The 52,500-nt window shown below is 41.6% G+C and overlaps 4 protein-coding genes across 8 annotated transcripts in view; all 4 read right to left on the reverse strand.

Annotated features, from left to right (window-relative positions):
- The window catches only part of gng12b (guanine nucleotide binding protein (G protein), gamma 12b), a gene marked incomplete at its 3' end in the record, with an annotated part of 65,878 nt that extends 51,201 nt beyond the window's left edge, over positions 1-14,677 (reverse strand). Inside the window, exon 1 of the mRNA XM_080832254.1 lies at positions 14,490-14,677. The remainder of the gene's footprint in view (positions 1-14,489) is intronic.
- A 2,922-nt stretch (positions 14,678-17,599) lies between these two features.
- On the reverse strand, positions 17,600-19,901 carry dr1 (down-regulator of transcription 1). Of its 2 annotated transcripts, XM_080860228.1 has the most exons (4): positions 19,867-19,901; positions 19,112-19,335; positions 18,611-18,774; positions 17,600-18,327 (listed from the first exon to the last, which is right to left on the reverse strand). In XM_080860228.1, the coding sequence occupies exons 2-4, from the start codon at positions 19,329-19,331 to the stop codon at positions 18,181-18,183; spliced, it is 531 nt and encodes a 176-aa protein (XP_080716354.1). In that variant the 5' UTR covers positions 19,332-19,335; positions 19,867-19,901; the 3' UTR covers positions 17,600-18,180. The 2 variants fall into 2 exon arrangements, with proteins under 2 accessions (XP_080716354.1, XP_080716353.1); XM_080860227.1 differs by having other exon boundaries at positions 19,112-19,891.
- A 2,797-nt stretch (positions 19,902-22,698) lies between these two features.
- On the reverse strand, positions 22,699-25,862 carry LOC308383102 (retinol dehydrogenase 8; the record flags this gene model as incomplete). The annotated part of the gene is made up of 6 exons (XM_080860698.1): positions 22,699-22,938; positions 23,260-23,443; positions 24,263-24,356; positions 24,878-25,057; positions 25,261-25,422; positions 25,766-25,862. The coding sequence occupies 6 exons, from the start codon at positions 25,860-25,862 to the stop codon at positions 22,699-22,701; spliced, it is 957 nt and encodes a 318-aa protein (XP_080716824.1).
- Positions 25,863-26,387: 525 nt separating this feature from the next.
- On the reverse strand, positions 26,388-44,063 carry scinla (scinderin like a). 4 transcript variants are annotated; one of them, XM_080833483.1, is made up of 17 exons: positions 43,973-44,063; positions 41,958-42,168; positions 40,860-41,014; positions 39,349-39,510; positions 37,955-38,104; positions 36,040-36,129; positions 35,618-35,750; positions 35,167-35,255; positions 34,655-34,870; positions 30,132-30,265; positions 29,787-29,877; positions 29,518-29,688; positions 28,529-28,703; positions 28,006-28,121; positions 27,775-27,852; positions 27,564-27,624; positions 26,388-27,077 (listed from the first exon to the last, which is right to left on the reverse strand). In XM_080833483.1, exons 2-17 carry the CDS (start codon positions 42,136-42,138, stop codon positions 26,917-26,919), a joined length of 2,163 nt encoding a protein of 720 aa, XP_080689609.1. In that variant the 5' UTR covers positions 42,139-42,168; positions 43,973-44,063; the 3' UTR covers positions 26,388-26,916. The 4 variants fall into 4 exon arrangements, with proteins under 4 accessions (XP_080689609.1, XP_080689610.1, XP_080689611.1 ...); XM_080833484.1 differs by having other exon boundaries at positions 41,958-42,149; positions 43,973-44,057; XM_080833485.1 differs by lacking the exons at positions 41,958-42,168; positions 43,973-44,063 and adding an exon at positions 41,843-41,872.
- Between the last annotated feature and the right edge of the window lie 8,437 nt (positions 44,064-52,500).

A 52,500-nucleotide genomic window follows, 5' to 3' on the forward strand; every position in this document is an offset into this window, starting at 1 on the left:
ACTGGGGTAGAGAGAGAAAGAGTAAGTGTGAGAGAGTATAAGGGAGCTAGACGGAGGAAAGAGGGAAAGGTGTTAAAGAGAGAGAGGGAGAGCTGAGAAAGATAAAGAGAGTTAGAGTAATGCTGGGGTCAGACTACACAAATTCAGCCCGATTTTCACCAAATTTTGTTGCGTCAACAAATTTCCAGCGTAGGGTCTAAATATGAACGTCAGAGACAACGAACGGACCTTGAAGTGTGACATAACTGAAAAACAGTGATGTAGCTTCGGTGAAACTCCACAACGAGAAGTCTAGCATGTCAGTTTTAGTACTTTCCTGCATAGTTTCGCAACTCCTATGACGTGTTCCTTGATGTTGACCAAGAAGATGACAGAGTTCTCTCAGGCGTATATATGTAAACATGGCAAAGACTCAAAGGGAGGCTGTTGTGGCTAACAGGATAGACAACCCATACTGTCCTCTTTGTGACACCAAGACATGGGTCTATAATCTTTCTTTTTTTCTTTTTACACAAGACCGCCAGAATCATATGTAGCGCTTCTGTAGTTGACATGATGATTAGTCAGGGTATTGCAAAGTCTGCCGACCAAGTCACAGTAGCAATTTATGGCACTATGATTGTCTAGTCTGACATGGATACCATTGTGAAAGACAAATATATTGTGTAGTCTGATCCCGGCATAAGACAGAAGGAGAAAAAAGGAAAGAAAGAGTGAGAGAGAGAGAGAGAGAGAGAGAGAGAGCTCCACTGAGAGTTGCTAATGAATGAGCAAGCTCTCTGGTGGCGCACCTAATTCGACTAAATGCATAATCCCAACGCACGCTCAGCTCACTGCAGATGGATGAAGTAGTGTTCCATGTACGAGCCTCACACGAGGGAGCGCTGGGCAGAGCGGCTGGATTCCACCGGGGCCGATCTGATTGGGGGGGATTTTCTGCGCCACTAGCGAATCGAACGGGAAAGCCAGAGGGAGGGGGGGGGGGGGGGGGGGTGTTGCTGCGATTTTAAAATAATGGAACTGATGATTGCAAACACACTCCCAACGGTTGCCCTTTTAACCTTGTGGAACTTGTGATGTGTGACGGTGAGGAGCTTTGATTTTGACGAAGGCAAATAGACCCTTTCGCCGTTGGTAAACAATGCTCAGCGTTCTAGGTTGCGCACGCATTCTGGGGGCAAAAGAAATGGCTTAAGTTCATACCTGCGTTCGCTTTATCCTAATGATTTCGGAAGTTACGTTAATAAATTGACATTAAGTTATGGAATCCAACTTCCCGATCCATATTAGATCACGGATTGGATAGTTGACCCATCAAAATGGACAGATATTTATACATACTTAATAGAAAAACCCAGTGTTTACACAAAAGATACATTACGATCATTCAAGTCACTCGATGCCTATAACTACGTTGTCTGCGGGCATGTCCACTCCAGGATATTAAGTATTGCGACCTCAATGATGATTTCTGCGTCCTAAAATCTGAGGTGCTACCAAGCCAATGACAAGGAACAAAGACAATAATGTATAAACCATGTGTTTTTATCAACAAACCCACCAACGCTACCACTTCACGTTAAATTGTACATGCATGGCATTAAGTCGACCTTACCATAAACGTTTCATCGTCAAGGTTTACGTGTGGGAACTACATAACCATTGCAACCAGGAGACACAACTGTAATGTTAGCGACTGAGGGCTGAGAAGCCCCCCCCCCCCCCGCTAATATTTACACTCTTTTAAGTCTCCTGTACGTCCAAGCCCAAACCTATTCTTGAGCTTTCAAACATTTTCCAGGCTATTTGGCATCTAACAATAAAAGCCTTGTAACTCTTATTTATGCTACAATACAACTTATATTTGTTATGATAGCCACATTTAGTATACTCGTTTTTGTCTTATACCATTTTTTTTCTGACATTGCAGGCTATAGGGTCTTGTTGCAGCCATGCAGCAGCAGTGCTGTTAAAGATTGAGCTCTATGTTAGGATGGGGAGGACAGAGAGGGCTTCTTGTACATCAGGAGCATGTAAAACAACACAAGCCTGCATACAGTGTGAAAAGCCAGACTATGGTAAAATGATTCACTGTGTCCAATGTGACAGCCACTTCCACTACGGCTGTGTGCAAATTTAAAGAAAGCAGTGAAAGAGGTAAAAAAAAAAGCATGAGCTTAAGACAAGGTTCAAATAGTTTAAATTTAATAAAGACAGTATAGTACATAGTCATTTATTTGTCTGAATATCATTTGTGGATTACATTTATCAGCAAACACAGTACATTTTATATCATTTGGAAACAACAGACTTGCAGAGATTTGTGAGGGCACCACACACATTCACACATTACCTATAGTAAATAGGAGGTCAACTTGTGACACTGGAATGACCGATTGTAAGATTTTAAAATTCTTCCACCGGCCAATAACTCTTTCTATGTGAATTCTTACAAGTGAAAGTTGTCTTGATGTGTCAACCTCATTAGCTGGTAGTTGTCTTTTTCCTTCGGTGAAATTTGGAATAAGCAGGGTGGCACCATACGCGGCAAGCTCTTCTCTAATTAAAAGCCCCTATCAGCTAAAATGTCATCTGTAGGCTCCAAAAGATCTAAAAATCCCATTGATTGGTAATCTGCTTGTCTGACACCCGGCCACCCGAACCTGGGGATAGAAAGGATATGGCCCCGGCGGGTGTAATGCCAACTAAATACTTAACTGTATTGTGGTGTTTATATGTAGACCATGTCTGGGCCTGGGCAGTCAAGTTACTAGGTCTGTCAATGAAAAACTTTTGGGCATGTTCTTTAAAACAGCAGTCTGACTTGGCCACTTTATAAGTGGTTTCAACACTTTAGCCATAGAAGGTAACCAGGTTCTCAAAATGTATGATATTGTGCTGTTCGATACTTTAAACCTAAATGCTATGTCAGTGTTAGTGAGACCCAATCTAAGTTTCATAAGCACAATCAGTAGGTGATCTCCCAGGGTACGTATTTCAGTAAACTTTTCTACATTGCCTTTTAGTTTTTTCAATAACCAGTCAAAGATTACAGTAGTTATTCCTGTGAGAAAAATAAACTGTACACTGTTATTTCTGACTGAGTGGTAAGAATACTTGTTGTTCTGAAGCTCTTCTATTAGCTTCTTGTTTTCATTTTGGATTTCACCAAAGTCTTGGTGCAGGCTCACATATTCAACCTGAATCTGTTCATACATGTGCCTCAGATTGTCATAATCTTTCTTTGGGCACATGGCATCCTCTTCCAATGGGGCTCATCTTCAACTGTAAGACATTAATGTGAAGACAGGAATTATAAGTTTTACTGACAACACATGTAAAACACAAATAATGAGTAGCACAAGAACATTTTACATGTTTGATTGAATTGAAAAAGGTGTTCTCACCAGGGCAAAGATCTGTAGTCAATAGGGAAGGTGATTTAACAGATCTCTCAGATAGCAGTTTATTCCTTTGAAAATTTGTAAGATTAGATTGCACATAATAGAGGTAACTACTGACTGCCATTTCTCTCAAAGCTTGCAATACAGAGCAGGCGATGTTACCTTGGATAGCTAGCTTTGATGCCATAAGTTAACATCACCTGCTCTAGTTTGCAGGCACTGTTGGCTGCTAACTTATCAAGAGCAAACTCGCCTTACCTCTCCAATTTAGCTTCAGGTCTCTGGCGAAGGGACAATGTCGGGGCTTTCGTAGTTAATTGAGGCTTCTCCTAAGAGTAAATTAAGCACAGACTCAACCCACGATCATTGTATGCATTGTATCATTGTAGGAAATTAATAGATGAATGTACTATGAACTAGCTAACATTAACGGTTAGCTAACGTTAATGGTTAGATATCGTTAACGTTAAGTTAACCTAAAATTGCCAGGCTAATATAAGTTAGATATGGATAACATTAGCTATCTAGGGAGCTGTTTTGGCCAACTAAGTTCTCAGATTTAACTAACACAATTTCAAGTCAGCTAACATAAACAAAATTCACTTACCGGATATAAAATGTGACCCACATATGCGTGCATTTTTAATGATGTCTTCAGTCCAGTCCACTCGTTTTATAGCTTGAAGCCACAATCTACGCCTGTTTGCATTAAACAGTCTTTTCCCCGAAGGAATGCGGTAGAAATTGAGACCTTTTTTTTTAGTTGACCTGTTTTGGCACCCCACAACACAACAAGATGGCATTTTTTTAACGAAGAAACCGTGACGAAGAAATCCTTAGCTTTATCTCTCCAAAATCCTCTTGCACTGTCACTAACTATGGCTAAAATTGCCGCTTTTTTGCCTCCAGAATGTGTGCTCTTAACGTTTATGACGTAGGTCATAAAAGGGTCTATGGGTAGAGCACAGAGGGGCCCGTTTCCTAGGAAACAATAGAGACCTAAGAGCAGGCCGTCAGAGAGGTCAGAGTTCACCAGGCCAGCACTCCACAGGCTGCTCTGCCTGAGGTCCCAGCCACAGTCCCTAATGTAAGGACTTCCCCGACTACAGTTACTAATGTAATGACTAATCTAAATGCTGATCTTGACTACAGTTACTAATGTAATGACTAATCTAAACGCTGATCTCGACTACAGTCCCTAATGTAATGACTAATCTAAATGCTGATCTCGACTACAGTTACTAATGTACTGACTAATTAAATGCTGATCTCGACTACAGTTACTAATGTAATGACTAATCTAAATGCTGATCTCGACTACAGTTACTAATGTAATGACTAATTAAATGCTGATCTCGACTACAGTTACTAATGTAATGACTAATCTAAACGCTGATCTCGACTACAGCTACTAATGTAATGACTAATCTAAACGCTGATCTCGACTACAGTTACTAATGTAATGACTAATTAAACGCTGATCTCGACTACAGTTACTAATGTAATGACTAATTAAAGGCTGATCTCGACTACAGTTACTAATGTAATGACTAATTAAATGCTGATCTCGACTACAGTTACTAATGTAATGACTAATTAAACGCTGATCTCGACTACAGTTATTAATGTAATGACTAGTTAAATGCTGATCTCGACTACAGCTACTAATGTAATGACTAATCTAAACGCTGATCTCGACTACAGTTACTAATGTAATGACTAATTAAATGCTGATCTCGACTACAGTTACTAATGTAATGACTAATCTAAATGCTGATCTCGACTTCAGTTACTATTGTAATGACTAATGCTGTGCATTTACATAGCAACTCTTGAGCCTGGTGCTGCTTCTGTGTGTTTTGTGTGCTGACCTGCTGTCATAGGCTGGCAATGATGTGGCAAATGATGACACTTGCAATTACCCACACACATTCAAACACAGTGGACAGAACTGTCAATTACAGACACACACATACACACACAGTGGACAGAACTGTCAATTACATACACACACACACACACACACACACACACACACACATTGTTTCCAAAAATAACCCACATCAGGCATCACCACTCCCTTCTCACTCATGAACCAATTCCTTTGGATTACACACGCACACACTCACGCACGCAAACAACACACGCACACGCACGCACACAAGCACACACGCACACATGCACACACACACAAATGAACGTACACACACACACACACACACACACGCACACTCACACGCGCACACAGGCACACTTACACACGTACACGAACAAACACACACATGCACACACACACAAACACAGGCACATGCACACACACGCACACACACACGTACCCAAACACGCACACACACACCATAACACACACTCCCCTCTCACCCATGAAATACTATTCCCGGGATGGGGTAGCAATTTTCAGCAATGTTTCACAACAGAGGCCATATGAAGTGCTGAATGGACTGGGTTGACTGGCAGTAAGGAGACGTGATTGCCGCCTGCTGTGTGTGTCTGCCACGCTCAGGCACGACTGTGTGTGTGTGTATGTCTGCCACACTCAGGCAAGACTGTGTGTGTGTGTGTGTCTGCCACACTCAGGCAAGACTGTGTGTGTGTGTGTGTGTCTGCCAAACTCAGGCACGACTGTGTGTGTGTGTGTGTGTGTGTGTGTCTGCCAAACTCAGGCATGACTGTGTGTGTCTGCCGAACTCAGGCACGATGTTTCTTAGTCCATGAGAATGACCGTGGAGAACGTGACGTAAGTGAGAAAATGACATTGTTTAAATAGATGAATGAGGAGCTCTGTTTTGTGTATCATCACGAGTGCATTCAATGGCAAATCACACTCGCACACTTGATGCCACTGGACTAACCTGGGCACGAAACCTCCCTGCTTACTGCTCTCCACCTCCTTCCTTTTCCTCCCAGACAATCCAGCAATTCATCATGCCCTTTCTGTGTGTGGCCGGGAAATCAATTATGCTTTTATTAAATAAAAAGACACTCACTATTTTGTGCCCTTTGCTTAGCAAAATACATTTCCCACAAGCCCTGTGAGTAAGTTAGCCATTATTACCTCACTAAGAGAAAAAATATACAGAAATGTCATGTCTTATAGATTTCTTTATAACACATTACCTACCCTTTGCACACATTCAAAAAGCACAAGCCAAAGGCACACTGAAGTACATGGTGAAAGGATGTTAGTCCCAGCACCTCTCCCAGTGACCTCTGCTGAAGAGCAGGCCTCAGTGTTCTCTCTCTCGGTATGAGGCAGGCCAGAGAGTGAGTCACTCAGTGTGGACACATGCGTCCAATTTCCGATTTCAGTCCGATTTAAATTGGATATTGGACACATGTGACTCCCTAGAACTAGATTCATTGTGTCCAACTTGAGTCCGACTGGACTCCGATGTAAACCCCCAGACACACGATTCGATTCCGCTGGTAATTGGACTGGGCGCGCATGTGTCTCTCGTATCTGATTCAAATTGGACAACAACAACTTTTGCACGTGCTTGAGATCGTGCCCACAGACATATACATGCATCATATATAATGTATATGATATGATAAACGCTGCTAGACGCTCAGTTCTTGTGCTCCCTCTCATTCACGTTGAAATACTGAAAGCGAAAGTGAAACTTATAAACTGCAACGCAACTGTTTGGGACAGAATGCGCTAATTCAGTGAACAAATATTTTCATATTACTTTTTCACCAGTTGTTAGTCATGTAATCCTTTCATATCGATGTGAATCAATCAATACTAATACAAATTTAACTGTGGTGTGTTTTTGTTTCATTTCACAACGTATTTACTGTATAATCAACGGTAGCAGATGTAAACATTCCGCATTTGATTTGAACTGACACGGCCAAGAACTAGTTGTGTCACTGCCATGTGCTTAGAGATAGAGCAGTTAACCCCCCATGGAGACCCCATGGAGAGAATTGAATGGGATCGAAGTGCTGCCATCATGTGCCCGCACTGACAGACACATGAAAGCAGTGGAGCTTGCTCGCTCGCAAACAGACTAATTATAATATGGTGCCTGACTGGGCTGTTAAGACTAAACACAACTGTGGTCAGCGAGAGGCTCGCTGTAGTCGCTCAGAAACTTACCACTGGCCAATAACAACAAGAAAAAGAGGTACAAAAAAAAGGTTTGGGGGACTGGGAGAAACATTTTATCAGGTGTGACAGATGAACACGTGACTTTGACATCTGTTTTGGGCATTTGCCGTCAGATGGTTTGGAAAGGTCACTGACACCCAGAACTGTCTACTGTAATTGTTTCCGTAGGCTTCAGACAGGGACGGCAGACTGAGAGGTTTACACGTTTCATGAGGCTAGGCTGATGTAAATGCCAGAGTGGTCTCAGCCAGGCACAGGCCCACGTGACCCTGAAACACTGCACACTGTATATTACGGACAGCCATAATAGCATCAACCAGATACCCTCCAGAAAGGCAAGCAGGAGGGGAGAGAGGAAGGGCGGACAACTGGACGCATCTGCAGGGTCAAACTGAAACAATGGCGAGAACACACACACACACACACACTCACACACACACACAGACACACCAACACACACACACACACTTCACGCTACAGTGATAGAATGTGTTGTACGTCAGCATGTCCCTGTGCCTTGGGGTAGAATGCCTGGTTGGAGTGCATCTCTGAAAAAAGGGACAGATAGAGACAGGGAGAAAGAGAGAGAGAAAGTGGGAGTGAGAGAGAGAACAAAAGAGAGAGAAAGTGACAGATAGAGAGAGATAAACAGAAAGTGGAGAGACAGAGAAACAGAGAAAGTGACAATGGAGAGAGAGAAAGACAGAGAAAGTGAATGGGGAGCTAAATATAGACAGAGGGGGAGAGAGGTAGACAGAGAGAGAGAATAGGATAGACAGATGGGGAGAGAGGGAGAGAGAGAATAGGATAGACAGAGGAGGAGAGAGGTAGACAGAGAGGAAGAGAGAGAATTGGAAAGAAAGAGGGGGAGAGGAAGAGTGGGCAGAAGGGTCAGAGCCCAGGATGCAAGTGGGGCTGTGTGTGTGTGTGTGTGTGTGTGGGGCTGTGTGTGGGGGGGGTGATGCGCAGCGGGCACCTCATGTGGCACCTCACGCGGCTGATGCTGATGAAGGTGGACGCAGGCAGTGATCATAAGGCCACCACCGCACGCCACGCCGATCCACACATGCGCGTGCACACACACACACAGACAAACAGACAGACAGACAGACAGACACACACACACACACACACACACACAGACAAACCAACAAACAGACAGACACGCACGTACACACACACTACATGCACACACAGACAGACAGATACAAACACACACATACACAGACACACATTCAAACACTCACAATCTGTACTCTGGGTGGATCTGAGTTTTGTCATGGTGAATGATAACATAAAAGATCAACTCATCATCAGTGACCTTGTGGTGACCTTGTGGTGACCTGCTCAGAGCCAAAACCGTAAACACCACGAAACAGACATGCACTGTAAACCTAAACAAGTTCAGAGAACTCAAAACTTTTGATGTAACCGATTACATAAGAAAATTTGAGTACATATATCATTGTTTTTAAGTAAACTTAACTCAAAAATTATACATCGGCTATTCTGACTTTTTTGTGTTATTATTTTCATATTTTTTTAGTTCTCTGAACTCATATTATTCCAAAATCGTAAAGGATTTAGCCTCGTCAGATATTTGTGTTTCTCTGGGTCTTTCTCAAACTAGTTATTACGCCCTTACAAGTTTTTGAAAGGGTCTCTTCCTTACGTTCCAACTTCTTGCACAAGCTCTTACTGAGAGAACTGTCATTGGTCGACCGCCTTCCCAGTGTTGCCACTGCATTTACATTTACATCTGTGATTTAGCAGACGCTTTTATCCAAAGCGATTCACAAGGAATTTTGCATTTATAGATCATGAGCAGTTTAGGGGTTCACACTTATACACTTGGTAAGGAGGAGTGGGGAATCGAACTAGCAACCTTCGAACCTCTGGATTACTAAACGACTCCTCTACCTTAAGTCTGCTGTGTCCGTCTCTCATCACAAGAGCTTTGCAATGGTGTTCTCAACGACGTTGATGACGTCAGATACTTACATTTTTTGAGTTATCAGGCAATGTTAACTCAAACAAATACATTCCAATACAATTAAAACGTCTGCACTTGCTCAGAAAACTAATACATTTTAAGTTGGGTCAACTAAATACCAGGTTTTAAGTACTGAATACATAATGTTAAGGAGTAAGTAGAACTGTCTGGGTTTACAGTGTGATGTCGGTGAACACTGACCACTGACCAAAATGTAATGGCAAATATCTTAAAAAAACAGGCTTCAAACAAAATAGGCTAAATGTTCACAAAAGGCTTCACTCAAAACAGGCTAAAAAAAGAGGCAGGGCGGCATATTCACCTTCAATATATAGACACCCGAGGGGGCGGGCTCAGGGTGGTGATTTGCCGCAATTCGGCCTTCCGGCGTGAATAGAAAGTACTCCGATTGGTCAATGAACAGGTAATTTCCCGTCAATCACATTGCAGTCCCGACTGCGATAGGGAACAGGCTAGAAGGCTTCGCGCCAAAGCACGACACACAACTGGCCCCATCTTAGTCTGATGGTACACTTGTTCTGACTCCCGGTGAATGGCCCACTGGAGTCCTGATGGGGTACTGGCCTGGCAGTTGCTGGTGTAACCGGCAAATGGAGGTGATAGGGCTGCCAGGCAAATCAAAAGCAGAGGGGCCAAATCCAATACAGTTGTCTCTCCTTTGGTTTCCTTCACCACACTCCTATGGGTGGGTTATGGTGGTGAAGGGGGTGCTGTGGTAGTGATGACTACCTACTTGGGTGGGGTGGAGGGGGGGGGGGGGGGGTGTAAACAGGTCTTTCTTATTATGCTGGCTGGTGGTGTTTTTTTAGGGGAAGGGGGTTAGTAATGATGGTGTGGGGGGGGGGGGGGGGTGGGGGGTGAGAGAGGGTCTTTTTTTATTGGGCTGGTGCTGACGCAGACTCCCCTCCCATGGGTCTCAGCATGGAACTGGAGTACAGGAGGCAGCCAGAGGCAGGGGCACCGGCTCACGAGATAAACCCACACTGGGGTTCACACACTGTAGCTAGGCAACAGGGCTCAGTCCCACGTCATTATCAGGGGAAGGGGGGGGGGGGGGGGGGGGAAGGGGGGAGAGAGGTATAGAGAGAAAGAGAGAGAAGGAGGGAGAAAAAAATCATCTGGTGGTGAGAAACTGACACATTGTTGTTGGCGGTGGTGGTGGTGGTGGTGGGGGGGAGCGAGAACAGCTGATCTTCCACTCATTATGAAGACTCAACTCATTGTCAGTCTCTGTTAAAGGGAGAGTTCACCCAAAAGGGATAGTCTGCTCACAGCACCACAGGCAAGTGGACACACATACAAATTTGTCTTTTTAGTAAACTCCAAATAAGCTTTCCAGCGCAATGTCAACTGCCTACAAAGAGCTGGTCAACATGAACTTCAATGGTATATAAATGGTACAGTAAAACTAAGAGGTAAATTCCAAGTACTCAACAGTATAAAATAATATACTTGAACACTTGGAGAATAAACTCTGCAATCTAATTTCTTGTATATCACAGAAAAGGAAACCTACTAAAAATCTACTGATATGAGGATGAGTATATCCTGACAGAAAGTTTGTCTGAGCAGCTTAGTCAGTGTGAAACATCTCCTAAGAGACATCAAACTGCAGCAACAAGCTTTATGTAGAGACTGAAGAAGTACAAGTTTAGAAGTGGCAATAAGTTAAGCACCTCCATCTTGCCCCTTTAATGCACTCCTCGATCCGGTTACGTTTACTGCTTGCTCTGTCTCTTCAATAGAGCAGTGTTGAAAGAAATCGATTTTCCGATTTTTAATCGATTCACATATTAATGACCGATTATCGATTTGTACGTCCAAAGATCGATTTAAATATATATATATATATATTTTTTTTTTTCAATTCGATTTTTTTTTTTCAAGCATAATAATAATGCACTGGTTAGTGTCCCAGTAGGAATCCACTGTTGCAGATATAGTCACCTCAATGATGTCCTCCATTTATTGTCCTGAATTATCTTTCTTGAAGGTAGATTGACCCTTAACCTTTTCATCAGTCTTCCAGCCATCAGTAACTACCAATACTTGTAAGATTTGCTGTTTAATATTGATATAATACTAGTTTTAATATGTTGCTTCTCTACACAGTCATGAAGTGAAGGAAACGGTTCAAATATATTTTTCATTTTTAATAACATTAACCCCCGGATCGAATCGAAATCGGATCGAATCGGAAATCAGATCGAAATTGGATCGAATCGGATGGAATCTGAGAAAATCGGAAAAAAATCGATTCTGAAACTTAAAAATCGGAATCGATTCTTGAAATTTGAATCGAAACCCAGCTCTACTCTTCAAAGTGAAAGAGATGGGCCGGTAACTGTTTCACTGCCTCATTCATCTACAGTAGAGGTGTTGGCTTAGTGGTAGACACCCAAACCTTAGGGGGTCGACGGAGACTTACTTACTGGCACAGGAAAGCTGTGGTGCTCACTCACGTTCCAGCCGTGTGGAATGTGAGAACAAACCGGGCACAAACAGGGAGAAAACTGGCTCAAACTGGAAAAGCAACATTCATTGGGCAGCAACTCCATTCCACTGATGATTCAGAGAGTCTTGCTCTGCAGTTAATAGGAGTTTTCACACCAAGACATAACTACACAAATGAGGAAATAAACAACAATAAACAACACAAACACCAGCTTCACACACACACACACACACACACACACACACACACACACACACACACATGTTTGGTCATTCAAGCCAATCATGAAGAACAGCACAAGGGTGTAAGTTCCCATGTGTCATCAACAGTGGACCGGCTGAGAGCATCACCCTGCTAATGGGACTTTTTCTCATCCGAAGCCACTGATACAAAGTGACAAATAGACCAAAAACAAACTGGGCCCCTCTCCCACCGCACACAATCACACACAATTAAGGATCCATACAGCAGAAGCCACCATCCATAATGACAATCAACCACAAATCTCTCACCATCAGCTGTGTGCTGAGAGAGTACAGTACAGCTCTGAGCGGACACTTTCTCTTTCTCTTTCTCCCTCTCTTTCTCTCTCCCTCTCGGACACTGGCAGACATTGGTGACACGGTTATGTATAGGGCTGAACAATTACTTGCATTTGCGATTAAATCGCGATATGATAAATCACGATTTTCTAACCGCAACGTCCGCGATTACAACGTGGTCTTTTTTTTCAAAGATGGTGAATTTCCACACAGTGTTTAAAAAGTGCATGCCTTGTGTTGATACTTACAATTACTTTGTTTAAATTACTTAAATGCACAGTGGCAAAGCCACCGCTTTGTTGTTCTTGTTTCTGTAATGAGCAGAATACAATTTTTAAATGTTGGAAAGAATATTTTATACTATCTAGTATTGTGTTGGACATATTTAAATCATTCATTACGTTTCGTAGAAAAAAAGGATAAAATAAAAAAAATTGCATATTAAATCGCAATCACAATATCGGGGGAAATAATCGCAATAATATTATTTTCCCGAATCGTTCAGCCCTAGTTATGTATCTCAAGAATGGGAGAAAATGGGGATCTCTGTGTGACTGTCTTGCCAGACTTCACAGGCCTAGTCCACAGAGGTTGGGCATGACGACTACATGACAGCTACGTATGAGAGCAATAAATGCTCTTTCATCCTCCAACCCAACATCTTTAGACGATTTAACATTGTTATTTTCAAACCAGTTTCAATTTCAGGTTTAAAACCAGCACAATGGCTAAACGGTGTATGCCAAAAAGGATTGTTAATGTACGACTTTAGTTCAGCATGACTTCATCTAAATAGAACAGTTTACCCTGTATACCCTGCATTCATCCATTGGGAATTATGTTCAAAGTTTTTCTTGATTTAAGGGAATAGCCTCATTTCAGAATAACATTTGTATATTCAACAACATTATTATGTTTTTAAAACATCTGATTCAGATGCAACATATCAGTGCATTTCATTGTAGTCATGTTACCACCTGTTCTTCTGTTGATGGAACACACAAGGGCCAAACCCCTTTTTTTTCTGGAGACACCTGTCTATTTACAACAGAGGCCACTCCCAGTAACATTTCAGAAAATTGTCATTCTGTTTGTGGAAACATGTACATACACAAGGATACAAAGAAGATCAACAGTCTTTTGCCTTTTGAGAGGGGAGCAACGTCTCTTTGTACTTTGCCGATGGTCTTATTTCTGCATACTCAACATAATTAAAGGAAGACCTCACTGTCCTCTAAGCAAATCATTCACAAAAGCTCATGTTCGGACTTTAACTGGACATGAGAAGTAAGTGAAAGCATCCAGTATCACTCAAAATCCACACAATAGAAAAGATTACCACTCATTACCACCAAGCAATGGTAAGTGTAAATGTTGCCAAACTATAGTGCTGTGAACCGCATGGCTTACATAGAAGCTGGAAATACCCAGAAATGAATATGTGCAGACCTACATATTGGTTGAGGAAGGGATTTTTACTTTAATATAGATTACTGTTTACAGCTCACAGCTAGGCTACAATTAATTCTAGTATATTCTTAAGTATTTCTTACTCTTTGAATAAAATGTTATTGTATGCCCTTAGAGCAACTGTAGGAAGAATATGTATTGCCAAATGTTTCAGATATACACACTAACTGTTGCAACACGTCATTTAGTCATTACATCATTAAGGACACTGAAAACAGTTAGCTAGTTTGTTACAAATATTAAGAGTTCAGTAGCCAGCCATGGGATAAGATGAAGAGACGGACCAAAAACTACAAACATGTTGTTGCAAGTGAGGAAAACACCCATAACCGTTAATGATACGTTATGTCTACAGAAATCGTTGGCCGTTGTCATGAAATGAATTCAGCAAAAAGGAACTTTTTCAAAAGAAAAAAATGGTTATACACGGTTATTAACATTCACAGTAAACAGACACCAGAACACTCACCTGACCTCGTTTCCACTGAGGAAAAAAGGAAAACGTCGCGATCGGTTCAGCTTTAGAGCAAACTGTTTGTGAAAAATATAACACTTGTAGTCTATGACAAATGTGGAATTCGTTTGGTCTTCGTGGAATAGGGTGGATAATTTTCTTTAGGCTGCGAGGTTAAGGTGTTCACTTCTTCCGACTTTTTCCACGTAAATGCTGACTCCGTCTGTATTTGACAAGTTAAACTCCTTCCTCGGCACGGCGGTTGAATGATCAAGAGGGACGACCTTTCACTATCGACGGACTGAATACATGGAATGGTGGGAAGGTTTGAGGAAGACTTGAGTTGTGCTGTTTCTTGATTTTATTCTTTCTCATATCCTGGGCGCCCTCTGTCTGTCAGCTCCCCTGGTCATTTATGTCTTTTTTTTCGAACATTTGCAGCACAGTCATTAGGGAATAAATCTAAAATAAACTGTAACTCTGACTATTTACTGTAGACTTGCCAAATGCTGTATTGGAAATGTAGATAAGTGAACAGAATAAAGTTTTGCTAATCTAATCTTAATGTCCCTGTGGTAGCCTACCAAGTGGGTGTAGTTATGACAGGACAGTTGCTGTAGTCTGCCATTTGCTACTAATAATATTGGCACAGGAATCCTTTCAGCTTACTCCATTTGGACTACATGTAGCCTATACTACAAGTATATTACAGTGGCAATCTTGTAGTAACTGTTGGGTGTAGAGATTTTTTTTTTTAAGACCAGCAGACAGGCTTGAGACAGACAGCTATCTCCACAACAATTAGATAATGTCACAACAGTGACAACTGCGCATTTGTGGGTACCCATTTTTAACTCAGTGATATTTTGCATGTAATGACTGGCCCACAAACACTTTACGATTTAGAATGACTATTATTCAATGTATGGAAAAGAAACCTAGTAAGATGTATTCAAGATGTAACTGTTTTATTAAGCCTTATCAAACCTAAAGTATGGAATTGTTATTTAATTTTGTGCAAGTTTATAACCTAATGTGGAGGCCTTTTCTCTAAGGTTATGGAAACCAGATAATTTAACAGTAAGGGTGTGTGTGTGTGTGTGTGTGTGTGTGTGTGTGTGTGTGTGTGTGTGTGTGTGTGTGTGTGTGTGAGTGTTGGGGAATACATGTTCCAGTGCAATCTTTGACCACAAGGGGGCTAACTCAGTCTACAAATAACAGCTGTGACAAATTACTTGGTGAATGTACATTTTGGCCAATAGACATGACATACTGTATTATTAGATTTGGCATCAGTTTGGTGCACTGCACTAACAAGATAACATTACAAGTATCATCTTCAGAAACTAAATCCATTTATGCAAATATCGTTATCAACATGGTGTCCAAATATATAATGGTGTATTAATCCACGAGATGGTAACATAACGAGGTTGCGTACAGCTGTGCCCCAACCAGAAAAGTATAACTGTATATTTACTACTTCGCACAAGACTGTGAAAGTTACCATTTTGTCAGCCTAAGTATAATGATGTAATTTCCTGCTAATCTCGTCGCTAATTGTGCTCCTTTTCTTCTGTAATTCAGCTCTCACGTTAATGTCAATTGGATGACCTTCTGAAAATGTTAACCCACAGCCTGAATCTTATCATCCTGTCTTCTATGATTCACTTTTTGTTAGGATCTGATAAAAAGTGAGTTTCAGAATGGCAGTAGGTTTAAATGAATGAATGAATGAATGAATGAAGTCTCCCCATGGCTGCGACTAAACTAGCACACAGATAGTGGGGCACAGATAAGGGCAAGCCGTTGATTTCAGGAAACAGGGTGAACCACAGACCCAGCCAAAGCTGGTCTGAAGAGGGTTAGTGGATTCTTGTTCCTCGGGGTAAACAGCACAGATTGAGACCTCCCTCTCAGAAAGCCTGTGCCCCTGGATTCTCAGCGCCTACAGACTAATTTTGTAGAATATTCTGATCAGTTGCATTGTACTGATAGTCCGTTTCTTGAGGTAAGATAAAAACATCATAGTAAATCACCAAGAGCTGAAAGGACATACTTGATAGTACAAATCAAAACCTCTGCACCACAATAGCTTCCAATAGATGCTTAAGTCTGCTCGTTCCCCTTCATGTTATAACACGCCTGGACAGTTAGTCTGTGACTACAGAACATAATTAATGAAAATTAAAAATGAATTGCACTGAATATATCCTTGAAAAACTGAATGCAGGGATCACATTGAGAAAATTGTACAACAACAAACCACAAACTTGAGTGTAAAACGAAAGGAAATGAATGAATGTCTCATCCATGCTTGTTTCAAATTACAAATTCGCAAAAAACTGCTGCTATAGGTCAATGGTTTTTCAAACACTTCATACTACTACTACTCTAAAAGCAAGATGAAGTTGAATCAAGCTGCGGAGCTAGTCTTCAAATGGGGAGGGGGAGAAACTCATATTGGGATAGTTTTTGATTATAAAACATTTTGACTTTATTGCTCAGAGAATACAGCTTACAGCTTTTGAGAAGGCATGTGAACACACTTCAACTAGAGATTACCAATCATCACAAGTTAAGATTTCACCACACATACACAACGCAACTTTTGCACATCGCACCAGGGGGGAGGGAAACAACTGCTCAGATATCAAAACATTGTACAAAGTGAAAGTCACTAACCACGTGTTTGTGTGCAGAAACTTAGGCGCAGTCTGCACCAAAACCATTGACTTCTATACAGGACAAACACTATCGGTATACGCCATTTTACTCTGTCTGGTAACTGAAGGGGTTTAAGCCTTTCTGTCTTTGGTACTAGGGATGAGAAAGAGAAATACTGTATTGAATTACAGGGAGATAAAAGCCTCGACCTACTTACACCTTGACTTAACTAAAATGATTCAACAAAGCAATGAACATCTTAAGTTAACAAATAAAACTCCAAATGGTTTTGGAAATAATATCTGTATTATCCACTGAGCAAGACATGGGTGAGGAGCTGTTCCCATAAAAAGGCTAGGAAAAAAAAAAAAAAAAACAATCCCCCTTTTCCAAATCCCCAAAATGCCAGTAAGACCCCCCCCCCCCCCCCACCCCTTTAGAAAATATTTCTTGCTGAACATTACAAAAATAACGTTTGAGGAACAGTTATACAATCAACCTAAAAGAGGCAGCACATGAGCTTAAACACTCATCTTGTACATACTCAGCAAGGAACAAATATCTCCATCAGTCATTTGCCTTTTTGCGATTCTCTTTGCATCCCCTACATATAATGCATGAGAATTTCATTTTTTAAACCTTTGACAAATCCAAACAAGATACCATGGGTCAATTGTTAAAAGTAAATCACTAAACAAAATGCAAAACAAAAAACTGTTGTGCCAAGAGAGCTTCGACTGTGTCTGGTTCATCTGAGTAAACAAGTAACACGGACAATTATTAGCTAAAAGGGCCACGTGTCAACCCCAAACAATTTAATCTTCTTTTTTTTTTTTTTCTTAAAAAAGGAAACATCCATGTGTATACTGTTCATTCTGGACTGATAATGTCTCTGGGTAAGTGGAGGAGGAGGGGAAGGGGGAGGCTGTCCAAAAAAACACTGTGGATGCCTCTGCTCGTCCAGGTAGAGGTGGAGGAGGACAGACAGGTGTGCATCTCTCTCATGCTCGCTCTCTCTCATTCTTCTTCTTTCTTTCTCTCACATGTCATCCTCCTCATCCTCATCCTGGGAGGAGCTGGCCTGCTGGGCTGCGCTGGCTGAGGCAGCCTCCAGCTGAGCCTGCTGCGCCGCCTGCTGCATTTGCAACCACTCCTGCTGGGCCAGTTCTGCCTGCTGCTGCCGTGCCTATACAATCGCACACACACACACACACACACGCGCACGCGCACGCACACGCGCACACACACGCGAAAGGGAGAGAGAAACAGAATTAAGCCCAGTGCATAGTTACATACACACACAGTGGTTACATGTTGGTCAAGGGCCAACAGTTTGGAAACATGACAATCCCAGGCATGAAAGTGATCCTTCCATGCCATATACATGTTTGCAACCATCGAGATGGAAACCCATGGTCAAGCAAGGAAGATTTTAAACTGATAACAGTTGCTTGTAGTTGATTACTCACTTTTGCAAACAGCTCCTGTTGTTGACGTAGAAGCTCTTCTTCGGGAATGCCGAGATTCTCCAAGCGGGAGCTTGCCTTTCTCCTCTTAAGCGCTACTGTTTTACACTCCTGCAGAACATCTTTGACTTCCGCGATGTAGGACCCGAATCCTAAGCTTTCAAGTGCTGCACAAAACAGAACGTGGAGAAAAAAAAATTACGATGATGCATATAGCTAGCAGACAACCAAATAACTTGTACACCTGTCATTTCAAAAGGTGGGTGTGTCCATTCAACACTTGATATGTTCAGATACTCATATTTCAACTCAACAAATGGCTCGATGATGGATTATACATTAATACTATAGGATTTTTTGACCTGCTTACTAGTTTGACTTGATTTATTCTCATAAGGGCCGGTAATGGATGTAAATAGACAGTGCTGACGTCTTACATTGACGTTAGCATTGGATACTTCAAATGACAGCAAGCGACAAATAAGAATCTTGTCATAAACTCACCGTTGATGACGTGTTCGGGAGATATGGTCTTCTTCTCGGACTTGTTGCATATTTCGTTAGCCTCCGAGGAAATCAGATGAATAAATTCTGTGCAACAATTAACTACAAGCTCTCTGGCATCGTTAGCTACCCGTACGTTAGGGAGAGTTTCCTTTATCATTTTGTTGATGGCTGCCCTCGGAATGGTAAGGTCGTCGTCGTTTCCTGATGATGAGGCCATCTTTCTAATACCGTTTGTTGAAAAAGTCACAATAAGACAAAATAACAGTGAGACAACTAGTGCTAGTGGAAGGTTCGCAGCGGCCTTTCACTAGAGTCAACTCAGCTAGTTAGCAAGCTAAGGATAGCAACCGTTAATGCTCCTTGGAGTCACCGGCTTTTCCTGAATACACGTTTAAAAGGATTCCAAACCTAACTTTCCGCAGGATGCTACCGAGGTGGAATGTGACAAAAGCTTAAAACAAGACACGCAGCAAATGAAAGGGTTCTAAAAACTTGCTTACTAGCCAACCATAAGCTATGCTAGCTGTCTAGCTAGCTAGCTTGCTATTCCCCCACTAGCACACAACGGCACAGCTGGGCTCCGGCGCTTTTGTGGACATGACTATCTTGCAAGTTAATTAGTACAAAGTCCTGCCGGTTGCATTTATTCGTCCTAAGTCGTAAAATAAACACTTTCAGTCGAAGTTGTGCGAAGTCTTGATAAAGACACTTAACTGCACTTCCGTCACTATATAAAACATTTAATTCATTACTTCCATGATGTCAGCCCGAATAGCGTTGGCGAGCTCTCCTCCGGAAACAGTCCCACAATGCACGACGAGATCCCAGGCCCGGAGTGGCGGTGGGCGTTCTCCAAAGGCGTTGTCTCCGCCCTAGTCGAAGTCTTCAACAACACCCGTTTGCGCAAGTAGCTCCAGGGTAGAGCAAGTGGACGATAGCATCTTCAGGTGTTTTTCAACATCTTTTTCGGCTCATTAATCAATCAGGACTGATTGATATGAGGACGCGTACATTTTTAACGCTTAGTTTGTCATCACTATTGTAACGGTATGCAATGCAGGCCGTTGATCATCATATAGGCCTAGGCTACATCACGCTTGTGTTTTACAACAGTGTTTTATAGAATAATCTTTTGGCCTTGGTAGCACTTTTAGTGTCTTGTGGGCAAAAATGTAAGGGACTGAGTGTGGAACTGGGTAGATATGTGTAGGCTACAACAACATTAATGTGTCTTTTTAGGTGATAATGTTGACTGTTACCGCTGACAATTCGTACTGTCACACAGACCAACTGTTTGTCCTACATTCTGTCTATGAAAAGTGTCCTATGTTCTTGTTCCTTAAGGTAGCCTACTACTCAGTCAAATTGGGCTGATGTAGTCTTGTAGCCTTTAAGGTGCATGAAATAGGTAAGGAAAAGTTGGCCATGTCTGTCGACGTAAAATGAAAATCTACATTGATGGGCAGAGGGTAGCCTGGCCATTACCAGCCTGTGACTCCATTTCATTCCGTCTTTCAGTCTGGGCCAACCCAATGCATTTTGGTTTCCGAGATGGGCGGGTGCTTATCTTGAGGTTTAAAATCATTGGAGTTCCCTTAACCAATCAGCAACGTTTAGTAAGCATTCGGTAGATTAAACTCTTCCCAAAGCCAGTTGGGAGAAGAGCTACGACGTCCTTTCCAATCATAAAACTTACAAGAAAATACTCTTGTTCTCCTTTTAATTTTCTGATGTTCTCGAGAGTTGAGACAACTTTTCCGATAGCTTTTCGTGTCTTTTCCTCCAAGGCGAGTTTTGCGTCACAGCTCTGAACTGTTCGCTGATTGGTCCTGCAAAATTTTGAGTTCTGGAGACGATTGTCAATGGGGTTGGGCCAGACTGAGTATGAGCTTGAAATCAATTCAGGCGGAAATACGTAGGCTGGTGTCACCAGGCTAGGCAGAGGGGGGCATTTACGCTGAAATACTGAGGATTAGGCTGCAGAAAACGTAATGTCAATACAAGCTAAAAGCTGATATTCTACATCTACTGTTTTTTTTAGCAATGTTGTCATTACTTACTGTGTTACCTATTTCTTTGGGATATTGTGAGATTGCACGCAGGCTTAACTTGCACTTCTAATCTACCATAATGCAGTGCTCTGTGATGCCTAAACACTTAGAAGTGTTTAAAAACAAGAAAACTAACAACCCATGATTTACAAGGAGAAGTTAAATTACTCTTTGTTCAGTGATTCTGCCATCTCTCTGGTATTTTACAGCCACCAACTGAGTTCAAGTGTAAAACTGTGACATTTAATGTGGCTGTATTGCTCCTTTATATAGTAGAAATAACATGCAGCTACATTAAACCGTTTCCTTGTTTGTCGACCTTAAAAATAATTTAAACATGAAAACATTTTTGGTGTAACAAACATCAAATGAAAACTATGAACTCGTGTAACACAAAGGTAAGGTTGCTTAAGAATTTAACTTATCTTGGTCATTTTTGTTTTAAAACATTTAAAACATTGAAAACAAGAGCTCATTTCAAACTGCTATATTTAGTATTTTACTTTTGTATCACTTGGTGTACCCTTTGCTGCCACCTCTCTGCTGCTTTACTAACTCTGAAGAAAAATGGGGGGATAAATGCATGGGAGTAGGTGCATAAGCGTCTTTGGGTACTTAGAAAAGCGCTATATAAGTCTAAGGTATTATTGTTATTTTCATAAACATAATTATGGACAAAATACAGTAGGGTGTTTAATTGAAAAATAATGTTATACTAAATGAAGTACCCACTCACTAGATCTAAATATAGAAGTAAATGCCTGAGCCACATTAAGCTGACACTTGCTTGTTAAAGCTGCTGATAATACTGTTTCATAATAACATCTCCTGCTCCATACTCCTAGGCCTTAATGAATTGCCACCACTGATGTTGTGTTATTTTAATCATGAGTGATACCCCTGATGTACTTCCTAATTCTGTCAATTCCATATTAACCCTGTAAAATAATGTTTAATAATAGCCAATGTAATCTTCGGTTTGTTTTACTCCCTCAGTATCAGAGGTTTTGACAGGTGGTCTTCACATAAAGTCTATGAATGCTGCGTCAGATCAGCACAACTCAATCTGTTTGCTTAAGCGGCATGGAAAAATGCATAGGGAACGTTAAAAACTGTCTCTGAAAGTTATTAAATTAGCCGATAGACAAATGGAGACAAAGAAAGACTTCAGGGAGGAAGTGAAAGAGTTGTTGGATGTATGTGGTCATTCTGTCTGTGACAGAATAGTTTCTTTTTTATTTCCTCATGGAGTTAAGCCAGAAAAACAAGGAGACATGTGAGATGTCAACACAAAGAATAACAGAAAAGGGACAAACCCCTGCACAGACACATTCAGAAAGAGAACGTTTAACCACTATTATAAAAGCAGAATTCCCCCCAAATTATATATATATCAGAATGTAAATGGGACTGGTAAGAATGAAATTAAATTGTGTATCTGTGCTATAAGAGGCTTTGAGTGAGTAGCATCATCATGTAACTAATGTGTGTACTGGTAAATGTGAAACCTTTAGGAGTAGAACAGGCTAGTGATTAGGATTTGTTCTCCTCTTTTTCCAGAGTGAAGCTCTTGCGACTTCTCCAGCGCAGTAGCTTGAGAAAGTTGAGGCTGGCATTGAACACCTTGTCGTGCTCAAACACCATTGTGTAGAAGGTTTCGATGGGCAGGTCTCCATTGGGGTCGGCATACTTCAGAGTGGTCATAGGGGTGTACAGAGTGTTTGTCTGATGGCGGAAGGGTGGGTCGTCCATTGTGATGATTCTGTGTGTGTGCTGTGGGGATTAAAGCGGCATACTAAATGAGCTTCAGAACAAGCCAAGATGACACAGAACAACGGTGTCAACCAAGATGAGTACGAGTATCAGATGAGAATGTCTTTGAAGACACTTCTGTGATTCAATACATCAGTCCAATTAAGGAAAGTGTATTTAAAAAAAAAAAAAAACATTTGGAAGTACCATCTGCACAATACTGCTTGAGTTTACTCGAGTGCTTACGTTTCAATCGATTTAGTCATTTTTGCCATTTGAATCCAGTATTCATGCAAGATGCTATGTATATATTTGTATTCTTCAGATTTTAAAGGAGCATACCTCTGCTACGTCCTCTGGTGTCTGGCCAAGGCTCTCAAAGATCTGGCCGTAGTTTTTCAAGTAGATGTTTGTAAACATATCAGCAGTAACCTTGTCGGCTTTTGAAAGGTCTATCTTGACTCCTTCCGCATAGACCTTACGTTCAAATTCAGTAATGACAGGACCCGGCTCAATGAGAGAAATCCTATACCAGACAAGAGAAATAAGCATCAATAAGCGTCTCTCAGTAAAGGTAATGTCACTGAAATGCTATTTTAAAGGACAATACAGACACCTCTCCGTGCTGCATAATACCCTTCCAGATATTAAAACTGCATGAGTTGCAATTTTTACTTAAGCCTTCTTGGAACAGAAGGTAGGGAGAGGTTCAATGGCATATCCTTTGAGGGAATCTATAATGAATGAGGAATTTTCCCAGGTGCTATACGTGTTATTAGCTAATATAAGGGCACACTCACACATAAATCCTATCTGAAGGTAGGGTGGGATGTTCCTACTGTTACCAATAGCCTTAAGTGGTTGCATGAGGGAGTGATTTTATGTCCCAGTCGAGAGAAGGGATATGGCAGCCTTATGCCACAGATGTTCTTCATAATGACAAGTAGGACACAGGTGTGTCTTTGCATGAAGAAGTTTGGATGGACCACACCCTCTCAAATGCTGGTCCTCAACCAACATCACTTATTACAGACTTATAGCTATGACTAGACAATGGTGAGATACATTGTAACATACTGACATTCCATGACCATAGTGTTTTGCATTCAGAGCATGCAATGCAGGACACAAAATAATGATAATCTGGGGATGATGATAACCCCTGGGACATAACAATTTCCTGACCATAGGGTTTTTTTGTTTTTCATTTTTATTCTTCTGCGCAGCATATTGCACAAGAATGAGTTCTGTATCACATTTATAATGCTGGCAGTGACATCGGAAAGTAAAATGTTAATTGTTAAATGTCTGTTCTGTGGTTAATGTGACTGTAGTAGTTACTTACTTCAGGTTAAATCTCAATGCTTGGACAGCAAGGCTCTCACAGAATCCTTCACAAGCAAATTTAGATGCAGCATACACATCATTGAACAATATGCCTAAGGTAAAAAGACACACATTTATTGAATAGTAAACATTACCTTACACTATCTGTGCTGGGGCTAATGAGCAAACTTAAATAGCTGTGTCTTTGTTTTGTACTGATGTGTGGTATAAACCTGTGCAAGAATCCACACTTACACTTGATGAATAAATTAACCTGATTTCCAACTGAAACATTCAACTATTCTGCTTATGTCTGCCGTTATTTGAGCTAATTTGTCTAACTGAGCCATTAAGCGAATTTAATTTGTGTTACTTTAGGAGTAAACTAGTGAAACATGCAGTGAGGTCATAATAAATAGACTAAATCAAATTGCATGGGCTGGGCGTATGCAAAACGAAATCCTTTAAAATCCCACAATTTATTTAATTTAATAAATGTTTGCACTTATCTTAAATCAAATGAGTTGTCCCACTTTTGGTTAGTATGTAACTTCAATATTCCACACTGGAAGGAATTCTTTCTGGCAGTCTTGACTACATGATGTGGGATGTGATATGGATGTGCCAGGCTCACCTTGGATTCCCATGACACTGCTAATGACTACAATATGGCCTTTCTTCCTCCTCTTCATGTCAGGCAGAATTTCTTTGAGGAGGCGAACCAACCCAAAGAAGTTGGTGTCCATGACGTTCCTCATCTCCTCTATAGTTTGACATTCTATTGGCCCAATCAGCCCCATCCCTGCATTGCTGACTGCAGAAGGGAAATAATTAAAATGTTAACATATGACATATTGAATTACATAAAATAATAACAAACATAAACCGTAATCATAAATATAGTATATATTATGAGATTAAATATATAACAACAATATTTGAGGTTAAGGCTTGCAGATCATCATCACAGCTGTAGGGATGCCACACTGATACCATCAGAAAGTGTGTCTGTCTTACTGAGAATGTCAACTCTGCATTCAGGCAGGCTTTGCACGCAGGCTTTTATGGATTCCTCGTTACACACGTCCAGCTGTTTGATCTCCAGGGTTCTTCCCAGTGTCTTACCGGCAGCCTCCACCAGGGCTTCACCCTTGGCGAGGTTCCTCATGGTGGCATAGACTGGAAGCCACAGACACAAACTATAAGCTCTCACACATAAGCTACAGACATTCAGGTAATTAAATAAGATTCAGTGAGAGTGATTACTTCTCTCATTTTCACTATTACAAGTGTAGGCCTAAGTATTTCTAGAATCTATACATGTAAATTATTGTTATTACATATCTAAACTGTATTTATGTTTGTTAGATATGAACTGATAGCCCGAAGCAGTTAATAGTGACTGCCTCATACAAAATACTTGCAAATCTTACTTTGTCCTCCACCTACAGAGTGCAATGGCCTCATAAATCACATGTGCCAGTACAGTACAGTGTTGGCATTTTTATAGATGTCACCTTACCCATGAATCTCTTCTTCTCATCCTTGGCAATGCGGACTGCCAGTGCCAGACCTATTCCTGAGGAGCAGCCAGTGATGAGGACAACCTTCTGGTTCATTGCGGCCCGACAAAAGCTAGGCTTTCTCTCAACTGGAACAAAAACAGTGCAGGACAGCCCAAAGAAAAGCAGAAGAGAAGAGAATGTGTGCTCTGAGGGGCCAAGATGGACTAACTCTCTCCCGACCCGCTTGCTAATCTGCTGTTCGGCAGCGTCAGCAGAATGTGAGTAGCGAGTTTACACACCTGATTACCCATCAGCATCCCGAACACCTGCTCATGCATTCCCCCAGGCTTAGAGTAATATTTTAAGACTGAGTGATCCATGGAGTGGGGGAGGCAGAGAGACATGGTCGTAAGCATACAATGAAAGTGCCCATATCATTAGTCACTCCCTTAGGCTTTGTTATTCGACCGGTTGTTTTGACGATCAGCTGTGATAGACCACTAGCTAAAGCACGTGAGACACTGCAAATATGCTCACAGTTACATCACAGATTAACAGTGTGAGTCAAAAACAAATCACACCTGTAGCAAAAGACAGTTTGTTTTTATTCCAAACATACAGATTTACTGGAATGCTGCATGTATGTGAATGTTTTAAAAAACAGATACATTTTCATAAAAAAACTCCAAGGCACATTAAGACAATAAACTGCATAAAGGCCTGACATCACCTCTAAGGGTGATGTTGCATATCCTGAATATACTGACTGGATGCATTTAAGCATCATGGCATGTTTACATTTTGGAATCTTAAAAAATGTGAGATACAATTACGCACAAAATCTAAAAATACTTTTAAAACTCTTTTTGAAAATATTGAACAAGGCCACATTTAATACTTCATGTGTTCTGATTTTGGCACTTAGCACATGATCTAACAAATATATATATAAAAAACAAAGTTAAAACAAGAGTACATAGTATATTGTATGAAGAACTGTTTCAAGCAGTGCTGTTGCATGGACAGTTTAAGTGTGAGGCATTGTTTTTAAACTGAAGGCCAGGCTGCAGCTGAATGCCTTCAGATCACTTTAGAAGCGAACACCAGTGGGTGGGGTGGGGGTTTGGCCATGCGGGAGGTGCTGGAATGTGGTGAGGGTTAAAGCGCTTTAGAAGCGAGCCCGGATGCGCTCCAGAGGGTCTGTCTCCCACATTTTGGCGTCCCAGGCTTGGAACCAGCCGGTGAAGGTTGGAGGCTCTGCGCCCTGCTTGATGGTGACGACGGGAGTGCCGTGCCGGCCGGCGGGATCAGAGTCCACATACTCTTTGGCTGAAAGGGAAAACAGCAATGTTGTCACTCTCAGTGCCCTGGGGTGTGTACCTATTTAAGTACCAAAAAGAACATGTCTGCTTAAGCTACCATTAGGTCATAATTTCATATTCTCTAGGTTCATATTATTTTTTTTAGATGATGATGATGGGGATGAAGATGAGGTACTTTCAGTTCAATTTAAACTAAATATACAATACATAAACAATATCAGCTGTTATCCATGAACTTGGCAAAGATGATGCATATAGATCATTTTTTTTACAAGTTATGTGGATAAACTTCTGGTGGTAAAAATCTAGCAGTCATGCTCTGCACGTTCACGGTGTGGACGATGAGTTGATCCAATAACCTTGTAGCTCCAGCTCTTCCCATCTAACTGGCATCCAGATGAAATAAACCAGGAATGACAGCACCAGGCTAATGTTTATTTACACTGAGAAAATGAAACAGTGTGACTAAAGCAATAAAGGGATAATTATTCACCGATTTTAGCCGACCCAGTTCTCTCCACTTCATTGGCCTCGCTGCCAATCCAGAGGAAGATCTGTGGAAAGGAAAACAAAATGAGTAGAATATCAAGTTTGGTTGAGAATCCATTTGGAATAAACTTCAGATTAAACATTTTATTTCAACATGCTGTGCACACAACACAGCAGATTAATGCTTTGGCACTTCTACAAGGACATAAACCCACCTGCTCCCAGGTGTCCAGGAGCATCACGTCATCAGTGGCCAAATCAGACTGATTGAAGTCTCCTGGAACCTCCTCAGCCTGAGAAAGGGACAGATGTCAAGAGGATAGGTAGAAATGGCAAACAGTCACAAATTGTGATGGTGAAATAGTACAAAAAAAAACTCGTAAAGCTGGGAGAGGATTTTTTTATATATCATTAGAAACATTAAGGGCATGCAAACAAAAGCTCACAATGAGTCGTCCCGTCTTGTTGGAGCAGCCGAAGAGGCGTGGGGTTTTCACTGTGTTCTGAAGAGATCGAGAGGTCTGATACTCCCGCTTCCCTCCCAAGGCAGACCAGAACGCAGCTGAATTGGGAAGCATGCATGTTACTAATTGTGATGGCATTTTGAATCTCTCCAGAAAGCTGTGAGACAAAAAAAGAGATCTAAAAAGTGCCTGAATTGTGCTGCTAATGGTGCGATGTTATTATTGCTTGAATTTTGACAGTTGTGTCTAATAATTCAATCGACAGTTACATAATATTAATTCCACTTATTCTGACACCATTCTTATTTTGTCGCATCAACTGTGTCTGTGTCAAACACTGCTGTTTAAAGTCCATTTGCCTCAATCTTCTGTCATTTCAGTACGACTTAAATATCTTATATTTGTTGTTTAGTCAATAACGTATAAATCAACAGTAACATTTCCTTCTCTTATGTTTTATTCCATAAGTAGCCATCTGCCGATGCGTCTCTCAGGATCCACCCACCAGGCTCTTTGCCCTCCGCCACCTCAGTAGCGCTTCCTCCCAGGAAGCTGGTGACATATTTGGCAGTGGCCATCTCTTCCTCTGTGGCCCCCACGCCCCTCCACAGGAACATGGAGTCCGGTGTCTTCAGCACGAAGACGTCGTTGGTGTTCAGGGAGGCAGCAGAGGGCTCCACCTGCGCGCAGTTGGGTGGTTTCAGGCAGAGGGGAATGGAGAGAGAGAGAGACAGAGAGCGAGAGGGAAATAGAGAGAGTGAGAGAGAGAGTGAGAGAGCGAGAGAACTTGAAAGAAGGGCATGACATATGCAGTACCTATTTTTATCTTTCCTCTACACACACAAACAAAAAGTCGAAGTTGATCGAGGAAGCACTGAGTCATAAGAAAAAAAGTCAGGGAAAGCCTGTTTTTTTCATTCAGTGATCCTGACTGGAAGACATGTCAAAGTAAATGCCCCAAACGTTTGGGGAAATTCCAGGTTTTTAGACACAAAGGGAAAAATCTGGCCTAAGTGCATTTAATTTACACAAAGATGTGATTTATGCAAGTAATTTCCAATGAAATACAAACCTACGATCCGGTAGTTAATGTCACTACCGAAAGAGGAGAAAGATGCCTACATCTTTAAGCTCATATATATGTGCGTATATTTGTATGTATACGTATGTATGTATGTATATGTATGTATGTAGTATGTATGGTATGTACAGTATGTATGTATGTATGTACACGTATGTATGTATGTATGTATGTATGTATGTATGTATGTATGTATGTATGTACAGTATGTATATGTATGTATGTATGTAATGTATGTAATGTATGTATGTATGTATGTATGTATGTATGTATGTATGTATGTATGTATGTATGTATGTATGTATGTATTTATTTATTTATTTATTAAGGATTCCCATTAGCTGTGTGTGTGCCACAACAGAGCAGCAGTGTCATAAATCCCACCGGTGAGATCCAGACTTGGGGAGACTCACCTCCACTGCACGGGTGGCACGGGTGGAGCTTTGGCGGATGTGGAAGAGGCGGGTGCTCCCAGCGCGGCTCTGGCCGCCCTTACGGGAGGTACCGCCCAGGTGGATGATCATTGGCTTGCTCTTGAACAGGCTCATCAGGTGGGCGGGCTCTTGGCCTTGAGTGACACGCACCTGCGAAAGTTCACAGAAATGTTATCAAACTTGATCATTTACTCCAGTCACTAACCTTAAGACCCAATCAAAAGTCATCCGTGTCAAATGACACTGACCTGCACAGGAGCCCCGCCCATGGAGTCATCCAGTTTGACAGTCATGAAGGCTGAGGCAGCCAGCTCATCCTGAGTGCACTTCAGTCCTTGCCTACAAGTAAGGAAGGATTCCAAGGGATTCACGCTTACACCTGATGAACTAGAGTGAACTTGATTTGGATTTAAAATATACATAATTTCTAGACCACAAAAAATTAACAATTTGGTTAGCACTCTGAGATTCAGTTCAATGTAGAGTACACTATAAATTCAATTCATTATTATTATTATTATTACTATTATCCATCAGAAGAAACCCTGCGTTTAAATCATAGCGCCTCCTTTTTGGTCTGGGTCAACCCTCACCAGGTGTAGATGATGTGCTGCTCCCGTCCTCCCAAGCGGTAGGAGTAGAGGATCAGATAGCAGTCTCCCCCGAAGAACCCGCCATAGCTGGAGGGCTCCACAGGAACCTTCTCCCCTCCCTCCACACGCCAGATCTAAGGCACAACCAACAGAACCTCTACATGTGAGACATCACACTGGAGGAGACATTTATTCATTCCATTGTATGAGAGGGCTGAGTTTATTTCTGTGATATTTTGTATACTGTATGTGTTTGTAAATGTTATGATATTGATATATAATATTGAAATGAAATGATTTTTGTATTACATTTGTAGATGTAATATGAAATTAAACTAATGACTGTTGATTGTCATGTTTATGTGAATGCATATAACCAGATATTATAAGGTTGTTGCACATGGCTGACAAGGGGGTTTGTGACTACCACAACGTTTATGATTTTACTTTTTTTAAGCCTCAGAGTCTTCCCTCCAATGTTTATAGAACATTGATCTTTAAGATCTGTAGTTTAATCTTATTTGCACACAGAGATGGGCAAAAAATACATCAAAATGTATTTTGATACAAAATACAAAATACCCTTCAAATAAATGTATCAAAATAAAATACAAAACACTGTTGCCAGAAAACAAAATACAACTTTTTCTGAATTTTCAGTTCTCTCTCAATTTGGTATAGCAGAACATTCAGGTTTGGGCTATTCAGTGGCGTAACGTAGTTATCACGGGCCCAGGTGCAGGCTATTATGACGCCCCTTGTCAGTGTTGTAAGGCAGTGGTTCCCAAACATTGGATAGATTTTGTATAATATATATATATGGGCCATTCTACCGAATTCGTGTAATATGCAGTCCCTCAACAATAAAAACTATTTACAAAACAATTAGGTATTTAGGCATAGATATTTAATTAGAAAATGTTATGGTCTATATAAACCCAATGCATTACATGAGATAGTGATAAGCTAAATATATACAAAATCATCATTTATAGGGTACTTTCTATTGGGAAGTAGCTGTCCCCAACCCTGACATCTAAATTTCAATGCCTTTAAATAACACTTTTCAATTTTTTTAGATTTTTTTCAATGATTTCATTTCAAAGATCTTTATGATTGGGTTGAAACAGAACTTGGAATATTTAGATTTATTGTGGGTTTAATTTTTAAATCAATTTTCTATACTCAAAAAATCATGTCCCTAGTTTTCATGTCACTACCGAAACACAAGAGTTTTAGTCCATTGGCTGAGCCTGTGTTTTAGCCACGACTCTGCATTTTTGACCATGCAGTGACACTGCATCTCTGACCCTCATGGTTGAATGGTATGTAGCTAAATCCCATAGTTTTTATATAAATGTGTTCCAAAGTCTGAAAATCGACGTGTAACCTTAAGAATTGTCACTACCGAAACGCATGTTTTCTTCAATTAAGTAAACCTTTTGGGGTTTCATGGAAAATCTTATGTTTGTATGTGTGTTCACCTCTTCAAAGATGTGTTTGCATGCCGTGTGCTTGTTAGAATTCTTTATTTATGCTTAAAGTTAGCTAGAATTGTCACTACCGAAACAGTCACTACCGAAACATATGGTAGTGACCTGATGATTTCAGTAGTGACAAAATGAAATGGTAAGTAGTTCAATCCCATAATTTTTAAATAAATGTGTTGTGTGGACTAAAGGGCGGCCCAGAGCACCTTTTGGAAGATTTTGGGAGAGAAATGAACATCCATCCAACAGTGCAGTCACTACCGAAACACTGGATGTCACTACCGAAACAGTGCAGCACTACCGAAACACAGGATGTTTTGTGAAAAATTAAGTATATTGAGTAATCAACTAAATTGTTATGATACTGATTGGATTAATGTATGTTCAATTTCATCAATGAACAACTCTGGAGTCAATATGATCAGTATTTTGCATTGTACAAAGAAATATTGCACTTAGATTTTGATGAATTGTATAAATTGAATTTGAAAATTTGGTAAAAAATTAATTTTTATGGATTTCATTGTAAAAACCTTCAAGAAATATTTGTAAAAATACTCTTCAGAGAAGGGAAGGAAACACAATCTGAACAGGTCAATAATAATACTTTTTTACTATAGTAAATGTGATGTTTCGGTAGTGACAATTTTTGGAAGAGGAAAAACATTCCAACACATTCTGAAAATACAATATAAAAATTGACTGTTCTTTTACTAGATAAGTGTACTTTAGATATGGTACAATATACATACGGACAAAGTTCTGGGAATAAAACATAAAAAAAATCAAAATATTTCCGACCTGACTTTGCACCAATTCGGTAGAATGGCCCATATAATATATATTTTTGCAGGCAGCAGCTGTGTGACTTTCATGTTTTCTCAAAACAGGGCTCTCATTGCAATTTATGACTTCCGGGAGGGCTATCCCCACCATGCTTTCGTCATACGTAATTGCGTATAAAGACATCATACGGCTTTGATCAAGTCACATTCTGTCAAGATGGCGAACGTTCAGTGCAACAACTCGATTCGCTCTTTGAAAGAACCTCCTTTTAGTCTGTGTACTAATGAAGATAAATTGACAAGGATCAAGACAGCTATCTAAGTTTTCGACCTGAGCCCTGTTTTGTGAAAAAAATATGGATTTAACATGAGAGTCAATGAGAGAGATCTGGGGTAATTTCCTTTTCGCCCAAAAAGGGGCGGGCCATAAGAAGCACCACTTTTGGCAAATTGACTGATGCCTGATTCGACAATGACATTCAGAGGCAGATCAGATGGTCTAGTGGTAGAATCCGACAGAAAAAAATCTCCTTCAGCCTAAACACTGGAGAAAGTATTTTGAGTATTTTAAATACAAAATTACTCCACTCTAAAGTATTTTGTTACAAATTACATTTGATTTTTTATCGGCCCTATCAAACATACAAATTACAAAATACTCAAAAGTAAATAAACTAGTATTTCAAATACAAGTAATTGAAATACTGCCCATCTCTGTTTGCACACCATCGGATAGGGGTGGTGAAATCATTTGTTTAGAAATTATTTTGAATGTTGGTATTTAAGGGGAATTTCCATGATAGATGATTTTAGCCAAAAACAGCATTATTGTACGGAGTACTATACGGAAAGCATAAAGTATTCCGTATGCAGCTGCAAATGCAGTTGGTCAGTTTGTGTGCTGTGTGGGAAACTGAACCCATGACCGGAGTGTTTTAACAGCTCTCTACATCAGTTAAGTAACAGGAATGTACAGAGTAGAGATTTGCAAAACAATAGGCTCTAAGGGCCTGATTTACTAACAGGATTGCGCCCATTTCAGGTGTAAAATAGCCGGTGTAAACATAAAATGGTATTTACAAAGGAGGCGCATTTGAGTAGAAGCGCAGATTACCGCTGATGGGAGGGTATAAGGAAAAGTGGGTGTGTGCCGCAAAGAAGTGGGAGGAGAGGCGTTAAGTGCGCCTAATTATGTATTCCATGGTATTTACTTAAACTGCCTGGCGAGAGTGCGTCTCAAATTTGCGGGATAATTATGTGACTCATTAAAGCAGGTCTTAACCAGGAAGCGCGTTTTGATAGAGTCTGAAAACTTTGATATGGCAGCAGTTATTAGAGCTAGGCGAAGACAAAGACAATGCGCAGAAAGATTTTTTTCCACACGACTAACACTATTCCAATTTCCAAATTGTAGAGCCAGAGCAGCATATTCAGCATACCTTCCATGTTTAATTTGACGTTATAACCTAAATAAGTGCCAAGGCAACCGAACGTCTGAACTTCAGTTTCCCCTGCCCTGTCCACACTACAAGTCCAGTTATCAAATTTATCCGCCGAGGGCAGCGTTTTTGAAAAGCATAGTTTTCAGTGTTGGAATACACCGTTTTAAAGTAAGGGGTGTTGTGTATTCCTACCAGACTATTAAACGGGATGCTATGGGCAGTTAACCTGACTATTAACTATCCTAGCTATCTCTAGCTTAGGGAACCATCTTAACAGTTTGCAGTTGCCTGTGTGTGATAAACTCATGTTAATTTGTGTAAATATGAACTTGTGAACATAAACTCGTTAATATGAATCTGCACAGGCACACTGAGGGGTAGCCATAGAAACCCCGAAACTCAATGTTCATTGAAAAGTTTAATTTCCCAAAATCAGCACACCAATAACGGACAGTCATGAACTTAAAGTGATCACAACTTTTAATGTGGACGGGAGGGCTAAACGGAAAAATATTTATGAGATTCTATATTTATATTTAGTTTGCTTTAACCTCGTCAACCAAAAGCTCTAATTCAAATTTTAACTCATCATCCATGGTGGCAGGAAAGCGTAGGGTATGTCTACCCTAGTTTAGCGGGTCGCTTTTAACACTAATGGGCGGGGTTAGGCGCTAATGACAAGACGACGTTCTTGTTTGATAAATAGGATGCAAAATACCGTGCGCTATATGCGGTTTGGCAAATGCGCAGATTAAGCGGTCGCAATGTTAGTAAATCAGGCCCTAAGTGTCTGTGGTCATTTATACCTGGACCTTCCCAGTGCCATCATCCACCATGCCGTGCTGAGCTGACATGGCTTTGTTGGAGTGGAGGGAGGTGGTGTCGAAGGGGATCTGCTCGATGTGAGCAATGCGCCCAATAGTGTAGGCCTTGCTAGGGCCAGTGGTCTGGTCTTTGTCCTTCCAGTTGGAGAAGAACTGCTTGAACAGAGTTGTCTCTCCACCAGCCGTCATCACTTGGATCTACACACACACACACACACACACACACAATCACACACACACACACACACACACACACACACACACACACACACACACACACACACACACACACACACACACACACACACACACACACACACACACACACACACACACAAAATCCAGAAGCAAGATTGAATTTAAGAGATCTACTTTCTAACTATCATCATAACTATGATAAATAATCTGGGAAAAATAGATGACCTCCAAACTGATATTTTATCACAATAATATTGGTTAAAATGTTTTAATGAAATTGTAGGTGTGTGCTGTACCTGGGTGTTCTTTGAGTAGTTCTTCTCTTTGATGAACTGCTCAGCAGCCTTCATAGCAGCCTTTCTCTCAGCAGTACTTGCAGTTGGCCCTACGAAGGTAGGTCAAAATACATACAGACGTCTTAAAGGTTACATATCAGTTCTTTAGAATCAGTTATATTCAGAAACAAGGAAGCGATTAAATTCGGTTTTGACGTGTCACTTGCAGGCGATAACAAAGCAGTGCTTGCAAAAAAAACAGACATACATACAAACCCTCAAACATACAACAAACATACAACATTCAATTACATATTGACAAAGTGATTTGTGAGTCTCAAATAAAGTGCTTGAAATAACTACGTAACAGTTTAATCTAAATCGATTCTAACATCAGCTGAAATAGTTCAAGTTAGGTGAGATTCATTAAGAGTAGCCTACCAAAACAGTGAGTTATCTACCTCTCCCTTACCTTTCCACACGAAGATCTTGTTGTCCACACCATTGTCCAGAATGTAGCACTCGCTGGGTGAGAGCATTTCCTGTTTGAAGGGGCTTGCCTGGGCCACCAGAGATGTTTTCATGGGGCCTGCGGCATCAGAGATCTACAGCACAGAACCATTAAACAACCATCAATTGATACACTAGTATATAATATGCATATAAAAGTATAAAAACAACAGCCAGTATATATAGAAAATAATATAGAGTAAATATCGGATTCCCTAAATAGTATGGGATACATGTTACGAAAAAGTGCACATTCATACCATGTAGAGAATATCCTTCTTCATATAAAGACATATAAAACAGCACTTACACATCAATTAATATTGGGCAGTTACCCCAAATTAGTATGGGATACATGCTAGAAAAAAAAGTTCATAGTCATACCATATAGAGAACACCCTTCTTCTTGTTGGCTCTGTCGACATTCTCATCATCGGGAGTTCCTGCGGAAATATTGGGTTTGGGCCCAAGTGCCTGAAAATAAACAGGAGTATTCCCTATGATAAGAGGCTGATGGTTTACCATGATGAGACAATGCTGTGCCTCACAAATCAAACCCAACAGCTTGGCAATATATTGCAGGGTTTGTCCTAGTACACAATTTAGAACTAATTCACTAGTCCATTTGTAAATATTGTAAAGGTAGGATTCAGCAATGAAATGTTTGCCTTCATGAAGTAACTAACTAAGTTACGTGGCAGGGAAATCTTTTTTAAAGGTTTATTTTGTAGTAAAATCTTGTTGAAAATGTATGTAGCAAATATGATACATATTTCAGGTAAATTTATCAAGTATGAAATATGATACAGCAAGCATTTAAGGTAAATGATCTGTCCATCCCTCCATTGTCTTTGTATTGCAATTCATGATGCTGACAAAAAGATTATGGGCCCTATCTTGCACCCAGCGCAATTGACATTGTCACCGACGCATGTATCATTCCTATCTTGCACCCGGCGCACAGCGGGATTTTCCCTCCAGAGGCGCGCGTCGAAATTAACTCGCGCCAACATGGGCGGGGCGGAACAGAGAAGGCGTTTTTCAGGTGCAAGTGGTATTTTGCAGTTTCAAAACAACACTGCGCCTTTGACCAGAAAAAAGCTAGTCTAATGTCAGAGGCGCATTGTGTAGAGTCTGTAGCGCGTATTCAGACGCTATTTTAAGGACGTGTGCTTGGCTGCACAGTAGGCTATACTTCTCTCGTCTCCAAGATATTTTAAAAATAGGCATACATCTAGCGTACACATTGACCCACATGATTCAGGTTAATTGTAATGGCGGTTCAGATGTCTGCCATCTCCTGGCAGATGAGCTGGGGACAGACGCACACTGTCCCTATCACAGTCTGCAATAAGTTCGGCTATACATGCAGTTACGTCAGGTCTAGTCCGACATGCTGGGGAATTCATAAAATTTCCCGTAACACCCGACAGCCAAGAGAGGGCTAAGCAGGCGTTCTGGGAGAAGTATGGGTTCCCTGGCGTCCTTGGCGCTGTAGACTGCACCCATATTCACATACGTGCCCCCCCAGTGTTTTCCACAACATTGCCATGAATCATGGATGTGTCAATGACATAAATGTGGATATATTAGAGGACTTTAGAAGACGTGAGGTTGAACTGCATGTGCCGATGGGTGCAATATTATTACCATGCATACATAACCTAGTGATTCAGTGAGGTTGAACCCAAAACATCGGAAATAGGTTTTTGTGACTTTGATTTCAAATATGTTGCCACCAAAAAACGAATGCTAGTAACTGAAAAAATACAAAGAAACATTTCTCCAAACAAGCATGGGAAAATATTGGCGTGATTGTTTCTGGTAACACACGTTCTGGTGGCCTCACGGTCTTCCTCCAGGTAATTCCGCCATTATAATAACAAGCCGCTATGGAATATGCGCTCCTCGCTCTTAAAGGGAATGTGAGATGACGCTCTGATTGGTTTATTGCATATTACGCCCAAACCACACCTATGGCTGAGTAACCTCCTTTGGACCAACCCATTTGACAGTAGCGCCGGTTTGGCGCTCAGGACCCCTTCCTGATGTGGTGCAAAAATGTTGCCTCATTTGATCACTGGGGGGCACTGTTAAAAGCTGAAACCTTTTATTGCCATTTACAATTTGGCATCCGCTGCGTTCCAAAATTGTTTTGCAACTTCCTGCACTTGTCATTACTAGATGAAAGGAGCAATGCTAGACTTCTGCTTATTAGGGTATTTGTGCTGCAGGCAAACATTCTTTATGATTCCATTTCCTCCAGTTCTGCAACAAGCACATTTTCACACAAGCTTACATCAATGATGGCCTGCGGCTCTGCTCCTTCCTCCACCATCTCCAGCTTTGCACGTCCATTCCGCTCGTTGTCACGGATGTCGATCGCCACCTGAGAGGCTTTCAGACGCTCAAAGCGGTTGCACTCGCTACCGCACCACTGGTAGATATCCTGTGGGTTAAAATTGTTAAAAAATAAAGGTGAGGTATTTAGCAATCAAGGTGAGGCTTTAATCCAAAGTGACTTACAGACAACCTGCGTTGACTGGTGTCAAACCCAGGCCAACTGCTTAGAAAGTGGTGGTTAACCACTGGTTAAGCAGGACATTTTCATTTCAGTTTAATTTACAAAAGCACTGAAATACATTCAACTACAGACAAGCACTTCAACTACTTGTCTTGTCTCTGATCAGGCCTGTGATTCTGTTATAACCATGGAAGTAGAAAACATTACAGCGGACACTTAAATTCCCACCAAACAAAATGTGGGGTGGGGGAGTAAATGTGATCCAACATTATGTATCCTACGTTATGTATGTAACTATGGAGCTGTGAGACCAAAGGATGACCGTCACTACGGTATTAATAGAATGATAACCTTTGTTCCTCCTGCTCTTGAGACCTTATACATAAACAACATCACGCCCATGACCCCTTCTTTGAACACCTCAGAGTGTTTCGAGTGACAAGGATAGTGACGGCCTTACTTAGGTCTCACAGATCCATAGTTCATAACTTTATAACTTCATAACTTACAATTTCTTTTGACTTCATTTTGATTATCACTACAGTCTAAATAGGATGACTCATACCAAAAGGGTCTTGAGGAACAGAAGAATCTAATCATCCGAACCACGCTGAGCAACAGACATTAAAACAGTGGTTACTGGTACAGGGTAAAGGGTAAATGAAGTCCACACTAAGAAAATGGGTTGCACGAGTACACGAACATGCCTAGCAGACCCCACACCAGACAAGAGTGATATTAGACACAGAAGGGGCTACAATACTCATCGAACATTGTAATTATTAACACATATATTTGCTATGCTTTACTGATAGATAAATCATTCAGCCAATAATTCATTAATACTACTTCTGTGAATACGGAAGTTTCTCATTTCTCCATTCTGGTCAGGAGACTGGTCAACCATTAATTATAATTACTTCCAGGTATACTGATCGTCTACCCCTTCACCCATCATTAACCAACAGGCGGAACAAAGGTTATTATTCTATTTAAACTGCAGTGACGGTAACAGTGAGGTCCAAACAGACCTCCATTACTTTAACATGAACAAGACTGTAACCCTATGAAAGCTGGCACCAGTAAAACATGTAATAATGGGCCTTGTGTCTATTCCACTGTTTTTTACTGCCATTCTACAGGCTGTGGTCAGAAAAGGTTTTCCTCACCTTGCCCAGGTCGATGATGAAGCAGTCTCCGCGGTTGAAGCTGGCCCAGGCCATGTTGACCTCGGACGCCCTGATGGCCCGACGGCCTTTGATGTGCAGCAGGCGTTTCACGTTCATGTCGTTGGTCACCACATGCTGGAAACCGGACGCCACCCCACCTTTCTGCAAGGGGAGAAAAAAGCAACAACATGGCCAGACGTGACGGTCTCAGCTAAGCTCAAGTAGGCCGACACCATTTGACCCTCAATCAGTATGGAGGAATGACTGTTGACTTATTGAGACTACATGTATTCTTAAGACAGATGCTATTATCCAACGTCAGCCACAGTAGAGACTAGTTGTATTAGTTTGTGCTTCCTGGGTTCCGACCGCACAACCTTGGTGTGGTTAGCAGTTTACTCTATCTGTGCAAGTCTAGATACGCACTCTCTCTATCTCTCTCTCTCTCTCCATATCTCTCTCTCACACACACACAAACACAAACACAAGAGCTGTCAAGGTTAGCAGTGTGTCCCCTCAGGAGATTACTTTGCTGTTCGCGTGTTACTGTGATATTTCCCCACTACTGCACAAAGCAGTCACAACATAATGGAAAGATGGCGCTGACTCCACTCACTAAATGGGAAAAAGCTGCGTTGTCACACTGGGAAAACAGAATCCTATTCCCCAGAATGAGCCACAGTACCTGCCTCACTCCAGTGCTTTCCTACCCAGAAGCTTTTCCCTACTTGCCAAATTTATATCTAATTAGCAGAAATGTAACACAGATGTGCTCGACCTCAACTGCGCCACCATTTCGAACTCACCACGGTAACAGCCTATGGATAGAACACTCCCTGTCTGAGACAAAGAGGAGGGGACACTTCTCATACAAAAAGACCTAACATGGTTCTGAAATAATCCACTGGGTGAAGGCCACAACATCAAGCCCTTAATTATGTTGCCATCACGTTAAGTTACACAAGCTTGCGGAAATAGAACAGTTTTAGAGAATGCATAACATGTGTACTGACATCTTCAGTTTTACGATACCTGGGTTTGAAGAAAATGTATTATTTGCACTGATAACTTATCAAATAATACAAATGTTGACACCTTCTCTGGAATTTTTGCTGTGAGTTCCACTTAATGTTAAACTGTAACCACTTCCTCTTACTTCTTTCTTTCAGTTCTTTTAGCACCATGCAAATAATAATTTGAAAAATGATGTGTACCTTCATTCTTTCAAAAATAAACTACAATCCACTATGTGGGCCTACTCCTTTCAGTGAAAAATAAACATATTTTGTATTACTTGTCTTACACTAATTGCTGTGAGCAGAGATACAAAAGGCAAACATAGTCTGTACAATAACATTTAAGGACTACCACTGTTTTGGGTGGTTAAATCAAATAGCCTTTACACTTGAATATTGTGAACAACCACTTTTGAACAATATGCCAAAGAATGTTGAAGAAAATAATTTTGATTTATACTGTTACCGGAGGCAACTAAGAATGGTATATCTAACCTTGTATTTGATTCCAGACTTGAAATAACCAAGGAAACTAAGAGACTCGTTGTTCTGGACCTCCCGAAACTGAACTGGGCCACCTCCCAGAAAGTCATCCAGCTGGGTGGCAAAGATGGCAGCAGCACCACTTTCATCCTGGGAGCACTCGTTACCTAAGGCGCCAACATCAACCATCAACACAAGAGCTGAGGTGTGAGTGTGTGTGTGTGTGCGTGTGAGTGAGAGCGTTGTTGTTGTTGCCTGTGTGTGTGTGTGTGTGTGTGTGTTTGTGTGTGTGGGTCTGTGTTGGGGGGTTTATCTTTGTAAGGTGTGCCAAAACATAAACCTAGTGTATATATTAATTCCAGAAGGCCTACAGATATCTTCAGGAATCATTTAAATAGTTAATAGAATATATCTAAAATGGTTACTAAAGGAAGTAGAAGGAAGAAGTAAGTGAAATTAGAAGACATTTTCCGTCCAAAGGAAAGTGTGTTATCTTGGATGATAACGTTTCTGGTGACAATAGACAAGATTGTATATCGCATTCTGAGCAAAAATGTAAGGAACTGTAGTTTTAGGATGTGGCTGCTGTTCACTGATAGGGTGTGAAGCAGTACCTAGGAGTTACTTTCTGCAATTTTGCGACCTGTCTAACAAATATATTGATGAGTGTGAGTGTTTATAACAGCATTATGTGAAATGTACATGTAAACATAGGCACTAATATGATCATTTTAAAAGAACAGAAAGTAAAAGAAAGAAAAGCCTGCACAGTGGTGGTCATATATAAATAGGAGAACAGCGTCTTCGTGAGTTTCAGAACGGTGCATGTCAACTGTCAAACAGGAACTTGTGGTGAAGATATGATGGGGAACAGCGCCCTTTGTCTCTTCCTGCATAGAAGGATGGATGTAGTAGGTGGTGTTAAGCCTTGACTCACCCAGCCACATGTGGATGTAGTAGGAGGGGGCTGAGGTGGTGTAAAGAAGGAGGCTCACCCAGCCACATGTGGATGTAGTAGGAGGGGGCGGAGGCTGTGTTAAGCCTTGACTCACCCAGCCACATGTGGATGTAGTAGGAGGGGGTGGAGGTGGTGTAAAGAAAGAGACTCACCCAGCCACATGTGGATGTAGTAGGAGGGGGCGGAGGTGGTGTAAAGAAGGATATAGGCGTCCCCAGTGTAGAAGTTTCCATAGAGCTGCTTCGGCACAGGCTGCAGGTCCATCTTCTCCACACGCCACACCTGCAGGCCAGGCTCTTTTCCCGCCGTCTGGAACTCTTTGTGGAAAACCATGGTCCTTCAATCTGCTAGACAGGGAAAAAACTGAAAAAACATGGTTCTTCAATCTGCTACACAGGGACAGAAAGGAACATGCTAAACTTTTGTATATATCAGTCTATAAAAGGTTAGCATTTGTTAAGTGGTGTCTCAAACAGAGGGTTGAATGCCCCTTTTCAGACTCATTCCCAGTTTTCTAATGGTTGCTGTTTCTTTTTTTTATCATGGATTTTCTCACCTGTGGTAGAGCAAAGGTACCTGTTCGATTGCTTGGTGAAATATGTCATAAATGGACAAAGGGCATTCATTTAGTTTGTGATTAACAAACATACCCTAAATCTAACCTGTCTACTCAGACAACATCCTAGTTACAGTCATTAAATGGCAATTGACCTTGTTTATGGTAAAGGTCTTCTCCTCAGGCTGTCAACCCTTTGGAGTGAACACGCGCTCACTATGAAACTAAATACCCAGTGGGACCCAATGGTGAGCAGGTGTTTATTTACTCTGAAAACAGTGCTCACAGGTGACACATGGAACAAAGTCCATATTCACCTAAATTTCATCCGCTTACAATGAAGTCAGCATTCATAAAAGTAGAGTAAGACGAGTATTGGTTGGTTTACCAAGTGTATCATGAATGCATTCACTTTGCAGATACCCCGTGATATGTCTGTGTGTCTGTGTCTGTTTACTCACGGTAAATAACCTCGCCCATTCAATGCCATAAAGGGTGGGTCAACAAAAGCGAGTATACGGGGGTGTGAGTGTATGGTTTTCTCAAAAGGGCTTTCCCAATGGCACCAAATCAGATGGCTTCTGCTCACTCTGACATTTTTCTTCCTGCAGTGTCAAGACTGGATTTTCTACAGTCTAACTAATCTAAGAAATATAACCTGAAGTCTAATCAATGGTATATTTAAAATAAATCCAACATGCAACCAAATGTAGGCCTTGTCGATACTTGTGGGTTTTAAAAAGGGAATATTACAGGCATAGAATGCCATCTCTCCAAAAAAGGACTACTTCATTTTCCTACTAGGCTATAAACCCGCAGCGTTTTCCACATGAAACCATTTAGCTCAACGGTTGTGCGTGTCTGGAGTGCATTCTGAAAGTATCTTCAAACATTTGCGTGGTCTGGCTATGACTCATCGCCGAGTCGTGTGCTTACATGCGTGTGCAGTGTTAAAAAAAAAGCCACTAGGTCGCTTTTTTTTCTGCCGGATTTCTGTTCTGTAACCACTGCGCTCCACCTCCAAACTAACAGAAAGTGAAAAAATATCAGTTTGATAACCAGTAGCCTATACATTAGAGAATGAATGGTTGGTATAAAGGACAGATCACAATAGCTATGAGTAGGTTTAAAGTTGGCTTAAGACAAATATGTCAACTGATTTACGTGGAGCGGTCGGAACAAATAATCAACTAAACACAAGGCATTAAAGACCACACAGACAACATACAGATAATTATCAGTGATATGGACCAGTACAAACATGCTCCCTTCATTCCGCAGGTTAAGAAAGTTTCTACAGAACCGCTATTTACGTCAAAAGGAAGCTATTACATAATACAACAACTGTGCCAATGACTTAAAATCTCTTGGTGTAAAATGAAACCCTGATGTATTGTACCGTTACGTGCAACATACTTCCAAATGTATTTGCAACAGTATCACTCGTCGAGATGAAAAAGGTTTTAATGTTCAACTTTTGCTCTAAATTGAACAGTTTATACGTGAAAGTTCCTCTCACCTACCAGTGAAACGATAGTTGAATATATAGTTAACAGGATTAAACCGATGAAACCTCAGAACGAGCATTTAAATTTTGATCTAATGTATTACCTGTTGATTTCTTTTGTAAATGGTGTCTGGGTTCGCCTCTCACTTCGATGAAGGCAGATGTGGAGTGCTTCTGCAGCCGCTGAGTAGTCCAGAGTCTGCGCCAATCCAAGGCACGCTGGTCTCATTTATACACGTATTTACTGTCAGGGGAGAGGCTTTTCACTGACCAATAGCACGCCATTCTCGTAGTCTTCACAGTGCGACTAAACTTCAGCAGCCTCAACTTGGTGCGTAACACACCCTTTCTTTGTCTTTATTTTGAGGTGTTTTTTTTATTTTTTTTTACCAACATTCATTCATGTAGTCACTGGCATTAATGCATTCCTTGACCAATTCAAATTACCTGGTGTAACTTATCTTTTCGAGTCATACACAGTCCGACTTTAGGTTGAGAGTGGAAACTGATCATTGATGAAGTACTAATGGGATATTATTTCATAGGTGATCCGTGTATAAATTAAGTGTTATTGTATCACCTATGAAATAATATAATGAAAATTAGCATTACAGTGCATGGCACTTAAGTCTCTATGTTTTCCAGAAATATGATACTGAATAAGAAACAAATAAATATATATCTTGTAGTTTCAAAGTGGACTTTCGGGTTGAATAAGCAGTATTGTGAGTTCTAATTTGCATGCTCTAAATGTTTGTGAGAACCAATGCAGAATCTTTACAGTCTAAAAAAAGCCAGAGGGCACAGTGGAATACTTTCCAGACCTAGAAACAACTCAGCACAACACAAGACAACACAAGACAACGCAACGCAGCACAAGACAACACAAGACAACACATGAGTACAGGTGTGGCTGCATTCCCAGTCTCTGTTCAGCCACACCTAGCAGTTATCAATAATGAGTCTTGGGGGAAGAGTTTAGCTTACCAAGCTGTCTGCAGCCTGAGTATGTGACTCTATATGTCCAAACTAAAAAGAGAGGAAGAGCTATAGTTACGTAATAAATAGTTTATAATGCATATAATGCATGTGTATATCTAAAGAGAAAGACAGAGCGAAAAAAACAGGAAGAGTGAAAGAGAAGACAAGGTAAACTCACAAATCTAGATATTGGTAGCCTGACTGCAAATACAGTAAATACATACACACCATGCTCTCTCACTCACACACACTCAATCTCTCGCACGCTCTAGCACACAGAAACACACACACACACACACACACACTCTCTCTCTCTTGCTTGCTCTACCACACACACACACTCTCTCTAGCTCACTCTACCACTCAGAAATACACACACACCCACACACACTTCCAAGTACTGTGCCTCCCTCCACCTGCACACCAGAAGAAGCCACTCCCTTGCAGCTGGCAGAGAAGCTGTGGCAGGACACCAGGCCCAAGAGCCAGCTAGCTTTCCTTTTAATATTCCCCACAGATCCCCTCGGAGCCACCACATCGCCTGTGCACGCAGCTTAATCTGCATTTTAGTGAGATTGCTGTACAAGGATGCAACGGTAATCTCTAAGGCATCTTACAAAGTGGGGATGAAATCTCCCAATGGTTCTTGCATCACATGTGTAGGTGCCAGATTTTTGGCCAAAAGGAAAGCGAAAGAGAAAAATTGAGTTTTTACAGTTGTTCTCTTTCTGGTGTGAGATGGCACCCATCTCCACAACTCAGTTTTCTTGTATTTTTTTTATTGTACTTCGTATGTACTTCTTTCGTACATGACAACAGGAATACTGTTTTTAACGGAAGGGAAAATCTCTAGGATTCAAGTTAATGAAAACAACTGGACAGCCTTAGTCACAACCACAGTGACTCAGACTTAGAGGAATCTAAGAGGAGAAGTTAAACAGGGAACTTTCTTCACACAGTTGTTCTGTTTCACTGACAGCTTTCTTGGAAATCAAGAGAGAAAACTAACTAAAACAAACACCTGATACTCCACCCACTTACACAGTATTCACAGTACAGCATTCACAGCACACCCCATTTCTGCACAGCCATCTTTTTTTTTACTGAGTTTGAAGAGTGTTTCTAAAATAATTGCACAAGGCCTAAAATGGCTTCCCCAATCCACCAGCAAAGCTCAAGCTTCTGACCACCAGATTATATCTCTCTTTCAGCCATGTTAGTACACTGACCTGACCCTATTCTCTTTAACAGTGAGATACAAACTCTTTAAAACCACATTCATTGGTGTCTGGCACTGTAGAGCACATCACCTAGGAGACGCAGAGTTGCCTCCTTCAGAGCTGTAGTCCACACACAGGGTCGGACTGAAAAAATCATTCAGGCCGGTTATTTGACTCCGTCCCAGGTCACCCTGTTCAGAAAAATCAGCAAACCTGTAATTTTTTACTCTAACCCTATTTGTTGATATAACAGGATGCAAAGGTCCAGATTACAAAATACAAAAAATTGAGACTGGCCAAAAGGTAGCATAAATCTGAAAATTACCACTAGAAAATAGTCAACAATAAACAACAATATTTTACATGTAAACGATCATGTTATGTTTGCCATATTCTAAAATTGTGCAACTTTCTTAAAACTAAAATCGTTCATTCTTTATTTGCATCCCCGTTAGCTGTGAGAGTCGCGTCTGATCCGTGGATTCTGAGAGGTCCAAAGTATTCCTGCTTGCTCTATTATCACTGGTCAAGTTGACAGTTCACGCCAGGCCACAACAACCCTCAGGTCTCCAGGAAATGTCCCGGTGGTCCTGATGTCCTGTCCGCCCGTGCCCACACAGGACAGTGACCTGTGAGCTACGCTGACGTTTGCATCAGTAGGGCCTACTGTATTTGCCATTTGGGCCCATTTAGGCTGGGGGCATGGTGGCTACCCCAACACGGTATTTGCCATTTGGGCCCAAAGGCTGGGGGCATGGTGGCTACCCCAACACTGTATTTGCCTTTTGGGCCCAAAGACTGGGGGCATGGTGGCTACCCCAACACTGTATTTGCCATTTGGGCCCAAAGACTGGGGGCATGGTGGCTACCCCAACACTGTATTTGCCATTTGGGCCCAAAGACTGGAGGCATGGTGGCTACCCCACGCTGTATTTGCCATTAGGGCCCAAAGACTGGGGGCATGGTGGCTACCCCAACACTGAGATTTTTCAAATGTAATGGAATGCCTAATGGCTGTTGCCACAGTGTAAACAAGAACTACAAGAATAACAAGACAGGTGAACTAAAATGATTGCACTGGGAGTGTCCCAGATATCCTATCTTCTTACTGGCAGTATGTAGTGGGGCCCTGAGGTTGTTTAAGGATCCATCCCTGTCAAGGGGTGCAGCCTAGCGGCGGATCAATGGGTTAATGGCGCGTGGCAGGGTGACAGTGGAGTGAGGCGTGCGATGCTCCGGCCCCTTGGATGACTGAGCAGCAGCTTTGGCCTGGGCTGAGGGCACAAGCAGCCTGCTAAACCCCTCACAGCAGCCTCAGCACTTTCAGCCATTGTTCCCGCCAGCCAAGACCCGTGCACACAAACACACACACCGACAGACAGACACACACGCACGTGTACTTACACACAGACACACACACAGACACACACACAAAGAATATCACACCTCACAATAAATGGACCATGCTCACACGCCCAGAAATAACGTGTATGCACTGACCGACACAATGATTGGCACACAAAACTTAGAACTGAACCATCCAATTTTGTATGCACACACGCACAAACAAAAAGGCGGCACCTGTCCTCGTTCACACACACACACTACATATACACAGCGTCTTTAAGCCGTGCCTGCAGTGTGGTACAGAGAAGGAAATCATGAGTGGATTGTTGGAATGTTGTTGTTGGTATTTTGCCGCTCATCAAGAATTACATCTACTTTTTTCAAAATGACTGTCGGCACCCTTTTCTCAACCACTACTTTTACATAATACACACTTCCTGTTGCACATAGGCCTGCAACTGAGGATTTCATTAGAGCTTTTATTTTGACACAACAGGAAGGCCAGGAAGGAGGGAGCCTGCATCAGTGGAAACTTACTCTGGAACTCCCCTCGCCAAACTGTGCCAGTAGCAGGCTGGGCCACGGTGGCTCCTGCTCCTGAGCTGCTGCACAGCTTGACTGCTGAGGAGGCCAGAAACAGAGGAAGATTAAATTAAAACTAGGCAGAGTAGGGAAGAACAGGGCAGAAAACCACACCACACTCAAATATTTTTGTACAGACCTCACTTTGTTCATTCGGTTAAAATCAAGCCACCCCTGAACTAAACACCACTATACATATTTGGAACCCATTCTAACGGCATCGGCAAGCCTTGTCTAGTCACACAAGAGCATTGTCCAAATTCCCTAATGCTGAATGGGCACTAAATCCAACAGACCCACTCCAAAATCTTGTGGAAAGACTTCCTACAAGAGAGGCAGCTGTTATAGACTAGGTTTGGAATGAGATGTGCGTGAAACTCATATATGTGTGATGATCAGGTGTCTTAATACTTTTGACCTGACCTAACCTTGGATCTGGCTAGCAATGCAGAACAATAAAGACGAGACAAGGGGGAAATTACTTTGCAATGGACTGACTCACTCCATGTAGTCAGAGATGGGCAGTATTTCAATTACTTGTATTTGAAATACAAGTTAATTTGCTTTTGAGTATTTTGTAATTTGTATTTGATAGGGCCGATATAAAATTGAATGTAATTTGTAACAAAATACTTTAGAGTGGAGTAATTTTGTATTTAAAATACTCAAATTACTTTCTCCAGTGTTTAGGCAGAAGGAGATTTTTTTTCTGTCGGATTCTACCATGAGACCATCTGATCTGCCTCTGAATGTCATTGTCGAATCAGTCAATTTGCCAAAGCTGTTGCTTCTTATGGCCCGCCCCTTTTTGGGGCGAAAAGGAAATCACCCCAGATCTCTCTCATTGACTCTCACGTTAAATCAATTTTTTTCACAAAACAGGGTTGTGGTCGAAAACTTAGAAAGCTGTCTTGATCCTTGTCAATTTATCTTCATTAGTACACCGACTTAAAGGAGGTTCTTTCAAAGAGCAAATCGAGTTGTTGCACTGAACGTTAGCCATTTAGCTAGCAGGGCGTCTGCCCTATAGTCTACTAAAAAAGAAGAAGAAATGGGACGCCCTACTTTTAGGCAGGACGGCCTAAAGACGCCCTATTTTTCTCCCGTTTTACCTGTTAACTTCGCTGAATGTGATCAAAATTCACCGTTTCAGTCGCTTCAGTGCTTAGCGAAGTCTAGAATCATACATATGCCCTGCCAATTAGAAAATAGCATTGCTGTATTCCCGCTACAACAACGTTACATCATGATTCCAACGAAACATTGATTCACGGGCTCGCAGAAGCTACAGAAGACAGCTGTCTCACCGCACGTCACTGAACCTACTACTTTATGAGTTCAACAAGAGTTTGTGTGTTAAGGTGGTGGTCTTAATTAATCTAAATTCAATACAATACAATATACATCATACACTTTAACGCTTTGTTCAGAATACGGAGGTCTAAGATCCGTAGATATTTTCCGTCCTTTTTGGAACCAGAAAATAGCGACTGAAGAACCCCCTGTTCTCGTCTCCGAGAGGTAGCCTACAGACTGTATTGCTCCCTTTCCTAGAAGGGAGTCTATTTCCTCCTGTAGGAAACGCGCTTGATGAGGTGTCACTAACGTTTGAACCACTCCCCTGAGCTATCATAATGGTATCTGGACAAATTGGCATATTTTCAGAATACCAGGGTTTGGGAATACTGGGCTTTCGGAACATTGACATGGCACCGCGCACCAATAGGCTAACGTGCTAGCCCACCACTCAAACAACATAGAGTGTAGGCTAACGGCTGGCTGTTTCAGAGTAGAGTAGGCTGAGGGCTAGCAACAGCTACAGACTTGTCTTGTATTTACAATGCAAACGAACTTGGCCATAGAACATAGGTCCTAAGTCAAACATATTTTAGAGACGTTTTAAGTCATGATCAGTAAGTTTACCGTAGGTCGTTGTATCGTATCTCCCTGGCTGTCGCTACCAGCATCACTGTCATCCACGGGAGCTGATGATGGCCCTGCCGTGGCATACATTTCCGATATTTTGGCACATTTGGCAGCGTTGGCTTGAAGAGCAAGCCTCTTCTTATCTCGCAGTTTCTCCGCACCCCCTTTTTGCTTTCTCTCCATTTTGGACTGGAGGATTCTAACGAAACGTCCGTTTCTGTGCACCGATCAAGCTAAAGGTAGAAGGTGTTTGGTGATATGATTGGACGAGCCCTAAAGAAGACAGCCAATGGGCGGCAGACTAGCGTGCGCGTGTCAAGCATGTCAAGGCCATGGGCCACGCTGAGTTTGTTTACCATCCTAATGCATTATGTAGGCAGGTCCAAATCAAAAGGGGTTGGTTTTGGGTCAGCCCAGGGGATGTGATTGGGCCAGCCCAGTGTCAATAGAGCCGCTCATGAACTACTTTCGTGGGCCAGCCGGTCAGACCATTATATGGGGAAAAAAATGAAAAAATCGGGACTATCGGCCCATATTGCACTTCGGCCCACCGAGCAAACGCCCGGTATGCCTGACGGCCAGTCCATCCCTGCTCCGCGCCGCATTGCATAGAGGCAGGGGCCCGGGCCGCATGAGACTCTTATTAAAGATCTTAGCCTACTATAAACGTTGTTGAGACTCACACTAAAGATCTTACTCATTCTCACAGAGACAAAACAAATAGCTACACGGTCATTTATCTGTGTGATGTCACATGTGTGCGCCAGTGTTGTCAATCACATGTTGTCAAAGATAATCTGTAACTTGTGGAAGTTGTATTGTTAAACGGTGAGTACTTTGGTAGATTAAAGTATAAACCTTGAATACAAATGCTAGTACAACTTCTATATGTTATCTGTAAGGTTGTGAGTGTGCAGTGGTAATGTAAGTTGGATTCGTAAAACGTATTTTAGGAAATAAATGACATTGCTTGACGTGTAGCTATTTGTCTCTGTTTTGTTACCGACTTTCAACTTAATACAAATCTCAACAACGTTTATAGTAGGCTACGTGTATTGTTTTGTCTCTGTGAGAATGAGTAAGATCTTTAGTAAGAGTCTCAACAACGTTTTTAGTAGGCTAAGATCTTTAAAAAGAGTATCATCGGCGCGGAGCGCCAGATCGCGTCCTAGGTGAGGCGCGCCTCATTCACAAAGTGGAGAGTCTCGCCCAGGCGCGGAGTGCCAGATTGCGTCCTAGTCCTTACCTGGCAATTACGTATGACGAAAGCACGGTGGGGATAGCCCTCCCGGAAGCCATAGAGATTGCAATGAGAGCCCTGTGGCGGCGGTTACAAACATGAAAAAAAGGATACGGAACCACTGACATGGGCCCATCATAATAGCCTGCACCTGGCCCCGTGGTTCTGCTATACCAAATTGTGAGAGAACTGAAAATTCAGAAAAAGTATTTCCTGTATTTTAAAAATACAAAATACATGTATTGTATTTTGTTACATTTTCTGGCAACAGTATTTTGTATTTTATTTTGATACATTTATTTGAGGGGTATTTTGTATTTTGTATCAATTTTGTACCCATCTCTGCATGTAGTTTAATATGAGTCTGAAGGCAAATGTTTTAACTTTTGTGGGTAGAGGCTATTGTCATGTTCCTGCTGAGCTCCGCTCTGGCCACACCCCCTTCAGCTCACACAATGCATTCAGGTTCCCAATCACACAAGCACATACACCTGTTTCACTCTCACTCATACTCTCAGCTGCATGTTATCAGTATCATTCACCGTCCCAGCTGCACTGCATTCAGGTCCCCAATCACATGATCACACACACCTGATTCACTCCCTATATATAACCTGCACTCCCCTCACTCCGTGTTTGGTCTCGTCGCTACAAGGACGAAACCTTTGCCCAAGACTTCTAGCTCTGTGGCCCACTCTATGTCCCTGGGATTCCGCCTCCCGGCCACCGGCAACTACAACCCCATTGTCAGCTGGCTTTCCAACCCAGCAATCTCTCTGTCCATGGGCGTCCAGACCCGCAAGCTCCCTGTCTGCTGGCTTCCGAGTCAGCCAGTTCGGTGCCGGCAGACTTTCAGGACTGCATTATCCAGAGTGCATACGGCACCGGGAGTAATGTGACTGTCTTGTCCGGCTTGTAGCCGTGTACCTCTGTTCTTTGCCCTTGCGCACAGTAGCCAGAGTTAGACTCTGTGCGATCTTTAGTTCATGTTCCTAGATCTTGTTCTTTGTGTTAGAACTCTGTCTGTTAACCCTTTCGTGGATTTGTATACTCTGTTTATGTTTGTGTCCTGTTCCCCGGCTGTACTCCATCAATAAACTCTGCATCACCTGAAACTCTCCGTCTGACACTCCGTACGTCGGTTAGCAGGCCAATCACAGTCTTTGCGAGCTGGAGCCGGGCCGGAGTGGCTTTGTGGGATTGTCAGACATTTTGGGGGACGCACATAAGCACGTAAAAGAGTTATGTAACTGCGCAAGGGGCTCTTGTGTATCTTACTTGGTTACGCGTTGCGTTAAAAACTGAGTATAATCCGACCTTGAGCCGCTACGTTCCG

Source organism: Sprattus sprattus, assembly GCF_963457725.1.
Source record: "Sprattus sprattus genome assembly, chromosome: 2".
NCBI lineage: Eukaryota > Metazoa > Chordata > Actinopteri > Clupeiformes > Clupeidae > Sprattus > Sprattus sprattus.

Coding starts and splice junctions, on each gene's coding strand:
- dr1 (XM_080860228.1), bottom strand. CDS start 19,331: ATGGCCTCATCATCAGGAAACGACGACGACCTTACCATTCCGAGGGCA. Junction 18,775..19,111: donor TCCCGAACACGTCATCAACG/GTGAGTTTATGA, acceptor TGTTTTGTGCAG/CACTTGAAAGCTTAGGATTC. Junction 18,328..18,610: donor AACAGGAGCTGTTTGCAAAA/GTGAGTAATCAA, acceptor GCGATTGTATAG/GCACGGCAGCAGCAGGCAGA.
- scinla (XM_080833483.1), bottom strand. CDS start 42,138: ATGGTTTTCCACAAAGAGTTCCAGACGGCGGGAAAAGAGCCTGGCCTG. Junction 36,130..37,954: donor AGCCGCAGGCCATCATTGAT/GTAAGCTTGTGT, acceptor GTTTATTTTCAG/GCACTTGGGCCCAAACCCAA. Junction 35,751..36,039: donor AGAAGGGTGTTCTCTATATG/GTATGACTATGA, acceptor TCTGTGCTGTAG/ATCTCTGATGCCGCAGGCCC.